The sequence below is a fragment of the Dipteris shenzhenensis genome, chromosome 11 (assembly GCF_047967505.1).
Source record: "Dipteris shenzhenensis isolate YYH24624 ecotype China chromosome 11, Dip_SZ_1.0, whole genome shotgun sequence".
Classification (NCBI taxonomy): domain Eukaryota; kingdom Viridiplantae; phylum Streptophyta; class Polypodiopsida; order Gleicheniales; family Dipteridaceae; genus Dipteris; species Dipteris shenzhenensis.
The window spans coordinates 42,658,100-42,730,188 of record NC_141606.1 but is presented as its reverse complement, the minus strand read 5'-3'; the positions used below and the strand labels follow the sequence as shown (position 1 = coordinate 42,730,188).

The window sequence follows — 72,089 nt, the reverse complement described above, 5'->3', positions numbered from 1 at the left end:
CATTTTGCAAATGAACATGGAAATATGTTTCTTGCAAGCGAGAAATTGCATTAGACTGATACAGTGTACCTAGACACTGATTTCAATCCCAAAGAGGATTTCAGCTATCAAGTCGACTAAGTGGAACAGGATCCTTGGTACATCGATAGTGGTGCATCATCTCATATGACAAATCATCAGGAATGGCTCACAAAAATGAAGCCATTAGAAGGACAGAAAAATTTCATCTACATAGTAGACAATTGTGAACATATAGTAGAATAATTCTACATTAAATCAGTGGATCAAACTTAATGGCTCAAAAGCAAAAAGGATGATGGTGCAACCTAGGGGTTACTCTACGGCACTATGGCAGCAATCTTTGTAGTTACTATCAAATGTAGTGTAGCTTTTTTGTCAAGGAAAGAGACGCAAACCACTCCACATGACCTAGATCTGTATGACCTAGGTTGCACCGACTTGTTTCTTTCATGGATAAAAAGTGACCCTTAGGGTAGCTAGTATTAAGTCAAAAGGCCCCAATTGTGCTATAATAATGGACCAAAAAAGGGAGTGCTATAGCATATCTTGATATAATCCCTTCCATTGTAAGTACTTTTACTATAAGTTTCACATATCCTTAACAAACCACTAGGCTTCAACACAAATTCATTCTTATGTTTCAAGCCTCAAACTCAAACACCCTTGTAAAAGGGATAATGTATTAAAGCTACATTCAATCCATCAAATCTTTTGAATGACAGTTCTATTGAAAATTCATGTATCATCAATAGGATTTCATCCATTATATGTTCATTTGTCTTTAATAGTATGTCTAAAAATTCGTGTATCTTCAATATTATTTCTCTCATGTGTTCCAATATCTTCAAAAGGATACCTTTATTTATGTCCAAACTTGAGCATTGATTTGTATTTATCAAACATAATTTCACTCCACCTATTCTTTAGAATGAAATTTTTTCGCCAAAAGTGGGCCAAACGTTAGGTCTTTCCACATATTCTTAAGAACGAAAATTTTGGCCTTACATTGGCAAGTCTATGGAATGAGGGTAAGGCCAAAGTCTCTGGTATGGTGCATTAGGTCTTGATTAATTCTTCTTTAGGGTTGAATATTTAATGCATTAACTTAACAACTATTATTTATGCTTGAACTTGTAATGTATTAATTTCATGACTTAGGATTTTATGAAGTTATATATAAAATGTCCCAAATTTAATGGAAATTAATATCCTACATAACACAACAAAGTATCATCATATCCCTTCCCAAAATCAATGCTACCTAGCAACTCTCCTCGCATTTTCACTGCCTTGCATTTGAGTTAGCTATGATGAAGAATGTTGCCTGCCTTTGGAACCTCTTAGAGTTATTGTTAACATGATCTAATTTCATGTGCCCAAAACTTGAGACTTGGAGATTCCCATATCACACCAGCGGTAGCTGTCTTGTCCACTCTCAATGCTAGTAAGAGCTGGGGCCCATAGACTAGTAAAAGAAGTCTTTTTGGAGGTTCTATTTTTTCCCTCCGTCTTCTGTAGGCCCCATGATGAAATAGGATATATTCATCACCCTACATTTAATGCAAGAATTGACACAACTTCTTTTGGACCTGACTATGCAGTTTACATCCCCAAATTGGTGCTAAAATTGCAGACTGGGAGATTCCCATATCACACCAATGGTAGCTGTCTTGTCCACTCTCAACACTAGTAAGATCTGGTCCCCATAGACCGGTAAAAGAAGTATTTTTGGAGGTTCAAATTTTTGCCTCCGTCTTCTCTGACCCCATGACGGAATAGGATATATTCACATCCCTACATTTAATGCAAGAACTGACAACTTTTTGGGGACATGACTATGCAGCGTACATCCCAAAATTGGTGCTAAAATTGCATACCGGGCATCTCCATTTGCCGAGGGGTGTCCCTAGCGACCCCTTGGACTTGCTCTATTTATCTAGTTGTGTCTCTCCACAAAAATCGGAGTGGGGCCTATTTTCCCCATCTAGATGGAGAAAATAGGCATGAAAACCATCTAAATTGGCTCTTGCCATTCGATTTGATATAGGACATGATCCCATTGGGATTTGTAAGTCCAAAGATACGGGGTCCTACTTTTAGGCCTGAATTCTTGAAATAGGTAGCTTGTTAATGTGCTACCTATTTCATGCATTTAGGCCTCAAAAGTAGGACCTTATTTGGTCCTACATGGGGTACTACTTTTGAGGCCCAAATGTATGAAATAGGTAGCGCATTGACGCGCTACCTATTTCAGGCATTTAAGCCCTAAAAGTAAGACCCCGTATCTTTGGAATTACAAATCCAAATGGGGTCATGTCATACATCAAATCGAATGGCAAGAGCCAATTTAGATGTTTTCATGCCTATTTTATCTATTTAATAAAACTATATGCATCAAATAGTGTTGTTTATCAATTTTTGGCATACACCCTCAAAATCAAGACCCCCATTGGAAAGAAAGGTAAACACAAGTGCTTGTTCTTATGTTCAGAAGACATTAAAAAAGAGGCCTGGTAGCCCAAAAATGGTAGCGCATCAATGCGCTATCAGTTTTGGGTTGCCAGGTCTCTTTTTTGTTGTCTCATGAGCATACATATGGAGGTTATTATACAATATAACTAAGAAGTAGTATTGAAGTAGTTCTACAATTTGGATGCATTAAGAGCATTCATATAGCAAGGAAGAATATAATAATTGAATACATTTTTTTTCAATACGTATTGCTAGTGAGACTACCAAAAAGACGCTCTACCCCTCATGATGTCTTTGGATTCAGAATATGAGATTGCTTGATGCTTGGATTGCAGCTGGAAATGTTGTGTGGGCAAAGCCACTATATGCCTCAAGTGTTGGAAATTGATGTATGGCTCAAGTGCTAGAATGTGCAAATCATGGCCAAAATCAAGACCCCTTAGAGATTCCATGAGGGCTATCCTTTTACTACTACACACATCACCTTTAGTCGAGGGTAGAACCATTCGTCATCATAGGCAGGAGGTTCATGGGACCCCATCCCATGATCCAAGGCATTATTCAAAGACAAAGTATTTCTGACCATTCCGAAATCGAGTTTGCCAATTCCTAATTTGATTGATTTCATTCACTGGACTTGCAATGCTTGCAAAGCCCTTGCTTAAGCTTGAATGAGCCTCTTGATTTTGGGGGTATAATGGTCAAAAATGGCTTAACATGCCCAAAATCAAGAGGCTCATTCAAGCTTAAGCAAGGGCTTTGCAGGTCTTGTTTTTGGGTGGTAAAAGCACAAAAAATGATAGCGCATTAACGTGTCGCCATTCTTATGCTTCCCCCCTCCAAAAACAAGACCCCCAAGCTATTCATTGGAGACACCAAAATGAGGGGAAGGATGATGTGAGGAGTAGAGGAGCTGGCCAATGAGGGGCGGATTGCCAGCAATAAGCATGATGCAAGGAGATGACAAGGCAAAGAAGCAAGGAGGTGAGGAGGTGAGGAAGCAAGGAGGCGAGGAGGCAAGAGGCAGTCTTGAAGGGCAACAAGAAGGTGGAGGTGGCCGAAAGAGTAAGCAAGAAAGGGAGGGATGGAGATTGCTTGCAGGAAATGCTAATGCTACAAATGCCATTTTTTTATGTGTGTTTTGTAGCATGAAATTTTTATGGCATTTTTCTTTTAAAAAATAAAACATTGTTGTGATTAATTGCGCTACAAACAACTGAAGCTGTAAAGCACCATGGATTAGTACAACAATATACATCACAAATGGATGCATACACTCATATACATCACTGATGGATGCATACACTTATACTCACATCAATTTCCAATATTGTATTAGATGGACCCTTAGCATATATGTGTGCATAGAAAACCATTTCCTACATTGATCCCTGATTTCATAGTTAAATTATTCCCTTTCTCACATTCTAACATGTGAAGATTTAATGTACATGCATTATGGACACATTATATTGCAGTTTATGACTAACTTTTTTTATATTCAATGCATGATACTTGTATATGGTCAAAGAAGGTACATTATCATGTTTGACATTACTCTATGCTCCATTTTATCCTATATTAGAAACTATGATCACTAGATATTACATAAATGTATTGCTCCATTATATCTTATACTAAAAACTATTTTGACCCAAATACATAATGCCAATTGAGGTTAGTACTTATGACAAGTGATGAAAACAATCTAATGGTATGAATGAGATCTTGTAAATTTTGGATATATAATATGGGTACTATGTTGATTGAGCTATTTTTCTAAGGGAATATTTTCAACTTAATTACTAAATACATACTTACAATGGTGACTTGATTCCCATCTATATGTATAATCAAGTTTTACTTTGTGTTTAAAAAAAAGCTTTTGCATAAGGTTAAAATTCAAATAGTATTTATATTTGTTTAAGACTATCCATTGAGCTGGCTCCTATCCTTATATTGAACATGATAGTGTTCATAAAGATTTTATGAATACAAATAAATAGCATTGGCTCTCTTTTTAGTGGTTGGGAATGAACCCTAAAAGTACCCTAAAACGACTATGTATTCCCTTATTTGTAGCATGGAAGTGATCATGGTAGAGTGGCTTTTGCTTTTTCATAGGTTCTTTTGCTACTCATGGTTGGCGGATACACCACGGCATAGATCCGAATAGATATTTGGTTTTTTGCTTCAACTTGCTTGACTAGACTTTCCTTGATGACTGTTCGATTGTGCACGATGAGTAGTCACTGGCTTAATTGATGCATTAAGTGCAATGTTTTCCTTAAAGTTTTTCATGCTATAGGATACGAGTTTGCTTATAGGGGTGGAAATAGAAGCTTTTTAATGCCTAGTGCATATTTTCTATTAGATGCAACAGGATACTAGTTACAAAGTGTCTTTGCTAATTATTTCACTTGAATCATGCTCCTCTTATGCTTGAGATTGTGGTCACGTATTGAGTTTAACATATTAGTCTACATGATACTGGATGAGCACTCAACATAGTGGTTAGATGCATTCATTTCTAGTTTCGATAGAACTATCATTCTGACATTGGTCATAATAGAAGTATGGAGGGGTAAAATCCTTTTTTGGCTCCCTAAGTTTTTGAAAGCATGGTATTGTCTAGATTACATAGGTATTTTCACTAAGCAAAATTAATCCTTATGATGAAAATGTGTTTTTTTTCTTTTGACATAGTTAGTTCTGTTTCCATGTTTTTGGATCAAATGTATGGATGATCTTCTGCAAGCATAAAAGACATGATATGTATATGTAGCACATGATCATGTTTACATATTTTCAGTCATATATTCTACCTTGTGATCTATCATTATCTTGCTATCTGGATGTTCAATTTGAGTAGTGTTTGATTTTTTTATCGCAAATTTTATGTATTGTTGTGCCTCTACCTCTCCACAATGACTCAAATGTGATAGTATGGGGATGAAAGACAAGTTAATTGTGAGTTTCAGGCATTCCTTCATTGTTGGAATATGTTTAATTTGCTTATGATCACATCAATTGTTCCAATGATATTGAGAGGAATAAGATGTTGGATGACGTTCTTGCTCGCTTGAAACCTATTTAGTCTTGCTCACTTATTTGGGGCTGCTCGCTTTTCTCTGCTCGCTTTTTGGTAATCCTCGGCCATAGCAAACAAATGGGTATACAAAGTGAAGTACAATCTAGATGGAAGTATTCAGAGATAAAAAGCCAGATTAGTTGCAAAAGAATTTGCACAGCAATATGGTCAGGATTATGATGAGACTTATGCTCCAGTAGCAAAGATGGATTCCATACGGTCCATGATATCACTAGCGACACTCAGCAAATGGAATGTGTATCAGCTTGATGTCAAGAATGCATTTCTCAATGGTTACCTAGACGAGGAAGTCTACATGCAACAACCAGCAGGTTATGTTGAACCAAGAAAGGAGAATAAGGTTTGGCATCTCAAGAAAAGTCTCTACGGCTTAAAACAAGTACCTAGAAGTTGGTACAGCAGAATTGACAAGTATTTTGTTGATCTGGGATACATGAAGTCCAATGCAGATCATACTCTCTACTACAAAGTTCAAGGGGAAGACATTAATATTGCACTTTTGTATGTAGATGATCTGATTGTGACAGGAAGCAAGGATAGCTTCATCAGAAAACTAAAATGAGACTTATCTGCAGAGTTCGACATGAAAGATCTTGGACTTATGCACTATTGTCTTGGAATTGAATTCTGGAGAGATTCAGATAGCACATTCATGAGTCAGCTCAAGTATGTTGACAGTCTCTTGAAGAACTTTCATATGGCAGATTGCAAGATTGCAGCCACTCCCATGGAACAGAGTTTGAAACTTACTAAAGATTCAGAAAAGCCTATAGTCAATGACAGGTACTACAGGCAGCTCATCAAATCTCTTATATATCTGACAATCACACCGCCAGATATTTGTTATGCAGTAAGCTCACTAGCATAGTTTATGGCAAATCCAAAATAGTCTCACTAGAATGCAGCCAAAAGTGTCTTGAGATACATAAGAGGTACAAGACAGTTTGGGATAGAATACAGAGGAAGTCATCCATGGTTGCATGGATACTGTGACAGTGACTATGCCGGAGATCATGAGACTAGGAGATCGACACAGGGATATGCATGCTTCCTTGGTCAAGGTGCTATATCATGGTTGTCAAACAAACAGCCAACTGCTCGGGGGGGGGTCACTATGTATAAACCCTCTATATCGCGTGCGTTCAAGGCCTATATTTAAAGTCTCTTATCTGTAAAAAATTTCATGAATAAAATGTACCCCTTTTCTATACAAATCTGTAAATTTTTTCCAAAACTATTTTAAATAGTCCCTTATGTATATTTATTTTTGTAAATTTTAGAAATAAAAAAAATCCTTCTGTTGAACTCACGTGATAGAATACATATGATGAGTGACCCCCCCGAGGCCAACTGTTTCTTTGTCTCTTCGAGTGAAGCAGAATATAGAGCACTCACTATAGGTGCATGTGAGGCTATATGGCTTAGAAGACTATTGTTAGAAACAAATTACTTTGATGAGTCAAAGCCAACAACAATATACTGTGATAATCAATCGGCTCAAGCATTGGCCAAAAATCTAGTATATCACTCCAGGACAAAGCACATTGATGTCAGAGAGCACTTCATCAGAGAGAGTGTTACTTGGTGACATCACACTGCAGCATTGTGATAGCAAAGAGAATGTTGCAAACATCTTTACCAAACCACTCAGTAAAGAGCTTTTCAAGAAACACCGATTAGCTCTTGGTTTGATGCAGAGGAAGGACATTCCCATTAAAGGGGTGTGATGGAATGTAATGCTCAATCCTTCTTCGATTCCCCAGAATCATCATCTTGAGGGAAGGCCTACTTCATGATGTTGATCTTGAGGGAAGGTGTTGAGAGTTCACGCTCAACATCATGTGATCATGTGTGCATAGCACGTGATCATATGTGCATAGCACTAACCTTATAGAGTGCTATAAAGGAAAGGGTTAGATCCCCTAACCCTAACCCTAAAAGGGTTTGTATATATTCTATTTTTTCAACTAAATCTAGTGTACAGTTAGTCATTTGTGGTGTGCTCTCTAGCTGTGCCCTCTGTCCTCATCTCCACTCTTCTCCTCTCCCCTCTTCATATTTTGTCACATCCTGCCCTGAGAGTAGCTCAACTATAAGAAACAAGAGATGAATCTAGTGTCCAAGCAGCTCTCCTATGTGGTGTTCGCAATACCCTCAAAACGGTGAAGCGACCAAAGTCATCACATGAATTATTTTTCAAAATGTCTAGTTTGATGATGTTAGTGAATGATGGGATAAAAGGAGCTCCCAATCTAAACATTTCACCAACTTCAAGAGTTTTAAATATTCACAGGAGGAATTTTTATGCAGCCAAATCTAGACTCCTTTTAAAGGAGGATGAAAATCTCCTCGTGTTCACTTGCCGCGGCAAGCATGTAGTAGCATCATCACTCAGGAAGTGAAGGACTTGGTGTTCTCCTTTTCGTCAATGCAAACTCGTGTGTCACCCAATAAGAAGGATGTATGCTGCAAATGCATAGGGAGAAAGTCTTATATAAAACACCCTATTCATCTTCTTGATGTTCCCTAGGTGAGTGTTGTATCAAGATCCTTATCATCCATATCCACCCGACTGATAGTGCTTGGCAGTGCCATATATTTCTTGTTAAACTTACATATTGCTTGTTCGTTCTCTTCATATGACATACTACTTGTTAGTGCCACATTTGCTTGTTAGTGGTACTTATTGTGATAGAGTAATGCTAAATATGCTAGTTATGGCATATTCATACTTATTACTACTACTTAGCAGGAGACCTTACTTGTTAGTGCTACTAATTGCTTGTTGTGGTTAGTGTAGTTACTATGACATAGTGCTTGATAGTGCTGATTAGTGCTTCAAGTACTACTTGTTTATTGCAACACTTATTGCAACACTGTAGTTCCTATTATTGCTTAATAGTGGTTATTAGTGCTTGTTAGTACTTGCTAATGCCACATATAAGTTGGTGCTTAGTAGTGCTTGTTTGTGCTACATATTTCATGTTACTTCCACTTACTGTCACATAGTGCTTGTTAGTGCCTGTTAGTGCTTGTTAGTGCCTACTAGTTTAGTAACCTGCTAATTAGTACCTGTTAATACTTGTTGGTGCTAATTAGTGATTGTTAGTTCCTGCTAGTTCAGTAACCTACTAATTAGTACATGTTAATACTTGTTCGTGCTAATTAGTACTTGTTAATACCTGTTAGTGCCTTGTTAGTTCAGTAAACTACTCCTTAGTACCTATTAGTGCTTGTTAGTGCATATTTGTTCAGTAACTTGCTAATTAGTACTACTTAATGACATCCTATTTCGTGCTTGTTAGTTTAATGTTATCTAGTGTTGCTTGTTTTTGCCTGTTAGTGCCTGATAATGCCTGTTAGTTCCTATTAGTGCCTATTAGTGCTTGTTAGTGTTGCCTACTAGTGTTGCTTGTTATTGCCCCACTTAGTGCTTATTAGTGCCTACTAGTGCTTGTTAGTTCCTGTTAGTTCAAAAACCTTCCAATTAGTATTTTTTAGTGCCTGTTAATACTTGTTGTTGCTTGTTATTGCCCCACTTAGTGCTTGTTAGTGCCTGTTAGTCTAGTAACCTGCTAATTAGTATTACTTAATGACATGCTATTTTGTGCTTGTTAGTTTAATGCTATCTAGTGTTGGTTGTTTTTGCCTGTTAGTGCGTGTTACTGCCTGATAATGCCTGTTAGGGTTTCTTGCTAGTGTTGCTTGTTATTGCCCCACTTAGTGCTTGTTAGTTCCTATTAGTTCAAAAACCTGCTAATTAGTACCTTTTAGTGCCTGTTAATACTAATTGATGCTTGATCCTAATCTATTCACTTCTGTAGATAAAATTTTTTATCACATTGGATGTTTTCATGTGCAGGTTGAGTTATTTATAGAGTTTAAGAAAATTTATCTAGACATCACAATGCAACAACACTCATTTGAATGATTAAAACCATTTTTTGTCCATAAATTAAAGGACAGATATACATGTTATTGCATTCAACATGTCCAAATGGCCTTCTTGAAAGACTCCCTCAATATCATGCATCGTTCCAACATCGGTCTGCATGGAGCACATTGTTATTGCAATTGTGAAATATGTGCAAGGGACAACACTAGAGCTATTTGTAAAGCTTCTAATCATACATACACTGGCATTATGTGCTTTTGGGAAAGTGTGTTGTGTCAGAAGCCTTCAAGAAGCATGTACCATCACTTGGAATGCCTCATGGGAGAATGTACTAGTTGTGGGCCAAAAACATTTCTGGCCTACCCAGAAGAGAAGGTTGACTCTACCCACCATGTTTTCGTTAAGTTTTTTGAGGATCTAGATGTAACTTTTGGAAAACAGGGGGAGAAAAAAAGAAGAAAGGTGCTCACATTCAAGAAAATGACCTGCAGTGCCTTATTACGGATGTCTCGGGATTGCATGAAGAAGTTCATTAAGCGCAACTTCATATACAAGTGGCAAGCTGAATAATTTAAAGAGTGTTTGCAAAGGTTTCCTAAAGATGTTGTGGTGTATGTGGTGGATTTTGTAGAAAATTACACCTTTAAGGAACAAAATGAGATACAATCTATGCACTGGCACTCAGACCAAGTCACTATTCTTGTTCAAATAACACATGTTTGGACAAGAGGTGAGGTTCAAAAAACCATCCATTTCTACATATCTGATGACAAGGTGCATGATATTCTATTTGTTCAGCATTGTTTTATGCTACATCACAATTGGTTGGCAGGACAAGATTTAGCACTAAAGCAGCATCGGGTTTGGTCAGATGGTCCAGCTTCCTAGTTTAAAGCGAGACGGGATGCTTTCTTTGTTACAAGGTATCCTTCCTTAACTAACCTAAAGATGACATGGAATTTCTTTAGCTCTAGACATGGAAAGGGTGAGCATGATGGATAAGGAGCTGTTGTGAAAAGAGCCTTGACACATGAGCAATTGAAGGAAAATTGAGAGAAGCTTACTTGTGTTGCTGATGTGGTGAGTTTTTTGCATTTAGATCTCTCAAATAGAGCTTAGGCCTCCTATCCACCATCAAAATAAAGGAATATAAGAAAGTTATTCTAGGAGGTGAAGTTAGGAGAAGTGGATAAATCAGTAGCATGGGACTATGCTCCTATTCCCCTAGTGCGATCGTTGCATTCGGTCTCTGGATTCTCAGAGCACAAATGCACGGAGCTCAGAATGCGAAAGTTGTCATGCTATTGTTGTTCTTGCATTTTAGGTTCTTGGAATAGATGTTGCAATAAAGCATATGTGATAGGTTGGGAATATCAACTTATTGTCCCTGGAGAGGAATGGAAGCTGAAGAAAACCCTTGTGATGATCCTGCATATGAAGGACATCATGATACACTGAGTGATGCTCTCTATGTTGGAGACAATTTTGCAGTCAATGTAGAGGCTGAAAATGACAAGGGTGTAGATTTCTATGTCCTACAGTGCACTACCAAGAAGGAGCTTGTGAATCAAATTTTGAAGGATGGATGGGGAAACATAATTTCATATGGTGGTTTTGTAGTGAAGGGGTTGTACTATGGAAAGAAAGCAGATAACTATTACTACCTTCTTGATAATGAACCTGAGGTTTTTTTGTATTTCACCTTGTTAGAGCTATAAAGTTTCCCATGGTGGAACTTATGGATGGTGACAAGCTGTTCTTCATGTCGGATGAGGTGCATGAAGCCATATACAATAGCATGCGATTTGAGATGTAAACATCATAGTTCTAATGTCTTCTCATACTTTCATGAATGATTGGGAACATCACTTTATTGTCCCTACAATAGTGTGTGTTGCTATACTTTGAATGGCTACCACCCCTTCATTCCATGTATATAGTGATTGGCTTGTATGAATGGTTAGAGCTGGTAGTTGGTGCTACTAGTGCTACTAGTTGGTGCCACATAACTATGCTACTAGTGCTACTACATAGTGCTACTAAAAAGTGGTGTATATTGTGCTTCTAGTCCTGCCCAATGATACTACTAATTAGTAATGCTGCTTCTACTAATTAGTGATGCTACAAATTGATGTTACAAATTGGTGCTACTAAAAAGTGGTGTATATACTGCTGCTAGTCCTGCCCAGTGATGCTACTAATTAGTAATGTTGCTACTACTAATTAGTGATGCTACTAATTAGTGCTACTAGTGCTGTTACAAATTGGTAATGCTACTAAGTAGTGCTGCTATTGCCACTAATTAGTGCTGCAGTTGCTAGTTGTTAGTGCTGCTACTACCACTAATTAGTGCTACAACTGCTAGTTGTTAGTGATGCTGCAAGTGGTTGGTGATGTTGCAGTAAGTGCTGCTAGTGGAGGTACTCAGTGCTTGGCTTAGATTAGTGGTTAGAGATGGTAGTTGGTGCTACTAATTTTAGTAATGTTGTTGCTACTAATTAGTGCTACTAGTGCTGTTATAAATTGGTAATGCTACTAAGTAGTGCTACTACTACCACTAATTAGTGTTGCAGCTACTAGTTGTTAGTGCTGTTGCAATGCCAAGCAAGTGTTGCTAGTAGTGGTACTCAATGCTTGGCTTACATTAGTGGTTAGAGCTGGTAGTTGGTGCTACATCTAGTGCTACTAGTTGGTGGTGCTACTACATAGTGCTACAAAAAAGTGGTGTATATAGTGCTGCTAATTCTTCCCAATGATGCTACTATAGTGCTGCAACTACTAGTTATTAGTGCTGCTGCAAGTGGCTGGTGTTGTTGCAGTGCCAGTAAGTGCTGCTAGTAGTGGTACTCAGTGCTCAATATGATTATTGTCTTCCATCACATTGCAAAAAGGATTTTAATGCTATGTACCTCCCAAGGACATTTTATTAATTTTAAGCACATTACATTATAAAAACACAAAGCAGGAGTTGAAATAAGAACACTATGAATGAGTATTTATTTCAAAAGGAATCCAATTAGTCTTCCATCTCCCAAAAGGCAATGTACAGGCAAAAATGAATTATTTTTATAAAAGTTATTAATGATGTACAAAAAAGATTGGTATCCCACTACATGCATCTGCCTCCATCTTCAATACTCTCTCCGATAGTTGTGTCTTATCATATACTCCATAATGTCGATGGACTCCTCATCATGGAAGAGGTCATGCTCAAAATGTGCCGTGTAGGACTACCGATCCTCCATTTGCAGCCACACAAACAACCATGGCACAACGTCGTCCATCAAATAGGAGCACATTTCTTCATCACTTTGCATCTCAAACTTTGGAAGCACTCTCCAAGTTCCAATTGGGTTTCTGCAAATCTTGTACAAGGAGTCATCCAAGAAGGCAGCACCATCTTTACAAATAATCACAGTCTATCTTGTGTGTCGACCATGGCTTTCCATCAAGTGTGCATAGGATGGGGGTGCATCGCCATGATATGACTCAACAACCTTCACTAGTAGGCTGTTCAAATCTAAGATTACAACTCTTCTTTCTTGATGGGAGAGGCACTGGTACCACTATCGGTGGCCTCACTGGAGGTGGAGGCAAGGACAGGAGCTGTGGGTGATCCATCAAAGGGATGTCTACAGGCCTCGAAGGCTTTGTTGGCTTCAGTCTTTCCAATATGTCCAGACACCTCTTGTGAATCTAATCCCATTTTTTTCTTCCCTCCTCTATTGCCTCTTCTACCTCATAGCTATATGTTTTTGGCGTGCTTTCTTTTCATGGTAGCTACTGAGGTGGATGGTCAACTGCAAGCCTACTTATACAGTTTTCAGAAACACTATATTTGGACAAAAATTAAGTACAGGTTTAAGACTAGAAATTAAATACAAATGATAAATAAAATTTAAGAACACATGTTGAAATACCTATTTTAACTATGCTAGAATCATTCAAATCTATGCATTTTAGATTGAAGGATGCTTGAACAACTCAAATCATCCACATTGACATTAATGGTGAACTAGTTCAAATCTTACTACATACAAGACAAGTTCAATGACAAATAAATCCATGGCAATGTGCTAACACCCTTAATTTAAAGCACATGTAAAGCAGAGACGGAATTTCAATTGTGTAACCACAAAATCATACAACTCCTAGTGATGGAATCGCAAAATGGTTCAAATTGATAAACTTTGCATGGATCGATACAAGTCTCAAACACTGGTCCTCTTACCAGGACACCGTGAACTTGGTTTGCTTTCTTGAGCTCCTTACCATGAACCAGGCTCTGATACCATGTGAAGATAGTGGGAGAGAAGGAAGGAGTCTCACTTGCAGCTTTCTCACATACACAATGGGGGAATACACACAAAGGTGGAGGCTGAAAATAGTTTTCCTCTTCTTAGTTATGAAAGCCAAAAGAACTCTTGTACAAAGAAATAGAAGAACCCTATATGTGAGTCTCAAATCAAACTCAACTAACTAAGGTGGCATACTAACTGAGCCACGAACTAGAGTACATAAGGATAGCTATCATCCAGCTATTATTCATGGGCGGTGTACCTACCGCATCTGCAGCTAACAAGTCGGTGACATAAATGCACAACAGTCACCCTGGCATATCACGAGTGGAGCTCGATATCTTAACAATCAATTGTGGGAACGAAGGATCTCAACTATTGCCAGCATTTCTATTCCAAGTGAGTGCAACACAATCACCTTATATGAGAAGGTAGATAACATTGGGATCATGATGCATCAAGGGGGGGTGGTAGTAGGCATGGTGAAGATGAATGTGTGGGGGTTAAAGGTCACTGTGCCTTTACCTTGGTTATGTACAATACTCAAACACATATATAAATGAATGAAAAAGAAGATTAGGGTGTTCTGCACCCACCAAAACTTGTGTGGCTCTCTATTTCTCTCTCTCCCTTTCCATTCTTACTTCTGTTGAGAGCACTCTCAACTAGTATCAGAGCTCGAGTGATCTAGCTGAGCATGCATGAATGCCTGGAAGCTCAGCAACTCTATGGGAGGAAGAAGAAGCTCTGTGGCAAGCTTTGTGGGTGACTTTACTTGCATCCGAGTGTGCAAAGACCTTGGAGGAACCTTTGGAAAAGTCACTTTGGTTTTGCGAAGTGGTTTTGAGAGCCTGTTAGTTGTTTTCAAAGAAAAAGTCGTTTTTTAAGCTTTTCCCTGTTTTGTTCGATGATACAGACTCTGTATTGACTTGTAGAGGCAACTATTGCTTGCTTTTGGTGTCCATTTCACTTTAGGAGCTTGGAAACACCTTTATTCTTGAGTCTGGGATCATTTCATTGGATTTCTGACTCACTGTGTCAGTTTCTACGTTTTTCTGCCTGGGTGTTGGAACTCAAGTTTGGAGCAACCATTTGCAGATCTATCAGTTCCGATGGACTCAAGAGTTCCTAAAACTTCTATGTTGCTCATCATTTGCACTCCGGTGGAGTTTACAAATAGTTCTATTTCCAAAAACGTTTTTCAGTCCGTGTGTTGGACCCAGTGATTGAGACCATGGTTTCCAAAACGGTCTGTCCCATTGCATTTCGGACGCCTAAAAACTCCTACCTGTCAATTCTTCGGTGGATTATTTTCAGAGTTATAGATCTCTGTATATTGGATTTCGTCTCTCTGTTATGTATTTTTCATTCTAAGGTTTTGAAACCTTAGATTTATGCCACATGGCAATGGATAAGTGTTGACTCCCATTTCTCACTCATCGGTTGGGATTTTGGAGTTCCAGCAGAAGAGAGATATTTGCAGATTTTCTTGTTGAGCTGATTATGCAATGGCGCCCATGTTTTGAGGCATCTCAGGTTCTATTTTTAGTAGCAGTCATTGCTGTGGGACCATGATTTCTTGAGCATACCTTATGCAGATCACTCTGGTTGCAGTTTGAGCCGTGTGCTCTCATTCATGGTGTGCATTGGGTTGTAGTGGATGATTTATAGGCCATTTGGATGCATTGCGATTCTTATTGGATGCGCTGATAGGCCCAGATTGCCTTATGGGATGCTATTTTTTATGGACGCTTTGCACATGGATGCTATTTTATGCTGAGGGACAACTTTGACACATTGCATGTGATGCACTGATAGTGTTATGCTCTCTTGGATGAGATATTGGTAATGCATATGCCCATGGACGATGTTTATACTTGAGCCATTTGGCACTTATTGGCATTTTAGATTGCCATTGCAGTTGGCATTTTTTTTTGGGCCAGATTTGCTCATATGGATGCATAGTACATGCACATGAGTCAACTATATCTTTTGATGCTTTGAGCTTTGAGTTTTGGTGATATTTCACTCTATTGTGGCATACACATTTGGGTGCACCTAGTATTTGGTGTGATTCTCTCTTGTAGGCACTAGCATTTGGGATTTTGCTCTATTTGCATCATGGCATCCTCTTCCATGTCTGAAAAGGAGTTTTTCAACATTAAAAAGTCTGATGGGACAAACTTTTCTTTGTGGAAAGAACAGATAAGGGATGTTCTTATTCAAAAGAAGCATATTAAACCCTTGGCAAGGATTGAAGCTAAGCCTGCAAATATGTCTGAGGATGATTGGAATGAGTTGGATGCATTAGCAAAGTCTACTATTAGACTTCATCTTGCAGAGTTTGTTTATTTCAAAGTAGTAAATGAGCAGACTACGGAAGATTTCTGGAAGAAATTGTGTGCCACTTATGAGAAGGAAACTGCCTCTAATAAAGTTTACCTCATGAAGAGGTTGTTTGAGCTGCAGATGAAGGAAGGGGTCTCCATTGCTTCTCACTTGAATTAATTCAATATTATTTTCAGCCAGCTTCAGGCTCAGAAGATGAATTTTGATGCGGAGACTAAATCAATATTTCTCTTATGTTCATTGCCATCCTCATGGGATACCTTCCATACAGCTGTCAGTAACTCTGCACCTGGTGGAGTACTGAAGTTTGATGATGTTGTGGGTAGCCTGTTGAGTGAGGAGATTAGACGGAAGTCTATCGACGGTAACAAGCAGGATGCAGCCTTAAATGTGCAAAGGGGCAGATCACAGTTCAGGGGGAAGTCCCAAGAAAGAGGGAAGTCTTGTAGCAAATCCAAGGCACAGAACATTGAGTGTTACCACTGTGGCAAGAAGGGCCATATGAAAAAGGATTGCTACAAGCTGAAAAGAGAGAAAAAGGATAAGAAAAAGAATGCAAATTGGGGTGCAAATCAGAAGGAAGAGAGTCCAAGGGAGGACAAAGGAAAAGTGAAGATCAAGGAGATCAATGCAGTCACACATGATAGTGACAATGACATTCTCTTCATGTCTAGTTTATCTGCAGAGCTTCTTACCACTTCAGATGATGCATATTCCTAGGATTGGATTTTGGATTCTAGTGCTTCATTCCATGTTACTCCCCATAGGGAATGGTTCTCCACTTATGACAGTGGAAAGACAAGTTGTGTGCATCTTGGAAATGACTATGCATGTGACATAGTGGGAGTAGGTGACATAAAGTTTTCTTTTGCAAATGGGTCTGCATTTATTTTGAAAAATGTGAGACACGTGCCTAAGCTGACCAAGAGTCTCATTTCAACGGGTCAGCTAGATGATGCTAGTTTTCAAACCAACTTTGGTTTTGGAAGTTGGAAAATTCAGAAGAGCTCTATGCTTTTGGCCAGGGGTGCCAAGTGTGGGACTTTGTATCCCTTACATGTATCAGGGGTGTTTGATCATGTTGTTCCAATACCCGAGCAGCCAAGTACTTCTTTGTGGCATTGCAGATTGGGGCACATGAGCCAGAATGGAATGAAACTCTTATGCCGTTTGGGTTATGTACCGCATTTGAATTTCTCTGATTTTGAATTTTGTGAGCACTGTCTCTATGGGAAGAAGACTAAATCAGCCCATAAAATAAGGGGAAAGAAAGAGTTTGAAAAGCTTGATTTGGTGCATTCAGACGTATGTGATCCCATGCCTACATGCTCATTAGGCGGGGCTGAATACTATGTGACATTCATTGATGATGCAACTAGGAAAGTGTGGGCCATAGCTTGGAAGAGTGATGTGTTCCAGGCATTTCAGAAATGGCTGGGCTTAGTTGAGAATCAGTCAGGTAGAACGCTTAAATGCCTACAGACTGACAATGGTGGAGAGTATCTCTCTCATGACTTTCAGCATTTCTATGATACACGTGGGATTAAGAGGGAGCTCACATCCCCTCCTACTCCAGAGCAAAATCCAATTGCAGAAAAGATGAACCATACTATTCAAAAAAGGTTGCAATGCATGCTTTCCAATGCAAGTCTTTCTCAGGGTGGTTTTTGGGCTGAGGCAATGAAGATTGTAGTGCATGTGATCAATAGATCACCTAGTAAGAGTTTGGGTGGTGGAGGCATGGAGTGGCAAGAAGCCCTCTTACTCTCATTTGCGTATATTTGGGTGTGAGGCATATGCACATGTGCCAAAAGAGCTTCGCAAGAAGCTAATCCTAAGTCTAGGAAATGCATCTTTTTGGGTTCTGGTGAAAGTGGAGAGATGGGCTATCATCTTTGGGATCCAGAAGCAAAGAAGATCATACACAGCCATGATGTAGTCTTCAATGAGAAGAAGATGCATAAGGCACCTATGAGGGATGTGGAAATGAGGAGAATCACTTTCCAAGATGTGAATCCACTTGCATATGTTGATAGACAGCAAGCTGTCCGTGCACCAAATGTGCAAGAAATGGTACCATCAAGTACTCCCACAGGTATATAATCAAGGGTAGATGACGGATCATCTATTGGTGGAAATGATGAGCCAAATGTGGCTGATATGTAGGTGGGACAGCAAGCTGAAATGCCCTTGAGAAGATCATCTAGAGTGTCTAGACCGCCTGATAGGTTTGTTCTAGGGGTAGACTATGTGATGCTTACTGATTGTGGGGAGCCTTCTTGCTACAGAGAGGCTATGATGCGCGAGGATCAACGCAACTAGGAGTATGCTATGCAATCAGAGATGAGTTCACTTATGAAGAATAACACTTGGGACTTAGTTTCTTTGCCACATGGAAAGAAAGCATTGCCATGTAAATGGGTCTACAAGATGGTCACAGGTGATGATGTGCCTAGGTACAAGGCCCGTTTGGTCGCTAAAGGGTTCAAGCAAGAGAAGGGTGTGGACTTTGATGAGATATTCTCTTAGATGTATGCTTGGACTAGTGGCAACAAAAGATATGGAGCTTATACAAATGGATGTCAAGACAGCTTTCTTGCATGGGGATCTGCATGAGGAAATTTACATGGTGCAGCCGGAAGGCTTTGAAGAAAAGGGCAAAGAGAATTTAGTTTGCAAGCTGAAGAAGAGTCTCTATGGTCTTAAGCAAGTGCCTAGAGAATGGTATCAGAAGTTTGATGCTTTCATTCGGTCCCAAGGTTTTAGAAGGAGTGAAATTGATCACTGCCTCTACACTAAAAGGGCTAAGGATAATAGCCTGATAATCCTGGCACTATATGTGGATGATATGCTATTGGCTAGCAAGAATACTTATGAGCTAGATGCATTAAAGGCCAAGTTGCATGAGGCCTTTGATATGAAGGATTTGGGACTTGCAGGTCATATTCTTGGTATGCGCATCACGCGTGATCGAAGTAGGAAACTCCTTTGGCTTTCATAGAAGGATTATGTTACAAAAGTATTGCAGTGTTTCAATATGGAGGGGGGGAAGGCAGTGAGTACTCCATTGCCTCCATATGTGAAATTGAGTCATACAGATAGTCCCAAATCAAAGGAGGAGAGGGCCATGATGGCCGAGGTTCCTTATGCATTAGCGGTTGGGAGTCTTATGTATGCTATGATAGCTACTAGACTAGACATTGCATTTGCAGTGGGAGTTGTTAGCCGGTATATGGCTAATCCAGGAAAGAGGCATTGGGAGGCAGTTAAGTGCATCATGAGGTACATGAAGGGTACCAAGGAGATGTGCATCTACTTTGGTAGAGGAGACATGCATGTACTTGGATACACATATTCAGACTATGCAGGGCATGTGGATAGTAGGAGATCAACTTCTAGTTATGTGTTCACTTTGCAGGTGGTGCAGTGTCATGGATGTCTCGTGCACAGAAGTGCATTGCTTTGTCTACCATAGAGGCTAAGTATGTTGCAGCCACAGAGGGTTGCAAGGAGGCTATATGGCTTGACCAGCTAGTGGGAGACTTGGGGATTCATACAGGTGTACCAACATTGCATCGTGATTCCATGAGTGTGCTATTCAGCTAGCATGGAATCCGGTCTTTCATGAAAAGACCAAACACATTGTGGTTAGGTACCATTTCATCAGGGAGGTACTTGAGGACAAGCGCATAGAGCTTGTCAAGTTTCATACAGATGATAACCTTGCAAATATGCTGACGAAGAGTCTACCTAGTCAGTGATATGGGTATTGTCGTGTATTGATGGGCATTGGATAGTATGCTCCCTAGTTGTTCTCCCTTAAAGGCACATTGTCCTTTAAGTGGGAGGTTGTGGGGGTTAAAGGTCACTGTGCCTTTACCTCGGTTATCTACAATACTTAAACACATATATAAATGAATGAAAAAGAAGATTAGGGTGTTCTGCACCCACCAAAACTTGTGTGGCTCTTTGTTTCTTTCTCTCCCTCTTCCATTCTTGCTTCTGTTGAGAGCACTCTCAGAATGGGTGAGCAGTAGATGAGCAGGGGAGTAGATGAGTGATGAGAGTTGGAGGAGGGAGCATGGAGCAAAGTAGAGTAGGGGCAAAAAAGAGCTAGAGGAGGGATGTGGAGCAAAGTAGAAGAGTATGTGGAACAAAGTAGCAAACCAAGGGTGAATGAGAAGAGCGTAGTAAAATGCCAAATGCCATGGATCTTATATATTATAAAGTTTGAGCCACCATCATGGCTGGAGCCCAAGGTTCCATCCATATTAATTGCAAGTCACTGCGGTGGAATCTTAGGTGCCACCCCAGATGAGGCTGGTAATCATGAAGCAGATGCTCGGTGGTGGGACAGGCCACTACGATGGCTGGTAATTAATTGCCAGCCCGATGGAATCTTAGCCATGACATACATGGCTGATGAGAGCCAGTGAGCCACCACCACCGGGTAGTAATTACCACAAAAGTAAATCATGAAGCCTAATCACCTCTAATCACACATTACCATGCAGTCTATTATAAAGTTCAAGCCACCTTGGTGGCTGGAGCCCGGGGTTCCATCCATATTAATTGTAGGCCACCATGGTGGAATCTTAGGCGCTACCCTAGACGGGCTAGTAATCATGAAATAGACACCCAGTGGTGGGTGAGCAAGCCATTGCAGTGGCTGGTAATTAACTACCAGCCCCATGGAATCTTAGACATGGCAGACGTGGCTGATGAGAGCCACCACCATCAGGTAGTAATTCCCACAAAAGTAAATCATGAAGCCTAATCACCTCTAATCACTCATTACCATGCACTTTAATACTCTACTGAGCATGCAAGCTAGGTGACTGGTAATTTTGTACTACACTCATAGTGATCATGCATGCTTAAGCCTGATGGTTGGTGAGCAAGCCACTATGATGGTGGTTGGTAATTAACTAGCTAGCCCAGTGGAATCTTAGCCCAAGATAGATGTGGCTGATGAGAGCCACCACCATCGGGTAGTAATTCCCACAAAAGCAAATCATGAAGCCTAATCACCTCTAATCACTCATTACCATGCACTCTAGTACTCTACTGAGCATGCAAGACTGGTTACTAGTAATTTACTGTACTCGTAATGATCATGCATGCTCCGGTGGTGGTAATTGGCAAGTGAGTAATTGCAGGCCACTGTGATGGCCCGTGGAATCTTAGCCGCAATAGACATGGCTGATGAGAGGTGCCACCATCGAGTAGTAATTACCACAAAAGTAAATCATGAATTCTAATCACCTCTAATCACTCATTACCATGCACTCTAGTACTCTAATGAGCATGCAAGCCCAATGACTAGTAATTTACTACACTTGTAGTGATCATGCATGCAAGCCCGGTGGTGGTAACTGGTAGGTGAGTAACTGCGGGCCACTATGGTGGCTGGTAATTAACTGCCAACCCGGTGGCCATAGACGTGGCTAATGAGAGCCACCACCACTGGGCAATATTTACCATAGAAGTAAATCATGAAGCCTAATCACCTCTGATCACTCATTACCATGCTTAGTACTCTCTTGAGCATGCAAGCCCAGTGATTGGTAATTTACTGCACTCGTAGTAATCATTTGAAAAAGTAAAAATCTTGCATGCATTTCTTGGACTTGTGGACTTTCTTGGCCTACCATCATCCATGATCTATGGTGCTCGTAATACCTAATTTTGTGTCAACCTACTTCCATGTTAGTACTTAAATGTTTTAAGTAGCCCAGTGATTGAAATCTAACATTTAAAGATAACCAGCCTAAAGGGGACTATTTTGATATAGTTCTGTGCAACAAATTTTAGGATAGCACAGTGGTAGTGCATGATAAGTGGTTGCCAGTGCAATGGTTGGTTGCCCATTAGGATATTAATAGTCACCAATGTGGTGGTTTGCTTCTATTATTACAAGATGAATGGATTTGTGGATGTGTGGATTCGTTATGGGATTTAATAAAACCAGTGCGATGGTTGTTTGGGATATGCTAAAAACAAGCATGGGATTTACAAAAACAATTTAATAAACCTAGCGCGGTGGTTGTTTGGGATATACTAAAAACAAGCAACTATGGGATTTGATCAAACCAGTGCGGTGGTTGTTGGGGATATACTTTAAAAATGCATGGGATTTACAAAAACAATTTAATAAAACCAGCACAGTGGTTGTTTGGGATTTTACTAAGAATAAGCATGGGATTTATCGTTTGGGATTTACAAAAACAAGTGCGGTGGTTAGTTTTGGATTTACTAAAAGAAGCATAGTCTCAAATACATTTTTTGTTTTCTAGGATAAGTGGAATATCGTTTCCTTGCAATGAGACTACATTTTCTTAGTACTATCTCAGTTGTCCTCGTCCACTGCTCTAAGGTACCCCAAGATGTGCTCATGCGTGTGTAAATCCAATTGAAGAAACTCTTGCCCTTCTTTAGTTGTGGCACAGGTTGCATCTGGAACTTAATAGCTCTTACTAGATTAGAGTACACAAATGTTTGTGGACTCTTATGTAGAAGTTCATAATTGCGGCCTCTCTTGGATGTTTTTTTATACCAAAAAGCTCCGACTACTCGTATATTGTTCCCTAATTATCCTTAAATGCTTCCTCAACCTTGTGCTTGGGTTTTGTGCACTGCAATAGAAATTATGGATCATCTTCCTCATTCTCCCCAGAGGTAGTGACAACTGCAAAGTTATCCCCCTCTTCCAAATTGTCAGTGAGGTCATCAAAACTCTCCCCAAACTATGGCGAGTCATTTGTCTCTCCATTGTTTGCCAATCCATCTCAACATGGAGTGAAAACTTGAACTCACTCCCATGCCTTCATAGTTGCAATGTTCTCACAATTTTCATGATCCCTTATGATGCACACACTATAGAAACAAGAAAATTTTCTTATTTTAATCAGTTGGTTGTTTGAAAAGCCCCATATTATGCTGTGCAGACCATGGACTCCTTTAATTTTCTCACAATCATGCCGTCTTCTCCTTTGCACTTCATCCACTTTCACTTCATGGAACACTAAGTGTACTACAGTATTCTTAAGGCTTTGTTTACTATATGTTGAATGCGCGCTTATGGTGGAGAGGTTGGCTATAATCCATGTTACAATATCATGGGCATCATTGATTTTTTCTTGAGGGCATGTTAATTGGTGTTTAAATAGAGCTTGCTTAATAATAGCATTGCATCCATCATGTTCACCATTGCCATGGCTAGACCTAAAGAAATTCCACATCATGTCTAGACTAGTCTGCGATTTGAAACTTGAGACAATGTAGAATCCACAGACTAATTTAAATTGAGAGGCAGCACCATCTGACCACACCCAATGTTGTTTTATATTATCTGCATGGGGATTTTCCTTTTTCAACCATTCCCAATACAATAGAAAAGCTTGATGCACAAATAAGGTGTCATGTTCCAGATCTTCTAAAATGTAGAAATGGTATGTGCATTGCACTGACCTAGATTCCTGTGAGTCAACAAAGCAGATTGGCATCATGCATAGAAGAATCAAGCAAATGATTGTACGTGATATGCACAAGAATTGTTATCTGGTTGTTGTACCAGTGGGCACTTTGTATCTCATCTTAATGAATAATTTTCAGCAAAATCTATGACAAAGACAATAGTGTCATGGGGAAAATTGGCACGGCATGTCTTGAACTTGTGAAATTGTGAAGCACATATTTTGGGATGGATTGAACCACGTGACCTATAAGTTTCCTTAGCTAAGTGCTCTTATATGATAGTAGCCATCTCTTTTTACTAGATCTTTCAACATTGACATTTTCAAATATCCTCCATTTTAGAGCAACATGGTCATCTTCCCTCATTTCATTTGGATAGTCATGAAATGTCTTCTTCTTTAGCTTCAGACTGCAATGGTCGCATGTGCCATGAATGCGTTCAATGCGATGCCATTCACGGTCTCCCTTAGGACAAACCATTGGCTCCCATAGAGACCTTAGGCTACTAAACCTACTCTCCCTTGCAACACGTGATGAGGATCCATGTGGCCTACAGACTACGCATTCATCAGGGAGGCATGGGCACCGATCCCCATGGAGCAATGCTCCAACATGACTAGATCTTAAGTCATTCATAGCTTGCCAATCCAGGTCAAATTGTATGTGTGTCTTGCAACAACAAACATTCCTGTCTTTGATTTTCCTGACGTACCAAGGCTTATAATGCTTAAAGCTCCTCTGCCCAATTGAAATGTCCGGATTTTGATCCATAAACTTGAGATACAACTCCGTCTACTGACCCAACATGCGGTAACAACAGAACAGTGAGCCCTCTTTTAAATGGTACAATAGTATAGTGAGCCCCCTTTTTGCACTACTAAAACAAGACAAAACATAGTGTAATTAAAGTATATAATAAAGCAGAACAATTTTCAACCATCGAGCTGGTTTAGGGCAGTCACAATTTGAACTACCAAGCTGGTTTAGGACAATCACAATTTCAATCATCGGGCTAGTTTAGGACACGTTTAGGATAATCAACCACCGGGCTAGTTTAGGACACATTTAAGACAGTCATAATTTCAACCACCAAGATGGTTTAGGACACTGTCACAATTTCAACCACCAAGCTAGTTTAGCCTAACAGTCTCAACTTCACATATTAGACAATAACAAGTATATTGCTTTTCATTTCTGAATTTCACATTTAGAAAATAACAATATATTGCTTTTCATTTCTAAATTACATAATTTCAATCACAATTTATGTCAGTAACTACTTGTTGTTTGTCTTGAACTAGCACTGGGCTAGTTTAGGAAAATCACATTAAGTCCAAGCCATCCTAGTCTAGAAATAAAGGTATATGACCCGAATGGCAGGAAATTAAATTTAATGAATTTAAGTACTAAGAAACACAATAATTTCAACTACTGGGTTGGTTAATAACTAATGTCTATTCAACCATGCTGGTTCAGGATAATCACATAACTGGTGATTGAGCTGAAGCAGCCACAGTTGCATGATGTTCCAACCACCGGGTTGGTTTAGTAAAATAACAATATAATTCTATTCTATTGCGAAGTATATTGCTGTTAATTTTTTCTCAACCACACCACCGGGCTGGACAACAACTAATGTCTATTCAACCACACTGGTTCAGGATAATCACATAACTGGTGATTGAGTTGAACCAGCCTATGGTTGCATGATGTTCGAACCAGCGAGCTAGTTTAGGACAACACATTTAGTCCAAGCTTGGTTTAAGAAATGAAACAAGTAAGCTATCCCAAAGTTCAATCACAAATAACCATCGGGCTGGTTTAGGCACCGCTAACCTACATTGTATCTAGCATGTGTTACATGATGTCCTCCTCAAACACCTTGTATCCCATCCACTTTTTACATATGTCCTTTCTATTTGAAGAAACTATTTTTGTGCCAAAATGTCGTCATTGTAGCAATGACTTCCGCACTTAGGTTGTCTCTCCTTTTCTTGCATTCTGTTGAATCCCACAAACTTCTTGGATCGAGATGATCATGCATTGCTTCTGCTCTACGTTCAACTGCTGCCGCTGGAGCCACATTGGTCCTTCTGATTAACAACATCTTTGACATTGTGCATCCAATCCATTTCTCCTTTGTTTCAGGGGGACACCAACATAGCTAATGTCGCCCTCTTTGTAGCTAGTTTATATATTAAGCTGTGCACCCCTTTCACTTTCTGTAAGCCGTTTCTCAAGTTAGAGAGCATTGCCCCTTGGGCATGCATCTCCCAAGGAGTTGGTAGGTTTGTTACTCTATGAACTTTAGGGTGCAAGTTAAAGCTTGTGAAGACTCAAGACTGGTAATCACTTGAATGGCCTGTTGCTGCCTCAATGAATGCTCCCACTAATCGTGATAGCACCGCTCATGTTATTTGCTCTGATGGCAATGATCGAATGTGTTCATCTACAATTGCTTCCTACTGCTGCTCTGTAAGGATTCTTCTTTCTTCTCGTTGTTTCTCCCTACGCATATGTTGCAAAAGTGTCTTCTGTTGCCATTTTGATACCGTGCCAATGCTTTCCTCAATCCGCAATCTGTTCCTTGTGTCTTGACCTAGCTTTCTAGCTTTCTTGTCTCGCAGCCTCTGTCTAGTTCTCTTGTAAGCCATGGCAAAGCTACATGTTGCCATTGATGCCATGGCCACGATCAGTCCAGAATAGACCCAGAGAAGCTAGCTGGTGAGGCAAGCAAAGAATAAAGACAAGTTACCCGAAAGAAGACAATGGCAAACCAAAGTCTATGCAAGGTCACGTCGCAGTGCATGCAGGTTGTAGGGTGTTTGGAGGGTGGGGGCAGGTTGTAGGTACTTAATCTTCCAAGATTTGATGGGCGAGAGGTGTGATATTTTGAAATTTGTGAGAGTAGCAAAATTTTCAGTCGCCAATTTTCCCCCCTCCAACGATACACGTCAATAGAATTGGATATCCCAAACAAGTGCAATGTGGCCTAAAATGCTTCAAAACACAAATAGGCCAAAGGGCATGCTATTGGGTTTGATGCTGTGTATTATGAAATGCAATGACCATTGGCATGCTTATGAGCCATATAGCAATCATGTGCATAGAAAAAGAAACAATTCAAAATTGTAAATAGTGTTGGATTTATTAAAAGATCTTTGCACATGCACAAATTGCACTTTTTCAATTTCTTCCATTTTAGGGTGAATCTAGATGCCAATACCAACAACTATCAATGTCTTTAGACCACCATACAGTAGTCCCACTAGTTTGGATTCCAAATTTTCAATCTGTTTTGGATTCCAAATTTTCCAAAGTTATGCATCAACATTGCTAAGGTTTCCAAAAGTTATGGAGCGTGCCCTCAAATGGGTATGCATCACTTTAGCACAACATTGGAGGCTCATTAATCCATGCCTAATGTTCTCATTTAGGTGTTTCCTTAGGTTGAGGAGAAGATCATGTAGTGTACTTTTGAATGATTACTTGGTTGCATATATGTATAGAACAAAATTTTGACGTTTTTGAATAAATTGCTATATCCTATAGTCTTCAAGATGCATGCTTCACATGCAACATAGCCCCTATATTGCTTTAATGGTCTTGTTCCATATCCTTATTCCATAGTTTTTTGCTCTCATGTTTAATTTTGAAATGTGTACTACAACTTGAAGACAAATTTTGCCAAATTTCATTTAGCAATGCATAAGTTATGGGTCATGCAAGATACCTATATATAAAAAATTCCCTGAACCTCACCAAAAAAGGATACACCCAAGCAAACAATGACCCAACGTCAATGTAGACTAGATGGAATCTAGAATATTTTGCAAAAATCTGAGGGATTCTATCACATTTCATGTGGCATGAAAAGAATATTTTGTCAACAAGTAGTATATTCTATCACACCCAAGAATATTCCAACAAAATATTATCTCACAAGGGTGACCGTTTGATTGATACATGTCACATATCCAAAGGGCCACATTATCGGCCTATCTTATCTACCATGTCACCTTATCGCAACACGTGGTAGTCCCTCAAAGACTTGTCTGTAACATCAGCAATTGTGACACATCATCTTATCTACCACGTGACAGTCGTCTGACACATCAACCTACACAGTTAGTTGCCACATCATTAGTGACTCAACAGGCCACATCATCAACCATGTCATCAATCCACAATAGCATGCCACATCATCAAGCCACATCATCAGTGACACATCATCAACCACATCATTAAGGCCATGTCACCCTGCCACCTCATCATCTACCACATGGCAGTCCCTTGCCAAGCATAGTAACCCCTCTGCAAGCTCATTGTTCACACTGCATGTGCACCCTCTTGACACCTCATCAGGGCTTCACTGGCACACCCCTTGGCAGGCACACCTCTAAATGTGACTCACACCACCACATTATCATTTGTATCCTTTTTTGCCCCTCCACCTAGATCAAGCCGTATCTCTTGATCCAGGAAGAATTTGAGGGCACTCCGAAAAAGAAAAACGCATGATTTTTCATGCTCTATGCACTCATTACATCATCTCCACATTTTGGTGCAAGTATCACACACTTTTGAGCCTCAACCAAAAATTCACTTCTTGCATGCACATCAGCCTCTACACTGATGCATCTGACCCAGCACCTAAAATGAACAAAGAAAAGGAATTATTCGTTGCTTTTTCATCACTCAACAGATGGTCTAGATCTAGATCAGAGTACATTAGATCATCCTTAGTGGAGAGAACTTCAAAGCAACCAATCGAAGCCATGCCCAAAAATTCCCAAATAGTACCTACTCGCAGTCCCTTTACTCACATATGCAGTTTCACATCATCACATTTCCTGAAACCCGATGTTGTACAATTCAATGAGCAAACTTTAGAGTCTTCATAGGCATTGGCCAATTGATCAGAGGATAGATTGCATGTGATTTGATTTTACACACACATGCCACCATTGTAAAGCTTATTTGGCTATCTTTATGGCACTGTGCACAATGTCTCAAGCCTTGTAAAGCCTCTTGGCTATTCTGGGCATCATTTTCCACAAGCCTTGTAATAGATTGGATATATATTGTAGTTTTCTCTTCACCAACAATTCAAATTGCACTTGATATAATCAGTGTATTGCAATTGATTCAGACAATGATTTTCACAGGCACTTTGAGTATTATCTTGCACCATGTCTACGACTAGAAACCTCAATTTGAAGGCATCTACTAAGCTAGACAATTCCAATTCTGGCACATGGAAATACCAAATGGAGACCATTCTTGTACTTCAAGACAAATGGGAGTATGTCAATGGGTCTACACCAAGACCATTGGATGATCTAGCCAGCAATAGCTCCACTCCCACCATTGTCATAGCACCAGCAAGGGATCTATGTACCTGCACCACCAGTGCCCGCACCTACAATAGATCCTACCATTTCTTGAGCATAGGCAGAATGGGACAAGAAAGACAAATATGCATATCATTTGATCAAGCAGAATATGCAATATGTCATGCTAGGATAGCTCAACACAGTGAAGACATCAAAAGAAGCATGGGATATGTTCACAGCTCTTTACGAGTCTAAGAACACTTCCAGGATTCTCACACTAAGAAACCAGATTAACTAGAGTTTTTGCAATAGCAACAAAGCTGGTCATGCTTATGTATTCAGAATCAAGGATTACAACAATCAACTCATAGCAATTGGAGAGGCTATGAATCCTACGGATATGGTTCAGGTCATCTTGAATGGACTAGGAGAGGACTACAAGAATCTAGTCCAAAGTAATGCCATTCAATGGCAAATTCCAACACTTGAAGAGCTACAGTCAGTGTTACTTGGTGAAGAACTTAGGATGCAAGTCATTCATGCATGTAAAGGTCATTCCAATGATCAAGCACTCATAGCTTCATATAGAAGTAGAGGTAGAGGCAGAGGAAGAGGTAGATCATTTCAACGAATTGGCTATCATCAACAACAAGTCATCAGCAAAATCAGCATCAGCGTCATCCTCAGCAGCATCAGCATTAGCAAAGAGGAAATAATGCCAACAGAGGAAGATTCTAAGGACGAGGAGGGAATGCATCCACCACATGTCAAACATTCAGTGCAACTACTATCATAAGTTTGGACACTATGAAAGAGATTGTTGCAAGAAGCAGTACGACCAAGGCAGTCAATCCAACAACAATCATTGATCGTCATTGTCATGTTCTATTCTTGGTTCCATTCCCAGTAGTCTCTCACCTTGCCTTCATGGGGGGGTGTTGGAATATGAAGCCAAAATGAGTCAAAAATGAGTGTACTAGGTGTCTAGGGGGTGTTTTATAGTCTAGTGAGTCCTAGACATGCCACGTGTCATATTGGGAGTTATCCCATATACACTATGGCTTTCTAGAGTCTAGTGTCACACTATATAGTGTTGTACTTGTCTTGAGTCTTTTGATATCAGTCAACATTAAGCTATCTACATGTGAGTATTTTGGTTATCATTGCCTAGCACTTGTTCTTTCATTTTCCTTTCCATTTTGCTTTTCATTATGCTTTCCACATTTCCATTCCATTCCTAGCTAGCTACTAGATCTCTTCAATATGTGCATAAGCTCTTGGATAGGTTCAACATGCATGATTGTAAGCCTATAGCCACTCCCATGGAGCTGGGGCTGAAGCTTACTATGTATGATGCAAGTGAATTAGTGGATGTCACACTTTACAGCCAAGTTGTTGGATGCCTCATCTATTTGTGTAATACACGGACTGATATTTAGTATGTAGTATCTCAGGTGAGTAGATATATGCACAGCCCAAAGACAATGCATTGGTAGGATGTAAAATGCATCTTCCATTATTTGCAAGACACAAAGTCATGTGGCTTGATGTTTCCCAGGTGGGGTGACTTACAGATGCATGCTTACAATGATACAAATTTGGCTGGAGACTATGATACTAGGCAGTCCACTAGTGGTAATTGTTTCTTTTTGGGCAAAGCTTGCATTTCTTGGCTGAGCAAGAAGCAATCTATAGTGGCTACTTCCTCATGTGAAGCTGAGTATAGGGCAGCTTAGTTGAATGTGTTTGGCTGCGATGTTTGTTCACTGATCTTCATCTCTTATTGGAGGGGTCCTTCTCCAATTCTCACTGATAGTTAGAGTGCTATAGCAGTGCAAAGAATCCTGTGTTTCATGCTCGCACAAAGAACATTGAGGTTCATTATCATTATGTCAGAGAGAAGTTGCATGTAGGGGAGATCATTATGATCTATGTGTCAACACATGACAATGTTGCAGACATCTTCACCAAAGCACTTCCACGTGAGAAGTTTTAGGCATTTCATAGTGCCCTAAACTTATCTCCTTTTGGTGATTGATCATTACCTTGTACACCACATTAGCACTGCAGGGGGGTGCTAGAATTATTATCATATTCTAGGTAGTGGCCAATGTAATGTAATAAGTGGGGCTGGGGCACTTTTCCCTCATTAAGGTTTTTCCCCCTAACCATAGTCTAATCCCTAACTATGGTTAGTGGATAAGATAGGGTTTTGTCACTTAGACAAAACCCCTCACTTCTCTTTTGTAGTCACTTCATTTCAATCCACTATTCAGTACACTTACGTTTAGCTCACTCTCTCTCACTCTTGCTCTCCTTTTGTTCACAGACATTTATTGCAATTCAAAAGTGAGGGAAGGCCTACTTCATGATGTTGATCTTGAGGGGAGGTATTGAGGAACCATCTTAACATTATATGTTCGATATGTGCATAGTACTAACCCAATAGAGTGCTATAAAGGAAAGGGTTAGAAACCCTAACCCTAAAGGGGTTTGTATATATTCCACATTTTCAACTAAATCTAGTGTATAGTTAGTCATTTGTGGTGTGCTCTCTAGCTATGCCCTCTCTCCTCATTTCCACTCTTCTCCTCTCCTCTCTCCATATTTGTTCAATAGGTCATCCTTTGCCTTTGGGAACAAAGTCCAAAAGATAGATTGAAGGGACAAGGAAGGAAAGCCAAAAAGTAAGATGCCTGCCGGGATCAAAGACTGGTCGATCAAAAGATGACTCTATGAAGAACAGTGTGTATGGATGCATGTCAAACATGTCAAAGCTGAACATGTCATGTGTCATCATGGACTATGCAATTGCTTTGTAGAAGAGGCATCTGGATGTGAAGCTTATTGGTGTAGCTATGTAGAAGGAGTCCGATAGGTTATGACATACACGAGTGTCACCAACCCAAAAGAACTGACATGTCAAAGATATGCTATAGTAGAGTAATCTATGTTATATGATGCAAGGTCATAGAATACTGCATGGTCAGTGTGGACAGAGTGACCCAAGGGTTGCATTAACGCTGGGGCTGAAGGTGCAAGTATGATACTCTACTCTGCTGATGAAGAGGCCCAAAAAACTAACAAGGCATGGTGTCCTATCAAACCTATATGCTCAACTATCACCAGCTGAAGGTCATCTACTATGTGCATGGCTAAACGTCCATTGGCATGGGATATAGCATCTTTCAAAGTCTCAAGGTGGAGCTAACAAAATAAAGGTCTAGAAGCCTAAAATAAAACTGAGAAACCATAAGATATCCCTGAGGCATATGAGGTGCCAAATGCTGATGTAGGGACTGATCTAAAGTCCCGAATCCAACCACTAATCTGCATTAAGTAAGGACTATATACTATAGCCATAAGTGCATGCTAAAACACTGAGGTTCCCCAGGTTGCGCTATGGCTAAACCTGATGATGTCCACTATACTGGGGTAGGACAGCAGTGATGCATGAATATCCTCATGCTGATGAGGAATGATCTGCTGATTGAAAGAGGTGGTGATCATTGGATCCAAGGGTAGTACAATGTGGCATGACTGAGCAGATGTTGAAACATCATGTGGACTAATATGTTGATCTGTACTATTGAAGGAAACTATGTCCAAGGTATGCTTTGTGTCAGAGGTAAAAGATGCATGTTGGAATGGAATCACCTAAAGAGCTGAATGCACCATGGCATGCATCTTTGGATGTTGTGGTGATGTGAGTGCCTCATACTGACTTACCTACTTAAAAAATGCATGATCATTGGTGAACTCCTACTAACTATCTACATCTGATGTGATAGTAGATGGAGTCGTCTAGATCCATGCATGAATGTGATGGTTGTACATCATTGGAATTAGACTATGCTGATATGAGTGCCTCATACTGAGGGCTTACCACCATCAAATGTGCCTCATGCTAAGGGAATATTGTCAAATATGCCTCATGCTGAGGGCTTACTATCAAATGTGCCTCGTGATGAGGGCTTACTGATGAGAAATGTGCATGATCAAAAAGTGTGGGTTGATCTATGCTAACATGTGGTACATGTGCATCTAATCTCTTAAGACCAATGATGCTCGAGTCTACATCATAAACTGGTACATACACTGTGGCAATTAATGGTTGAAGTAGGTTCTCTTTCCACTCATGCATCTCATCCAGAGTCATGACTCGTGTATCATCAATTGTGTGATCTAACTAACTCCATGTTGGAGGCGGCAGTCTCATGCTCTATACTAAAGGCTTACTTTTGTATTGACAAGAGTGTCATCATGAGAACACACTACCACTGGGGTCTTATGCTTGAGTTGCCACTGAAGGCTTATGCTAAACTTGTAAATCTATGAACCAAGTCATGTGATGGAAGAACAACTCTGTGCCAAGGATCAAGTCTGTATTATAGAGATGACAACTATGTGTTGGGAGTAGCCAAGAGGCTATATAAGGTGATGCGCATACATGTAGGAACCAATGCCAAAAAATAGTCAACAATGTGGAACTTTACATGGGTGGCATGTGTGTGCAACAATCATGAATTTGAGAGGAGGATGACTACCAAGTGTCACAAAGTGTGATGAACTGCTGAATGCCAAGATACTGAGCTAGTGTGGATGTATGAATGTGTATATCGATGATAGATCTAAAGGGACTCATGCCAATAGTAACTAATTGGGTAATATGGCAATGGCTTACTTGGCTATGCTAGTCTACAACTAGACTACACGTCGAAGCACAAGATGCAGTAAAAGAATTTTACCTTGATTCATTTTATATGCTAGGTATGCTGCAATGGATCAAGAGGTGGTTCCGATGATGATGATCAAATTCTTTTGAACTTTGGAAAAGTCATAAAGTAGATATGAGGTGCTAACCATGTAGAGCATGATCTGCTGATTATTTTTTCTCCTCCAAATTCCACTTGGACCAAAAGTTATGGTCAATATCTTCTTTCCATTGTTACATCTTTTTTCCCATTTTGCTAAGATGCTGCCCAAGCACCCATGGCAAGGGGAAGCCCATGACAAGCTTCGACAACGTCCTTCACCACCTCCTCAAAATCTAGATCTATAGAGGGCCTTTTTAAAGCATGAAGATGAAAAAGTTGCCAGGAATCTTGATCATCCATGATTGGTAGCTCATGTGTCTCACTCCGAAAGATATCCGAGAAGTCATTTTTGTGAGGGAAAAGTCATTTGTTCCTAGATGGTGACAAGATTAAAATCTTTGGGCAGAGACTTGTTCTAAAGCTTTCTTAACCTCATAATTTTCAATTAATCCTGATCCCTTGAAACTCGCTCTCTTGCTGTTGTAATGCCCATTATGTTTACTCAATTCCAACTTTCCTTCTTTTGAAAGGAAGGAAGGGAGGAAGGGGATAAGGAACTTAGAAAGAAAGTAGAGGGGGTGAGATAGCCCGCATAAGAGTGGTCTTATTGATCCCCTCGGGTGTTTCACCTCCAAAACTTTTAGTGTACTACATACATTCAAAAGGAGGGGTATTTTAATCCCACTTTTGGGAAAATTTTAAAAGGATCACAATTACAAAAGGGGTTTTTTAATTCAACTATGGAAAAAGATCCCTTAGTTTATTCTCATGCAAACTAAAACACTGAATTACATCCTGGATCTTGGCGACCAACCCAATCACTGTAGGTAGTCTGTCCATGGGGAGCTTGTCAGTTACCTCATTCATGATATTTTCTACAAGATCATCGAGCAACTGCCCTTGACATCTACACATTTAGATGATTGGATGTATTGAAGCGTGTGCTAGTATGCCAATTAACTAGTAAATCATCCTCTTCATAATTTTTAGAGCTTGTACAAAGAGAAGGAAAACGTGGAGAACTAAGGGAAGAGGGAAGAGAGCTTGGAGAAAGCACCTTCAAATCCAAAAAATGAGCTAATTCCATGATGCTTAAGAGCATGGTGAAGATAAGATCTTTTTCATTTGTACCCTACGGTGGCTGATGAACACCTTATAAGAGGCCATGGGCATAACAAAAGAAGAAGCATGCATGGATTCTTGGACTGGCTTTCTGCAAAGGGAGGGAGATTGCTACTATCTTGGAGCTGTCTTGGGTCTTTTGGATGTGCAATAACAAATTGTTTCTTGGTACTCAATAGTCTACGTTCAATGCAATTGAAGTTCCCGAGGAAGGAGAGGGAGTGTCTTTATTAGCACTTTGTTCTTTCCCAAATAACAATCCTTCCCTGATTGACTTTAGAAGGAAAAATACAAAAGAAGAAATTTCATACAGCCATGTTAGCTCATCATCTATGACATGATCTTCTCTTTTGGAAGCCTACTTTGTGCCTAGGTAGCTTGACTTCCATATGAAAAAATACAAAAAGGGAATTTCAGGTTAGCTCACATCTATGACATGATTGTGCACCACTCACATCCGTTTTTTTTCCCTCCATAATAGGGAAAAAAGAAGTAATTACAAAAGTGAGTATGCACTAATAGCACACTACTACTACCCTATAATGCATCTTACAATGCCTTGCAAGTAATAGCCAAGTCACCACGATGGTGCCCATAGAATTCTAGAACTGACACCAGGAGCTCAACTTATCATCTTTCTCTAGTAGTACTTCCTTAAATAGAGGCAAGAATTGAAGGAATCGATAAGAATCCCTATTCAGGGCAGAAAAGTTTGAGCATAGAATCAAGGTAGGCAAGGGAGCTGATATAATCTATCCAAGGCAGCAAGCAATAAACCAAACATCCAAATCCTTGAGGCTTCCCAAAAGACTGGAAGAGGAAATGCAATCAAATGGTGTATCTATACACCCCCCATATGTTGAATTCAACACACTCTCTCCATACAATCAAATGGTGTATCTATACACCCGCTATATATTTAATTCAACAAACTCTTTCCATATATTGCATATTGAGTGGAGGTGCACAACATTTTAAGCTTTATTAGACCATATTTGTGTAGGGGTGCTTCATTTTTTTGCAAATTTTCCCATGATGTATCGACGAGTAAAGGTCACCACTTACAATCTTGGGAATTTTTAAGGTTTATTATGTGGATCTTACACATCTAGTGTTCCCAAAATACCCAATTTATGAGTCAATGAAGTGATATTGAGTGGAGGTGACCAGTTTAGAAAAAAAGTCCAAACAAAGCAAGAAAGTCCAAAATTTTTATATTCTATTTGAGCTCTAGACATGGACAAATCCTACAGTATGCATGAAAGGTCTACCTAATATGATGTCATAGCCATTTGGTTGGTTGGGGAAGTCTATTAAAACAAACCACACTTTGTATGTCATCTATTTAGAGGTGGTGTAAAGATACACCATTTTTCAGGAACAAGGCATACAATATATTATCCTATGCTTCTGAATCTCCTTCATAAAATCAAAACTATGCATTTGTACAAAGGCTACTGCTTCATTCTTCTCGTATAACACCACATCTAAACCCTCTATTAGGGTGAATATCTATAAATTCAAGAAAATAAGATTAGCAACTACCAAAATAAGATTCTCTAAGCATAGATGGTCACAGTTAATGAACAATGGTATTTACTATAACAATTCACTTTGACTTTTTAATATAAAACCCTCCTTTTTGGGAAAAAAACTACCAAAAAACCTAACAAATCTCTAATTTATAATATTTAACCCTAGAAATGCTCACTTTTTATATCAAATCAAGAACAAAACCATTCCTTAACCCTCCTAAACTCTAGAGTCTAAACCCTAGATCGTAAATCCTAAATCCTAGATCTTAAAACCTTTAAAACCCTAGACCCTAGACCCTTAACCCTTGCTCCTAGACATTAAACCCTAGCCAAACCCTAAAATGCAAGCAATAATACGTAAGATATTTTGATTTAAGCAATAGATTGGAGTGCACCCTACCTGTTGCAACAGGTTGGATGGGGGTGCACCCAATCTGTTGCTCAAATCAGTAAAAAATATTAATTTGAGAAACAGGATGGAGTGCACACAACCTACTGCAGTGCCCAACTGGGTGCACTCAACTTATTACTCAAATCAATAAAAAATACTGATTTGAGCAACTGGTTGTGTGCACTCCATCCTATTTCTCAAATCATTATTTTTTATTGATTTAAGAAACAAGTTGGATACACCCCTATCCAACCTATTGCAACAAGTTGGGTGCACTCCAACCTCTTGCTTAAATCAAAATATCTTCACCCAACCTATTGCTTCAATCAGTATTTTAACTGATTTGAGCAACAGGTTCCAACCTCTTGCCTTACTCAACCCCAAACTACTGCTCAAATTACTTTAAAAAATGATTTGAGCAATAGGTTAGGTGCACGCCAATTGGGGATTTGATTATTATTATTTTTAATAAAAAGAATATTTATATTGATATTTATCTTTTTTAATAAAATAAATAGTCTATGAATATGAATAAAAAGAAATTTTACTTTTTTTAAATATATATAATATTATTTACTATAATAAAATATTACTATACTTTATTATATCAAGTAGCATGACTCATCTACGACATAAGATGTGTTAGAGACCTATGTCGGGTCTCAAGGTGGCCTTTAATTTCTTTCAAATGGGATCTCGCTTAATACTTAGCATTTCTTTCAGTTGGGAAAAACATATTTTCTAACATGATCTCTCTCTCTCTCTCTCTCTCTCTCTCTATATATATATATCAACATTGCTATGCTTTTACTAAATTTACTAAATTTCAAATTTCAATGAAGCCTAAGTAGTGCCTTTACTCAATGAGAAAAATCTTTTCTTAAAGCAATGCATCCATCTCTCTCTTTTCTTTAAAACTTGAGAGAGAGAGAGAGTGTGTGTGTACAAAGTTAACAAAACGAACCTATAAGCTCCACTACATCATGTTCAAGATAAAAAGTCAAATGGTAGACATGACGAATGGTCCTATGTAGTTTATTTTACAAATAATGTACACATTCTCCATCACTCAAGTTGACATAGACATCCCAATCATCATTGACATGCTCATAGATCCCAATATCATATTAAGTTCCAAGCTTTAATCTCACAAGTAAATGAACATTGACCTAAGCATTGGAGAAAATTATGCTAAATGCTTAATGTCTTTTTGGTTGATGAATTATGCAAACCTAGGAAGGAGCTCTTCTCTCTTCTCATTGACAATGTCTAGGTTGGAGTAGGATACACTAATGTCTTGAAGCAACTTAACCATTTAGCTCTACCTTCACTATCTAACCAAAACAGTTTGCAAGGTCTTGTATGATCATTGGAAATGTATGTTCTAATTGAACTATCATGGTGCAATCAAGAACAAAACCATTTCTTAACCCTCCTAAAAAGCCCTAGATCTTAAACCTTGGACCCCATATCATAAATCCTAAAACCTAGATCTTAAACCCTTTAAAATGCTAGACCCTAAACCCTGGATCACAAACCCTAAAACTTAAAGCCTAGACCCTAGACCCTAAGCCCTAGATCGTAAATCCTAAACCCTAGACTCTAAACCTTAAACCCTAGACCCTAGACCCTTAACCCTTTCCCCTAGACCCTAAAACCTAGATCTTACACCCTAGACCCTAAATCCTAAACCTTAGACCCTAAATCTTAAACCCTAGACAAACCCTAAAATGTAAGCAATAATATTTAATATATCTTGATTTAAGCAATAGGTTGTGGGCAAACCCTAAAATGCAAGCAATAATATGTAAATATATCTTGATTTAAGCAACAGATTGTGTTGCACACAACTTTGTTTTGAGTCACAAATTCTCATCAAGTGTTATGGCTCGATAGTGTCATATCCACTGTTTATTAATTTGACTTTATACTTAAGGGTGTATTTCTACACTAAGACAGTGTATATGTACACCACCTTTCTAATAGAATTGGTCAATCTATTAATGTTAAGAAATGATCGAAAGTAGAATGTTCATGGAAAGTTTTTGACCTGTAGCATAATTTGAGTAATCTTATTTTTTTTGAGTCGCAAATTCTCATCCAAGTGTGGCTCTTATGGCTCTATAATGTTATATCCATTGTTTATTACTTTGACTTTATACTTAAGGGTGTATTTCTACACCAAGACGGCGGTATCTATGAACACCACCTTTCCAAGAGAATTGGTCAATCTATTAATGTTGTTAAGAAATGATAGGAAGTAGAATTTTCATGGAAAGTTTTTAACCCTTTAGCATAATTTGAGTAATCTTAAAAAACGATAGAAATATATAGTTAATCAAGCTTAAAAATTGCATTAGCAAACTATTCATTACTAGCACAATATTCATAATAGTAAGTATTTTGGTAATCTCATCAAGTAGTTGGTATTTTCACTAAGATTTGGTTTTTAAAGTTAGCTTTAAAAACTGCATTAGGAGTGTATTCAGGAATTTTAGACTTTATTTAGTCCAGTTTTGAAATTGGATTTTACATAAGTCCAAACATTTTGAATGGTGTGTTCTACGTAAGGACAAGCAAGTCATGAGGGTGGATTTCCAAAGTTGGAAGGTTCATTCTATGTCACAAAATCTATTTGCATAGCTGAATATGACACCACCAATAGGTCATCATCAGTAAATGTATTCAAAGATTATAAGGAAGAGGACAACAAGAAGAGTCCTAAAGACGCTTGGTGTGCTCCTCTACCTGAGTTAGAATACTCACTGAATTGGGTACATAAATTGGCCATAATAGATCTGCCAAGTGCTAAAGGAACTCGACTTATGCACCTTGACAATGATCAACCTACTGCCATTATAACTTTTTACACCATAACAACGGTACTACCTAATGAAATTGAAGCTGTAATTGATAATGGCATCATTGATACTAAGGAGATAGGTATAACTCCATCTCAACTTTGGTAAAGCTAACATCAGTAGGTGCAACATGCCAAATAAGACCATGGCAAATGGTTGAAGCAAGCAACAACCTCATCTCCTAGAAAACATTAAAACATCTCGGCCAAGTACTTTCAACTCTATGATTCTGAAATTAAATCCATACAAGGTACCTCAATTAAGGTTGTTGGTTCTTTAATACTGAATGTTTTCATGGATGATCACGTTGTGCCTTGCAAGTTTTTTGTAATTGCTGCGGGTACCTTAATGGAAGCCGCAACTCTTGGTAAATTTTGGATCGAAGACACCTACTAAGGGTTGTTTGGTGATTAATCAACCCACCAATGTGGTACTAAATAGACCTACATTCAAGCATCGGCATCAATGTCTACTTCCACCTCCCAACCTCTACAAGATCCTCACCAACAAAGATGACAAAGAAGAATAGCAATTAAGAAAGTGTGGGTCCAAAAGGATCTACTAGAGGCCCAAGGGTACTTTGAAGGTGAATCATTTATTTGGGTTCCACCAAAAGTCACCTCGTCATGTAAACAACAAATCTCAACATTGAAGAACGAAATGACGCCATCCAACATTAACTACCGTTGGGTTCCCACAAGACTACTAGAGGCCTAGGAATATTACCTTGGAAATACTTATATTTGGGTACCCACGGTACTAGGTGTAAAAAGATCACCTCCATCATCTTCAAGCGGCAACAACAATATGGTCAATAAAGAGTAGAAGAAAGAATGGAGGTCAAAGGCTCTAAAATTGTCACCATCAACAAATGAGAGACAAACATCAAATTCAGGTCTACCAATTATAAAAAATCAAGGCATAGATTGGAGAGCAGAACCACAAGAACCTATCTTGAAAAAGGTAGAACCACAAAAACCTGCTTGTAAGGACAAGGGAAAAGCACCGATAAAGGAGAATCACACACAACGAACATCCTCTACCTCATTTAGGTAGTTATACAAGAACTTGTCTCAAAAAGAGAGACAGTCACACAAGAACCTACTCGACCACTAGTCTATCTGGATTCTGAACACCATTGAATTCAGTCTCTTGTTTTCTCATAGTGCCTTTTGTTAATGCCAAGTTCTCTTCCCTTCTTCTTCTCCTCCTCTCCCTTCTTCACTTCCCTCTCCCCTCCCTCTTCTTCTCCTTATGGATTCACGATCACAATAAGTCGGGAGTTGCTAGAGTGACACTAGTGGACGGCATTTGCATGCATTGCTCTTAACCTAGAGTACATGGAGGAGTACTCCATCAATGTTCCTCCAAGATCCACTAAACATGTGAGTGATCACCGAACTACAGCCTCTCTTAAACGTTTAGAATCATTGGATGAAAGGGGATTAGAATCGTAGCCAAGCTTCCTTCTTTCTTCAGGCAATGGCCAGTTGAGTGCGAGCGATTGGAGCGCGATTGGAGAGAGAGAGAGAGAGAGAGAGAGAGAGAGAGAGAGAGAGAGAGAGAGAGAGAGAGAGAGAGAGAGAGGAGTTGGCTGGGGGGATCAAGAACAAGAGGGCACAGTCCACGCCCGATAGCACTACCCCTTTGTCTACCCACGTACTCCAAAGCCTCACCAAGTGGATGAGTAAAACTGCTTGTATTAGGTAGGATTCACACACATCTGCCCAAAGAGGGGTGAACAAGCTGCCTGCCAATCAAAAGTGCAGCCGGGACATTTTCAGCTTCACACACGACCACCCGCCCATCCTCGAAATTCGAGATGGCTGCTAAGTCACGCCCAAAGAGGAAAGAACTTTTGGGCAACCTCCCAAGGTCGCCCAAAAAGATGGGCACTCTAAAAAGGCCAATATATTGGAGTAGAGCTAGGGCAGCTTTGACATGAGGCATACATATTTCCAAACAAGCTAGCCTTTTTTTAGTGACACAATTGCGCATTAACTACTAGATATTCATATCTTACGTCTACCCTTTGTGAAACCACCCAAAGGTGGGCAATCAATTCTGCTACCCAAGTAGCTGGACATGCTGTTCTGTGAAACCTGCATCCTACGGACGTGTGTGAATCTGCCCTTATGCCTCCTCTTCAGATTCCAAAGGACAACGACTAGATCCGGGCAAGCAGCTATTATGTAGAGGAAGTAAATGGTGAGTGGATGTTTGAAACTTGATCACCTGTTCCATTATCCCATGTTCATATATTCTCGGGTTCTGTCATCTTTGTTGATCAATATCTCTTTGTAGAATTGTCGTTTGTGTTGAGTTTGCAATATTGATTGCTTGTCAGATTTGGTACATTAGTAGTAAGTTCGGCTTGTTGAGTGTGAATATTGTATATAAAATAAAGATGATCATGTGAAAGCATGATCATCTTTTTTTAATGAAGTAGATCGAAAGTTGGTAGTGTATATAACCATATGATTATGTAAAAGCATGATCATCTGGGTACAGATTTCATAATACATATAACCACATGTTCGTGTAACTACACATTCATGTGGGGGGAGAGTTGGCACAGTTTCTCTCCAAAAATTATAAGACCAAAAAATGTGCCGTTCCTTGGGATATTCTTGTAAATTGCATAATGTATTTTATACATTGCATAAGGTGGAATCTATCGTTGCATATGATTGTGCATCCTGTATTTTGTAAGTCACATAATGCATTTAGCATATTGCATAATGTATCTTTGTTTAAAGAATAAGCCAAGCTTTCCCTGTGTACCATGACTCTGTCGTAGCCAAACATGCAAGCATCCTTTAAGGGATCTTCGACCTGCAGATTGTAGAAAGCTTGTGAAACTTGAAGGAAAGCCACTTTCGCATGAGAATTGATAATGTGAGGCATGAACTTAGGTCCACGCAATGTATGCTTGAACGATAGTAGCTCGCAATGGGAGAAAAGCCAAAAGAAATCAGTGTAGGGGCTCGCGGATGCTTGCAATAGCTGATCGCCATTTGTGGGACCTCCTGGATGTTCTCAGCAGCCTATTGATTGGTGCTGAAATGCTTCACAAGTAATAGCCCATTGATCTAACGATGCTAAATTTGCGATGCAGGTGCACACCACCTGGATTTGCGAAGTTCGACGCACGACGATCCGCCATGGCTAATCCAGCAAAGAAAGGAGGAGCTCAAGCACATTTTGAGGTGGCTAAGAGAGTATCATGCTGATTGGCAAGCCACTCATCGTTCTTCCCCATCGTAAATTCCTTATCTAGTGCCATAGCTGACTCTCCCTGGATGATCAAACACCATAGCTGCCTAGCTTGCTGGCGATTGTAGCGGCCCGTGCGCAACGAGGGAGACTTCTGCTTGCCTGGATACTTGGGAAGGGCCAAAAACCGCAATTGCACACATCTGACCTCGAAGATCTCTCGACAAGCGCACCTGTGTCGGACGCCAAGCTACAGAGCCAGGCTTTGAAGACATTCTGTCCCACGAGATTGCCCCATTTCTCCATGAAGAGATTCTGCCATAGATGATCGCTACTGCATTTTCATCTTAATTCTCTATAAACACCCGCCATGTGATGCAGGTACTTGGCCTCAAATCTATCGAGCATCATTTCGTTGGGTCAGGCCAAGACGGAATCATAGAGAACGATCGAGCCCGGCTAATCTTCAATACGGAAAATTACTCTTCCCTCCCGTTTTGTAACACAAAGATTTGAAGCTTTGATCGAGGTAAAGTAGGCAACTCTTCTTGCTCTATATTATAAAACCCTGTAAGCAAGAAAAAATGATGGAGAGCCATATCTCTGATCATCGCGGGCTCCATGAAAGTATTGTTGAATAATTTTTACCGTCCATTCTTGATTTGATTAAAAAGAGAGAGAAGAGATTTAGGAGTGAACGACTGTGCATATGTCCCACAGTGACAATTTTGATGCAAGCAGACCGAAAAGACTACGAAAAACACAAGGGAAATAAAGAAGGGCGGAGGGGGAGAAAAAGCGAACCTCACAGGCTGTCAAAGCAGTGGAGCATGAAGGTGAGTAGAGGCAGCAACAGAGAGTTGGAGACGATAAGGAAATAAAGAAGGGCGGAGGGGGAGAAAAAGCGAACCTCACAGGCTCTCGAAGCGGTGGAGCATGAAGGTGAGTAGAGGTAGCAGCAGAGAGTTGGAGACGACAAGGCATGAAGAAGATGAAGACTAGCGATGCGATGAAGACTAGCTTGCAATGGGTCGAAGCAAAGGAGAGGAGTTCATTCAATAGAGCTATGGAAGCAAGAAAGAAAAGAATTTGGACCACTGTTTGAATTAGCAAAAGAAAAAAGCAAACACTAAACCGCAAAGCAAACCATCCTCATAGCTTGAATTCATGGATTTTGTTTGATCCTGCTGCCTAAAAATAGGAAGTGCCTAGTAGCTAGAGCTGTGCCCCTAAGGGGCAGTGCTAACAAACAAGAGTATTCATTTGTGATGCCGGAAAAGTGTGCAATTGAAGTTGTTGGTTGGTTGGTTGGTTGGTGTCCCGAAGCTTTGGGCGATGGCGAAAGCACACCACCCGCTTTATCGCCTTCGATGCCCTCTGCATGCACCGCCCTCCTGCTCCCTCCATGGCTTCTTGCCTTTCCTCGCCTTGACCCCCACACCATGGCTCTCCATGATCTCCCCAAAAAAGCCACCGCTGTTGTCTGTGCTTTCAATCTTATCGCCTTCCTTTGCCTCCTTTATGCCCTCTTGAGCCCCGTTTACTTCTACTCTAGCGTGTCTTCTTCCCTGGCCGCGATTAGACTCACATGGCGCCGTTCTGAAGTTTAGCGACTTGTGTTCCTAATATAATCCGTTCATTCTGTGCCATTATCGTGAAATTCGTCTACAATATCAGTCTTCTGCGCATGCCTTTTGTGGGTTTGGCCTCACGTTTCATTTCTACTTGGAATCAGGTGCCCGAGTTACAGCCGCAGAAACTGCACGTATTCGGGAAGCGTTTGAGGCTCGTCGGGCTCTGGAGCCTGTGGAACTCATCAGACGGGTTGGGTTCCTCTCATCTTTCTATACGAATATGATATAATATCAAGGTCTCCAAGTTGTGTGACAATTTTTGTACTGCCTTTGAAATAGGTCAAAGAAATTCAAGAGGAATCTAACAAAGCAGCATTGAGCGATCCTAAATTGCCTGCTGCAAGAAAGAAATATGCTGCAGAGCTTGCAGACAGGTTAAAACAGTTGAAAGGGGCTAATGCCAAAAAGAATCAGCAAGGTGAAATCTTTGGCATAATCTTTAAAAGCTGTAGAGGCCTGGTCTTGTGATTTTTTCTTCTTTGGCTTGCTTCCTTGTCCAATATTTGTTGGAGTGAGTTGCGCATGGAGCATGCAACCTCTCATTAAGTGTCAGCATTGTAGGCTACGTCTGGGCTTGTCTAGATTTCTTATACTGACAAAGATGATGCAAGTCCCTGGTAAGAAACACTTTACAGACCTGAAGAATAAACAGCCAAAACACCATGTATGGATATGTAGATCAAGTACAAAACCAGCCCTCAATTGAACCACCACCTGCTGCAAACATCAGCCAGGTATGGCACCACTATGGGCTCCAAAAGCTGCACCTTGTGCTGTGGGACTGCAGACTGCTGTGTGCCCCTTCAAGGCTTCAGTAGCTGCTCATGGCAGAGCCCGGCTGTCTCTCCTATTGTTGGAGAATACTCAAAATCTATGCATACAATGAAAGATATACTTAGATAATGAAATAAAGAGTTGGAAAGAGAGCTGACAGAAAGAAAAGCTATAAGTTAATATATTCATGGAAACAGCATCTGTGTTCTTAGATCTACAGTCTTGTTTCATCGAAGACAACTACTCATAGACTCACAGCAATGAGCCATGTAGATATAGCAAGGGCTGGTAAAACGCGAGAGCCAGCCAGTGATCAAGCCAGGGATTGCACCACAAATGCTGGATCTCAAACACCAAAGAGAGCCGGCCAAACCACACCATCACCTTAACTAATACCACCATTACATTTGGATCTGCCACGTGCTCTTCCACTAACCTATGGCTGCTAATTATTGAACCCTTCCCAACACCTATGCACCTCCACGTTGCTCTTCAGCTTGCTGATCTGCACACTGGAGTGCTCTATATGAATCAGGACTCACAGCTGCTCTTCACCCATGTGGTGATCTGCACACTGGGAATGCCGAAGCTGTACTCACGATAGGATTGAAATCCCCCCAAACTGGCCTACTAGGTGATCATCTGCTGACCCGCTATGGCTGACCATAAAGTCAATTGACTACAGCAGGGTGCTGCTGACTTGTAAGATTGGCCGACCTGTCGAGGCCAACAGTACAACTGACTACAGCAGGGTTCTGCTGGGCTGAGATCAGCCGATCTGCCCCACTCATGGGCTCATCGCTTGGCTTAACACCAACCCCATGAGATCTCCAGTTGGGCCCATGAGCAGCCCTAACTGAGGAGTGTAAATAACTCTAAGAAGGCTGAATCTTTGTTGCTATGGGCAGCCTGGTTGCTGCCCAAATGGCAACCCGTAATCCATAAGTATGCACCAATGTGCACCCTTCACATGTGCCTACATTGCACATCTCTTAGTTGCATCCCATCTATTGGTCTGATTCCTGTTGTCCTCGTATGGGGGCTCATAGGGTAGGGTGTTGATGTCTATTTTCAAGTACCCCCTCTTCGAGGAACTTGATACACTCACAGTGCCACTTGTTAGTGGCACTACCAATCCAAGTCACCTGCATGCCAGAATCGTTCAACATCCAGTCACATCTACAACCTTGGTCCTCGAAACTTGTACAATGAGATCCATGTGGCTGCTCCACAAAATGTGCTTTCTTCCAAAAGGTCTGGAACTATGACCAAGTTTCACTGAAGTTTGAGTCCTCAGCTTACCAAGATCATGTGTAATCGCTCCTGTTCTCTGGGCTTTCCAATTTTGTGACACAGTCTTTAATCAGCTCACATATACTTGTCCAGCATCATGCCCTTAATCCAACTTTGTCAAAGTCGTGCTTTAGTGGAAGCTTGTTTTCAGATTTATTCAAATTGACACTTGAGATTTATAACTAAAAAACTAAAAAGATTAAAACAACATTGACATGGCTTGGAACTTAAAATAGAGAGAGAGAGAGAGCACAGAAACAACAAGGGAATCAGAGGGGGAGAATATAGTGGGCCTCCAAAGAGGGAAAAATAGAACTGAACAATGTCTGGCCTAGAGGGCTGGATACAACTGTAAAGGACAATTACTGTATGGAGGGAGAACCCTCCCTACAAAAGAGAACTAGAGACTGCTGTACCAGACTGAATCAGCTGAGGACTAACTGAAGGAGGGCTGGAAGGGGCTGCAGGGCTGCTGCAGACTCTTTTGCCCTGATCCCGATCCCTGGAGCTACTGCTGCTGAGGGCTAGAGCACTAAAAGACTTGGATGAAGAATGAAGCCAAGGGGCTGCCTTATATAGGCTTTTAGGGCAGATTGACCGACCCTGGTCAGCTGGTCAACGCCAGCGTTTACCAGGAAAATTCAATGTGTTGACATTTGACGAAAGAGTCAACTCTGCCTTTTTTTGACTTGCATTGTTTTTTGAGACTTCCTGGCAGTATTTGATGGCGCTGTAGCCTGTAGGCAACATGCCACGGGCTGTGGATGCCCATGACATCGCCTTCTGCTGAAATTAGAATTGGGGTATGAAGAGAGCCTTCCAATATGCTGGAGTGAGTGGCTGACTGTGATATTCTTGGCACATGAATCCTGATCTGATGGAACTGAATACCTAGTTCATGAATCCTGATGTGGCAGAACTAAATCCCAAGGTCTTCTGCTGACTTTTGGTAAGTATACTTGCTGTGGTCTAATGATCCAGGAAGATGCTCAATTTGATTCTCCTTTATGCGTATTGGTGATAGGGACGGAGGAAGATTCGTCGTGAGGGAGACATCCTAGTCTTGTTGTAATACTATGTCTTGCTGGGTCCAGTCTCAAGCCCTCTGCAATACTGAAATCAAAGATCGAGGTGGATCACCTCTAAGCCAAGTAATGAACTTTGATCCATGGCCTTCCAAGCCTTGGTTCTCGTAGTCTGGTCAGATTTTGAACTGGTGCCACCATCGAGCCCCCAAGATGATGTCCGCTGCCTAAATAGGTGCAACCCTAAGTGCCCAACTGTCCACCCACCCTGAGATCTTCAGAGTGGGTGAGGATACATGCATGTTGCTCTCTACCTGCTGCCCGGAAATTTGGCTTTATGGAGGTGTCTCCATAAAGTATTTGCAATGGGACCCCAATTGTGCTTTTGCTATAGCACGACTGTTATGGTAGGGAGCAAAGAGGACTTAACCTTCAGGAGCATGATGCTGTGTGTTACAGACTCTCAACTAACTACTGATAATCACGAGAGCTAGCATCATAACTTTCCACCCAGCCAACCTTGCTGGAGCGTGAGAGTACACACAGAGAAAATCAAAATCTGAAAACATATGTGAAGGTCCCTTCTCATTCTCTCACTAACTCGAACAAGCCCCATCTCCCTAGATGGATCTAGATGCCACATGTCATCATTATAGGGCCTTTCCTAATGCATCTTTTTTTTAAAAAACCCTCACTTGGGATACTTTGAAATCCTTTGCTCCTAGGCACATTTCTTGCATTAGGCCCTTAGCCTTAAATCCACCTAGTCTGGTGCTATCAGCCCTCACCTAGGACCTTGACATTAATTCCCTCTCGATCATTTACATGAAGCGCAAACAGATATATTACAAACGTAGATCCTTAAGGGAAATGTCGACTGATTCTTCCGAGGTCATGCCACCTCAGCTAGAGCGTAACATTCCTTCCCTCTTCAGACATCAGCGTCCTCGATGATAAAGTCTAGGAACACTCTCCGCAACTGGTATACGGATTCCCAGGTAGCTTCTGATAGAGGCTGACCATGCCATGCAACCAACACCGTGGGTATCTTCCGATTTCGCACTTGCATTGTTCCTCGGTCTAGGATTCTTGTTGGTTTGCGTCTTGCATTATCCTCTATCTCCTGAAATAAAACCACACCTTCGATTAGTGAGTCACCTGTATGCAAAAATTTCTTTAAACGAGAAACATGAAACACTGGGTGCACCTTGCAACCCTGTGGTAATTCTAATTTATAGGCTACCTTGCCTATTCTCTTTAGAATTAACCACGGCCCACAATATCGAGGTGATAACTTAGCACACTCTCCTGTAGTCAAAGACTTAGAGTGCGAAGGAACTCTGAGATAAACTTTTTCTCCTTCCTTAAATTCTCTTATAGATTGGTTTTCATCCGCATACACCTTGGCTCTATCCATAGCCTGGCGGATATTAGCTCTCGCAAGTGCTAGCATCTCCCGCTTCTGAACCACAAAGGTATTCCAACTGTAGTTGGATTCGCTGGTCTATAACCATAATTCAATTCAAATGGACTAAACTCCGTAGAGGAATGTTTTCTGTCATTGTAGACAAACTCTAACAATGGCAACCACTTGTCCCATGTATGTTGCCTCAATGACACATATGCCCTCAGCATATCCTCTAAAATCTGGTTGACTCTCTCTGTCTGACCATCCGTTTCAGGATGATCCCCACTACTCATTTCCAACTCAGTCCTTAGTGTCTTAAATACCGTTGTCCAAAAATGACTGGTAAATTTGACATCTCTGTCTGACACTATGGATCTAGGCAATCCATGCAGATGAAATATATGTCTAATAAACAAATCCGCCACTTGCGGGGCACTAACAGACTCTCTAGTCGGAATGAAGTGAGCCATCTTGGTTAGACGATCAACCACCACAAGGATAGAATCATACCCTCCTTGTGTCATAGGCAGACCCACAATAAAGTCCATCTCCCACTTGCCTTACTTACCTGACACGAGAAACACCGTGTCACATATTCAGGAATATGCTTTTTCATCTTTGGCCAAAAGAAATCTCGCTTCACGAGATCATATGTCTTCTCGACTCCTAGATGTCTCGCACATGGGCTATCATGGCAATGTCGAATGACTCTCTGCCTGAGATCATTCTGACTAGGTACTACAACCTTGCTATTTCTTTTCAGCATACCATCCCTTATGGTATATCTTGCGTATGTTTGCCTTTTCTGGATGCCAGGTCATCCTTTTCTTTCCCAGGTCTAAACACATGAGCTTTAGGGCATAAGCTCTGGACAAACTCGTCCACCTTTTGAGTTTCTTTAATCTCGGTCATTAGAGCACTCTCTAATACCGTAAAAGTCATATTGTGCATAATGCGAGACAACGCATCAGCAACCTTATTATCCTTCCCTCTTCGGTACTGAATCGTTAAATTAAACTCCTGCATGAGCTCTGCCCACCTAGCTTGGCGGCCCCTCAAGTCAGGCTGTTTACAAAAATGTTTCAGAGTATCATGATCCACATCCACATAAAACTCTGAACCATACAAATAATGCCTCCATGTTTTCAAAGCATGGATAACAGCATATAACTCCAATTCATGAGTTGGCCAATTTCGCTGAGAGGGAGAAAGCTTCTTGCTTTCAAAGGCTACTGGCCTTGCCTCTTGAAGAAGAACCGCTCCTACCGCAATGCCACTTGCATCGGTTTCTAGAAAAAAAGGTTTCTGGGGATCAACTATTTTTAACACCGGTCCTGAAACCACAGCTTGTTTCACGGCATTAAAACTTTCTTGTTGATTCTGTCCCCATATAAAAGGTACTTTATTTGAGGTCAGATCAGTCAATGGCGATACTATTTCGAAATATCCTTTGATATGTCTTCGATAAAATTGGAGAAATCCCAAGAATGATCGCAAAGTGGTCAGACTCTGAGGGATTGGCCAAGTTAGTACCGCAGCCACTTTCTTTGGATTCATTTCTACCCCCTCTGGAGTAATTATGAATCCTAAATATTCGAGTCTAACCATACACAGTATAGTTTTCTTTTTATTTACATAAAAACTGGCTTTTCTCAAAGTACTGAACACTATTCTTAAGTGTTCGCGATGCTCAGTAATACTTTTACTGAATATCAGAATATCGTCAATAAAATTTACTACAAACTTTCCGATAAACGAAATCGTTCATAAGCATGACGAATGTAGCAGGAGCATTGGTAAGTCCAAAGGGCATTACTAAAACTCATAATGACCAAACTTGCTTCTGAAAGCGGTTTTATGCACATCGTCGGCTCTAATCCAGATTTGATGGTAGCCACACTTAAGATCTATCTTGCTGAAAATCACGGCTGCATGCAATGCATCTAGCAAATCATCAATCCGAGCCATTGGATACCTGTGCTTAATAGTGATATTATTCAATGCTCTGTAATCTATACAGAGGCGAAACGTATCATCCTTTTTCTTCTTTAATATCACTGGCGAAGCAAAGGGTGAGAAACTTGGCTGAATCTACTCCAACTTGAGGTATTCTTCCAATTGCCTTCGCACCTTCGCTTCTTCGGTAAAACTCATTCGATAGGGAGGTCTATTTACAGGTTCTGCCCTCGGGATTAGTTCGATCTTATGCTGAACATTCCGCTCTGGAGGTAACCCATAAGGTAGCTCATCCCTAAAACAGTCAGAGAACTCCTCTGCTGTAAGATCAGCCAGCTTGGCCATTTCACCGCTTTGCGAAACATCGGTGCTAGCCGAAGAATCATCAACCGGCTCTACCGATGCTATACAAAGGAATATAAACTCTTCTTGAGCTTTTCGGATTTCCATCACGGAAACCAACCATCCCTGAGGTACATCTTTCTCACCTCGTAAGACATAAAGCACATCATTCAGCTTGAATTGATATACGTGCTTTTTCCAATCAATGGTTCGATTCTTTCTAGAATGCCATGCCTTACCCAGGGCTATATCTGCATGAGCAAGCTTAGTCATTTCAAAATCAAGCTTCTCAACATAGTCCTGAATACAAAGCTCCAACTGGGTAACCCTTTGGTCCCATACTTCAGTTGAACTTCCATCTGCCATCCTGACTGTATACGCATAGTCAGATGGGCTAGTCTTTAACTTCAGCCTCTTCACGAGCTTGGAGTTAATTACATTGTGAGTTGACGCAGAGTCAAACAACACAATGACATCATAATTGGCCACTTGTCCTTTCATCTTAATTAACTCCGTATCATTAAAGGCTGTATATCTCGTTGTTGCGGGCTCAGATAGGATGTTATTCGGTGCTCTCGTTACTAGCTTAGCAATAGACACACATAACAAACAAGGTACTTTCCTCTGAGAAGATCCCGCTAGCTGAATCTGCATCTATTCCGCTCTGGGACTTCCCTCCATTTCCACGTCGCATTTTGAGACTACCATTTCAGCCATCCGACGATCCTTATTTCGTGGATAATCTTTCCACTGATGATGCTGAAGGCAACCAAAACACAAGCCTTCTCTCCTCGCTTTTTCTCTTTGCTCTGGGTTTAAGGGAGACTTTGACCAAGCCCGAGCTGCCATTGGTGTTACTTTCCTCTTCACTCCAATGGTGGTACTTGATTTAGGAGTTTCAGCTGGTTTCGCCTACTTGGCTTGACCACTCGGCTGAGAACCGCTCCCTTTACTAATCCACTTCTTCTTAAACCCATATTTCTTCTGGTACCCATACTGGGTTCCGACCTGCACAAACCCACTTGGCCTGCTACCCTTGGCATCTTCATAGTTCAGGGCTATGGCTATTGCATCATCCAACGTGTTCGCATACTTAGCCCGAACTTCCATTTTAATCCAATCATTCAATCCAAATATGAAATCTTTCACTTGGATTGATTGAGGTAGGGGTTCATCAACCTTCATTACATTCTCTCGAAACTTACCAGTGTATTCTGCTTCTGACCCAATTCTCTGATGAAGGTTTCTATACTGATCCCAAGCTCGGGATGCTTGTCAGGAGGTAAGAAGTATTTTCTGAATTCTCTTTTAAACCCCTCCCAGGTAGTGGATGCTATACCATCTTATTGTTGCTTAATCCACCACCTATCCGCTGTCTCACTAAACATGTGGGTGGCCTCGCGGATTTTCTTGATATCATTTTTGATTTCACAAATGGCGAACGCCTCATCCCATTTGTGCAACCAGGTCTCAATGATATGGGAATGTTGGAAAGGTCACCTCCCCATCTGTAAGCCCCCAAATGAGGAGAGCATGGGGGGGGTGAACCTAGGTTTTTGAGTGTCTGTCACATGGGCATCTGATTGGATGCCATGTGGGCAAGAATCATAGAGATGGTGGGTACCTGGAGCTAGGATGGATCTGCAGTAGCAAAAGGCGAAGCAGTAGCCAGCACAAGGAACCCGTACGGCGCAAGACACGTGGCCAGGAAGAGGGCCTGGCAGAGGCACAGACATTGGAGGGAGTGCAGGCCCATATCTGCAGCAGGAAAAGTGGCTTTCAGTGGGCAGGAAACAGGCCTTTTATAGGCTGGATATATGCCTTGAAAGGAGGGCCAAAGGGCCCTGGAAGTTTGGGCCAGAAAGCCCTGGGTTGTGTGCTTTATAGGGCTGGACCAGCCACAGACTGGTCGGCCAGTCTGTACCAGGCTGGTCGGTTTTTATCAGCCCCCCCTGGGGCCTATATAAAGAGGCCATTCAGGCCTCATTTCATCATCACTTGCAGCAGCAGATCTAGAGCAGAAAGGAGCAGCAGGCAGCCACCCTCTGGACCTACATTCAGGAGGATAGAGAGGTGCTAGCAGGGCTGCAGACTTAGCCAGGAGGCTGCCCAACTAGGCTGGTTTCCAGACAGCAAGGTGGAGAGGATCATTCTAGACGGAAAGTTTACTTACGCTCGAGGTGGAGCACGCGGACTCTAGTCTAGAGATAGCCAGCAGATAGGAGAAGGACTTTGTGGTAAGATCAGAGGACCACACCATTGGTGGGACTCTGGATTTGTCTCTCTTGTATTGTGTCCATAGTTGTGGACCGAAATATATTATATGGTGGTTTCTCTATCTAGTTTGGTTCATTGTCTATTGATGAGTCTGCACACCTATTGAATGCACATAAGTAAAGAAGTTTGTGATTCCACACCCACACTGCACACTGTGTGAGCTCCTGGGCATTATTTCTGCTGCGTGTACCCTCTGTTGGGTATTTTCTAACATGGAACTACGGTCATTCATCCGACCAGAATACTTTTCCGGCCTATAATTGGCAATATTAGGTACTTTAGCCCTCCTAGGCTCGACCGTATGGACACTAGAATCCGGTTCCATCGGAGCCTTTCTTTTCTTATCTCGAGAAGATCTGGCAGACATATTGTGTATCACTCTTCTAAGTTCAGAATGCCCTGCATTTACTGATAATCACGGGAGCTAGCACCATAACTTTCCACCCAGCTAACCTTGCTGGAGCGTGAGAGTACACACAGAGAAATCAAAATTTAAAAACATACGTGAAGGTCCCTTCTCATTCTCTCACTAACTCCAACAAGCCCCATCTCCCTAGATGGATCTAGATGCCACATGCCATCATTATAGGGCCTTTCCTAATGCATCTTTTTTTTAAAAAACCCTCACTTGGGATACTTTGAAATCCTTTGCCCCTAGGCACATTTCTTGCATTAGGCCCTTAGTCTTAAATCCACCTAGTCTGGTGCTATCAGCCCTCACCTAGGACCTTGACATTAATTCCCTCCCGATCATTTACATGAAGCGCAAACACATATATTACAAACATAGATCCTTAAGGGAAATGTTGACTGATTCTTCCGAGGTCATGCCACCTCAGCTAGAGTGTGACACTGTGAGAGCTTGTGGCTGCCACAGTATGAGCATACTTGTGATGCTTAAGTACTTAGTGGCAGCTCATGGCTGATGATGAGCATGAAGCTACAAGCAAGCAGGATGTGAGTAGATGGGCAAGTGTGACTGTAAGTAGGAGTTGCATACAAGCAGTGCCCAGGTGTGAAGCAAGAAAGGCGCCAAAAAGCAACATTTCGTAACCTGAGCATTACATGGTCTAGTTCGGCATGATTATGTTGACCTTCCCATACAAAATGTCCTGTAGAATGTGAAGAGAATGTTCTCTTCACATATGAAACTTTCTCCAACCATCTCCTTATCCTTAGTTCCCTAGGTGTTCTATAAACATATTGAGGAGAACACCATCCCTAGGTTTCATATGAAGCAAACGGTGTTCCTTGGTAACTATGTAGATCTTAGGGAAAAGCTCAATGGTCTGAGTTAACGCAAGACTTTGATTTTTCGTTGAGATATTGGAAATTATGAAAATTTAATGTGGTAGTAGATTCTCTTAGCTGAATGCTAAGAATTAATGAATTAAGTTTTGTTCAATTTCAAAATGACTTGCTAGGTCCTTAAGCTGGCATCGTCACCCAAGGTAAATACAAACACACAAAAATTAATGTGGTAGTAGATTCTCTTAGCTGAATGCTAATGATTAATGAATTAAGTTTTGCTCAATTTCAAAATGGCTTGCTAGGTCCGTAAGTGGGCATCGTCACCCAAGATAAATACAAACACAAAAAAACTAGTGCAAAGTATCTAAGCTCATGGAGAGGATTTGACCTGTGGTGGTATCACTATGGTAGTCCTTTGTTGTTTAAGGAGCTAAGTCCACGGGGCGAGTGAGAATGGAGAAGAGGGTCTCGGCAGAGAAGGCTTTGGTGATGGTGGGTGCTATGGCAGCATGTAATCCATGATAGAGCACTGGCATCGGTTAATTTGCATGGTCCTCACTTTGTTTCCTGGCGCTATCTCTTCGTCAGACAAGTGCCGTTGAAACCAGCCTCAACAACGTAAAGGGTGGTAGGATCCACTTAAATATAGCATACACAGTAAATAGACAAGTAAATATGCACCACAGAACAAATTACAGGGGAGCTAGAGAGCTCCTACTTAGAAACAAAGACACCGATTGGCCCCAAACATTGGCGCCCCTTGCGGTACTTATTTAACATTCATTTGAAGCCAAGAGGCTGATTACAAAGGTCTCTGGGAATCTGCTCATAGGCAAACCAACGTCCTTAGACTTCCCGTCCAGCCCACCCTGTAATTCCCTGCTCAACTTCAAACGGTGTGAATAGCATCCAATCCCTAGGAAATCCTGTATCCTCAGCCAACCAAAGCATGCAACAGAGACCCCAATAGCATCCACTGTCTGAACCACTCCTGCAATCGCACATCCAAGTGCTCAACCAGCCAACACGGCTGAACAACTGCAAGACAAAGTCCTCAACGGCTGAACTCTGGTGCAATCAAACAACCAAACACTTCCCAGCGGGTTGTCACAGTCTATAGCCTCCTTGGCCACTGCCCAATAGCATAAATCAATCCTTCTTCACAAGGAAAGAAACCCAAACGCAATAACTAGCCGGGAACCAACCTGGGAAAGCAAAAGCAGGCAAAGACAAGCCCTCTTCTACTTGGAGTTCACAGAACAAAGGTCACCCTGGCTAGAAAAGCCAAGATCCTGCGGAGATAAGCTGATTCTGCCCTGGCACAGCCCCAACAACAGCCTAGAAGCGAACACCCACACTTGGAAAGTTGCCAAAGTTAGCTAGCACAGCCTGGAAGCCACCAGAATCAAATTGCAATCTTCCTGGACAGCCTGAAAAATCGCAATTTTCCTACACAGCCTGGACAGCCCAGAAATAGAATCGCAATTTTCCTTGCACAGCTTGGACACTCCTGAAAAAGAAATTGCAATCCCTATAGCAGCCCGGAAATACCTGGAAATAGTTCCAGAATAGGACGCAGTCACCTGGCATAGCCCGGAGGTCTTGGAAACTAGATCGCAATCTGCAACAGACACCCGTGGTAGAAATCGCAATCTGTAGCAGGCCCTGGATCTGGTGCGTTTTCCTCTGGCAGGCTCTTGAAGCTCTGCGATTTTTGTTCTAGCAGCTCCTGGCAGGCTCTGGCAGGTCACAACTGATGATCTGGCTCCTTCTGAAACTGATTTGGCCAACTGAACCCAAAATAAGAGCTCTAGGCCCCTTTTGTAGTCTTGTGCTAAAAATAGCAGTTTTTAATTGCACCACTCTTTTGGCCTTCTTGTTGCACACTTTGTCATGACAAGAGAAATCACTAATATGTGATTAGTAGACATTAAAACATTATTATTATGTTATATGCCAATGGTGTAACATGTATTTGTATTTATGATGGACACTGACCGATTTGTTATGGCGGTGGATCATCTGAGTAGATAGGACTAGTCGAGCTGGAGCCACTGCTTCAGACGGCATCGAATTTGGACATGTGATACTTATTCTATTAATAAAAATGTGCACACACGTGTCTAGGTCCTAGGGGCAATAGGAAGGGAAGGGTGCATTAAGGTGCATTGAATGGTAAATGCATGGGTCATAGGCTAAGGGTAGGTGTAAATGGGAAGGTGGAACTTGAGTGATCTCAAGGGATATTAATGAAAGGGTATCACCCTTTCATTGTGAATCTCACGTTGCATTCTCTCTACCACATGGCATTCATCCGTCATCTCCATTCATCCGTCATCTCTCTCCCACCTTGCATGTAGGTCGAAAAAGAAACAAGTACTCTCACGAGGGCGCTCTTCCCCATTGGAGGGCCAATCAGCATTCAAATTCTACATGCATTGCACACATTTGCATTCTCAAAAAGTGTGGATTTTCACATTTGGTATTAGAGCGGTGACGATCAACGAGCGGGACGAGAAGAGGGCGACAATTGCGGACAACGCAAGTCGCAAGAGAAGTTGCGGAAGAGCATCACGACCGACCGATCTCGGAAGGGATTTTTCTGAAAATTTTTGGTCTTGAACGGTGAACAGGGTGTCCTCACGAGGTGAATTGCGCCCCTCCCCCCATGTGAATGTACCCTTAAAAGCCTCAAACCATGAGGAAAAGGGATCCCCCGTTCTCCCCAACGGAAAGTCGGATCGGAATAAGATTTTAAGGGGGTGATCCACCCATCAAGGACCCCCTATAACGGTATCTAGAGCTCCAGTCCGCTCAAAACAAGTAGCCCAAACGGAGCGTACCAGTTTACAGCAGAAATACAAGAAGAAAAAAACTTGAAAGAGAAGGGAAAGGAGGTCATTTTAAGTATCTTCTCAACACAAACGAAGCGGGAGTCGGATAAGTACCACCAACTCTACAACACTTGACTTTTGCTGTAAAATAAACCTCTTTTTTTGGAAATTACAGCAAGACATTTTCTCTCTTGTATTACTAAAAGGAAAGAATGGAAGGGGAAGGGACATATAACAATGAACTTATTCCTTTTCCTCCATTACCCCAAGGAGAGAGAGAAAGAATACCTTCACCCCCCCTTGAAGAGGATGGATTAGGTGAGAGTTATACACATCTTGAGTATGATAACCCACAAATAGATTTACAGCAATCTCTCCTTCAACAACCTCTTGATAGGGAGTTCTCCTTTCGTAATGAAAGAAGAAATGAGACCAGCCAAGAACAAGGTGATGAGTTCACGCCTTCAACTCAAAGCCCAGTACACATGGATTATAATCCAAGTGCAAGAGGAAGAGAGGAGACTTCTGTTGATAAGCTGATTTTTCAGCTTAGCAATATGATTGAGCAGTCCATTATGACAAGATTAGGGACTAAGAGAACTTTAAACTTCGGGGATGAAGAGTTGAGTAACCCGTCCAAATTCCAACCGCGAGAGAATTGAGTTCCCCAAATATGATGGGGCAAGGGAGGCTGACAAAATCCTCAATTGGATTCGTCATTTTGAGCTATACTTTGCCCATCAAGACAAGACCGCGAGCAAGAGAAGCTTACATTGCATCTGCAGAAGGATGCTCTAATGTGGTGGTCCTTGTCACAAACAAGGAAAGAGCCTATTCATGAATGGGCTAAGTTCGTGGAGCAACTGAAAGCCACTTTCATGCCACCGAGGCATGAAGAGAACCTAACCTTTTGTTGGGAGAGGTTTAGGCAGTTCGATAATGAGAGTAATGCAGATGTTACAGCCAGATTTTGAAAACTCTCTCTAGAGTTACCTGAAAAGAGTGAGGAAGATAGGAGAAAGAAGTATTTAGCAACCTTAAGCCCAAAAGTAAGGTACGAGGTTGAAATGTTTAACCCGACCACGCTTAAGGACCTCACTAAGCTGGCTGAAATAGCCGAGAGGAAATTGAATCCGCATAAACCCTTCAACAAAGGAAATGAGAAAGCTATTGTACAATATTGTGATACTTCTTTCTATCTTACATGGTGCGTTGCCCTAGCAGCTAGATTTAGATTTAGATGCTCGTTGGGGAGAGACTAAAATGAAAATGTTTAGACTTCACAAGTAGTTGTAGCTTGAATGAAGAGATTTTGGACTACCTTTTGATTAGCCTTCTCCTTTAGTGCTAGCCTTCATCATGGATGAGTCTACCCTTCACCTCCAGAGTGCCGACAGAAACTCAGTACGAAGACTTTGTATAAATGGATGCTCAAGTATGTGTGGGTGTGTGGATTTGTATGTGTGAGAGCATATGTTTATACTATGGTCTACACCCACTGTTGGGTGCTGATGACGTCAGTGGGGATGTCATAGTAGCTAGTCCCTGCTATGCATGATGGAGTTTATGGTTTTCAACCTTGTGAGTGACTATCATGAGATTGAAACTGCACTATGTTGTGTTTTTAGAGGATGAGTTTGGGAATGTTCGTGGATTCATCTAGGTATATGCTTCTGCCGTATTAGTGGACATGCAGATTTCACCTTGTGAAGTTTTCGTCCAAGTTGCGGCCTGCTGGTATTGTGATAATTCTTTCTATCTTACATGGTGTGTTGCCCTAGCAGATTTAGATTTAGATGCTCGTTGGGGAGAGACTAAAATGAAAATGTTTAGACTTCACAAGCAGTTGTAGCTTGAATGAAGAGATTTTAGACTACCTTTTGATTAGCCTTCTCCTTTAGTGCTAGCCTTCATCATGGATGAGTCTGCCCTTCACCTCCGGAGTGTCAACAGAAACTCAGTACGAAGACTTTGTATAAATGGATGCTCAAGTATGTGTGGGTGTGTGGATTTGTATGTGTGAGAGCATATTTTTATACTATGGTCTACACCCACTGTTGGGTGCTGATGACGTCAGTGGGGATGTCATAGTAGCTAGTCCCTGCTATGCATGATGGAGTTTATGGTTTTCAACCTTTTGAGTGACTATCATGAGATTGAAACTGCACTATGTTGTGTTTTTAGAGGATGAGTTTGGGAATGTTCCTGGATTCATCTAGGTATATAATTAAGGAGGGAAAATGTTTCGGATGTAAGAAACATAAGCAGGGCATCCATGGCATAAATGTCCTACTCTATTAGCCAAAATTGTCAAAACCAATTCTGTAAAGGGAAAGGCAAAGCATCCAAGCAGGAGGGTGAGGCTTCTACCTCCTCATCCCAAGACTCTACGATGAACATAGAACCAAGAGTAAATGCTATCCATTCAGCCAACACTGGTGTATGGATGTGTGAACTGAATAGAGAGTAGGCATATTCATTGTAGAGTATGGACGGAGAATAAATATTTTTCTCCTCCGTGTAGAGCGTCTGATAAGATAAATAGGGCTGAAATAGAAGAGTTGGAAAAAGAGATTGAAGGTCTATAGTTTCTATAGACTAAGTAACTCTCCATCGCAAAATCATCCATAGCCAAGGTCTACCTAGTTCAATGAAAACATTTGGGTGAGAGAATCGTTTTAATAGTAACCAATTTGTTAAGAATGTGTTTAAGCTTATTGAGCAGGTTACTGTAAAGAGATTTCAGCAGCTAAGTATTCATAAGAGGATTCTGAGCATGGAGAGATACTGAAGAGGCACTGCAGTGGTACTTTTGCATTTTGAATATTCAGCATCAAGAAGAACTAGAACTTGAAGATGAGATTTAAGTTCGGATTTAGAAGAGATCGTGTACTACCAGGAGAGGATTATTTGCAGATTATGAAGAGGAGATGCAAATGCAGAAGTAAAAGAGAAGCGTACGCAAGAGAAAGAGACGAGAGGATCCAGAAGAGGACTTCTGCCTATTCAAGCAGGAGGGAGTGTCATGACAATAGAAATCACTAATCTGTGATTAGTAGACATTAAAACATTATTATTATGTTATACGCCAATGGTGTAACATGTATTTGTATTTATGATGGACACTGACCGATTCGTTATGGCGGTGGATCATCTGAGTAGATAGGACTAGTCGAGCTGGAGCCACTGCTTCAGACGGCATCGAATTTGGACATGTGATACTTATTCTATTAATAAAAATGTGCACACACGTGTCTAGGTCCTAGGGGCATTAGGAAGGGAAGGGTGCATTAAGGTGCATTGAATGGTAAATGCATGGGTCATAGGCTAAGGGTTGTAAATGGGAAGATGGAACTTGAGTGATCTCAAGGGACATTAATGAAAGGGTATCACCCTTTCATTGTGATTCTCTCTACCACATGGCATTCATCGGTCATCTCTCTCCCACCTTGCATGTAGGTCGAAAAAGAAACAAGTACTCTCACGAGGGCGCTCTTCCCCATTGGAGGGCCAATCGGCATTCAAATTCTGCATGCATTGCACACATTTGCATTCTCGAAAAGTGTGGATTTTCACACACTTTGGCCCTAGGAATTGATTGCCTAGTAACTGGGCACACATTCAGTATTTCCAAGGGCCCACTAGGAATTTTAATTCCCCAAGTCTTGCCCCATGGCCGGTACCCTCACGGCCCAAAGGCTCAAGGCAGTCACGCACAAATTACGGGAGTCACAAATCAAAAGTCCCATAATTTCACGTCCTTGTGATAGCCGTTGTCACCCTATCGGCTGTGCCCCTAGTTTGGCAAACATGGAGGTAACATCCCCAAGCCTAATATGTGCATCAACACGTTGACGGGTCTGCCATGTCTCACTACGGGCATCGGCTATCCCATCTCCTTGGGGACTGCTGGTCCATGCTATCCAATTGGAAAAACTCAATGATCACGCTCCGCATCTATGTGCCCTGAAGAGCAATTGCTCTCTAAATCGTACAGCCTCATGAATGAAGGTCGCTAGATGTCTTTGATCCAGGTGAACCAAGAGCTTGGAAAGATCTTTGAAAAGATAGTGGTGCTGACCTTGGATCTCATAGTACATAGGGCATCTGAAAGCAAAATCTCCTTTAGATCCTAGAGAGAGGCAAGGAAACAAAGGGAGGGAAGTGTGAGGTAAGAAATGTAAGGGATGAAGCTAGGTCCTAGAGAGGGTAGGAATACAGGAGAAAAAGGGGGGACGAGGAGCAGGAGATGCGGGAGTGAACTATGACAGGAGGAGGAAAAACCCCCTTCGGGAGTTGGGGGGGCTAGCAAAATGCAATGGCAACACAACTGGCAAATAAAGGAGGACAACAGGAACAGGTCTTTTGTGGGTTGTGAAAAGTAGAAAGGGCAGTAGAGGTTGAAGAAGAGAGGAGACCAGGAATTCGTGGGCTAGAGAGTGTGCAAGGCCAGCCCCTAGGTTGGCGATGATAGAGAAGGCACAAGGGGGTCAGGAAGGAAAGTGGGGGAAGGAAGCATACCAAACAGTGATTTAGGTGGCAAAGGGATAGACAGGTCAGAGAAATGGAGTAATGGAGCAGTAAATGAAGGCATATAGATGTGGAGGAGGGATAAATCCCTGGAGGACCGCTTGCTAGATGGAAGACACAAGGCAGAGGAGGAGAAGCAGAAGGGAAGAGGTGGGAAAGGAGCAGCACTAAGCAGATTGAGCAGCTTATTCCTCATCCAATACTAACATTCAGTTTGATTTTATGGGAGGTGACTTCAACTTGGATTTTGTACAAGACAAACTGTGACGTGCTCCCTTCCCATCAAAGCAAGGTTGGTTAAGGGCTTCTCCCCACATGGACACCAGGGCCAAGGTGGCATGGCAGATAATGATCCTAGGGGTCGACAGTTCGTAGGAGGGCCTCGTTTCGCAAAACATTGTGCGTGGTTTGATGACAAACTTCTGCAGCATAGCCTTGTCCAGAATGCCCTTACAGGACAAGTCTTGCCCTTGATGAGGAGCTTGTCAAGAATCTGGAGATGATTACAATCATGCCTTTCCTAGGCTAGTCCATAGTGCAAAGAGGAATTGGAGCTCTAGTCTCCCTTTGTACACCATCCACAGCTCCATGGTTGAGACAGAGAGATGCTTGGGTCCACAAAGTACATCAACTGGGCCGAGAGGTCTGCAGGGCCAACACGTTCTGTTGGTCAATGGGACCAGTTTATTCTTGTGGCCTCAGATCAAAGAGGCCAATGTCTTCCCAATTTGAGAGGAGCTAGTAGATGGATATCTGAGATTGATACAGCCATGCCATCCAAATAATGAGAGGAGCCTGGAGCCCTCCCATGTCATTCCGACAAGATGGAAGGCCAGCTTCCTTGGACAAGTGCTTCCTTGAGGGTGATGCTTGGGAGACACAATCGACACTACTCTTTTGCATTGCAGTTAGAGTTGGAGCCGTTGCTCCACCAGACATTGCTGAGCCTTTTGACAAGCTTCCACGACAGGCTGTTCGCATGATTGGCACACAGGCTTGACACTAGGTGATAGATACCGACCCCAAAGCATTCAACACCCTTCCGAAAGGGGACTTTGAATATTTGAGCTGCCTGCTGCAGTCTTGTGATGGATGGCCAGCAGACACAATACAGCCATTCTCAAGGATCTCGACATTATATACATCTTGGACCCTATGCGGGACCAATGTCAAGATGGATCTTGCAAGATACCGAGCAGTGGTAATGCTTTTATAATACCGGATCTCCAAGCATTTTCTATTCTACACAGATAGTAATACAGACATGGGCAAGAAGATCAAGGCGGGCAACAGACAATGGTAGTCAGTTGTTCAAGAAGTGACACACCTCCTTTAACAGGTGTCTCAACGAAAAAGGAGGGGTTATCCCTTGATTATATAATTGGCTTCCTGCAGCTTCTCGTGGGTTCTATAGGAAGGCTGAGTTGTATCTCCATTCTAAATTAATTGCCTTTTGTTTCAGAAAGGTTTTTATGATGCTTCTGTTGCATGATTGCTGATACTGATGCAGTGTAGTCTTTATAATTGTGCGCTTGCAGCTTTAATGGAAATGACCCTTGATGTACTTGAGATGGACACAATTTTTTTGTGTGTGGAAGAGAGCGAGAGAGAGAGAGAGAGAGAGAGAGAGAGAGAGAGAGAGAGAGAGAGGTCCTGAATGACACTTAATGTATGATGTTTGGACTCACAGCTGTTGAAGAATGGCGGAAAAAGAAGCTTGAATCCATGAGAAAGAAGCTAGAGATACATGACAACAATGATAAAAATGAAACTGAAATTATGAAGGACAAGTCATTTGGTGTATAACAAAACTACAGCTGACTTTCTTCTCTCAAATTTGAGGCCTGCTGAGCCAATAGGGGGTGATCTTATGATATTGGAAAGAGATCTTTAGTTTTAATTCTTCTTGGAGTACCCATCATTGCAGTGTCATATAGAGATTAAGCCTTTCAAGGCTCACATATGGCTGTTGGAACATGGGTAAAGCTATAGCAGAGCTGCAAAGGGATGCAACCTTGGATGGGTTCCAGTCCTACGTGCAGCCTCATCGCAATGTATGTGTCAATGAAGCTAATAATATTCTAATTGCGAATTCTAACACTCATGAACCTTCTTTAGCAAAGGAGATTGCATATTGAACTTTAGTAGAGCCAGTTTGTGCGTCTTCTGTGATAGACAAAGTGTGGGCTACTTTGTCTATCCATGATATAATCTTAGATTTTTCAGTCCAGCACCTGAAAAGAACAAATGAATATAACTGCATGAGCAATATGACACACGTGGTGAAAACGTAGGAGTAGACAAAAGCTGTGTTTGCAAACACTAAGAAACATATAAGACTTCGGGATGAAGTAGATGAAGTAACACACTCACTTTTGTGTTGTAAGATCTAGTCCCACCTGAGGGTTGGCCATGCCTTGAAAGACTCTGTGTGTAGTTGTAATCCAAAGCTTGTCTCTTGTGATTGGCACAGTTCTTGTTCACGCTTGAGTGGCTGAAGTTGTCTAGACTTTAAAACTAGCATACCTTCAATGGCAACCAGTGGGAGGTCGCATGGAGATCAAAGGGCATTGTTGGAATTCACGGGCATGTCACTTTGGAATATTAATTATTTGGTTTGCATGCGTTTGGGGCAAAAAACTCTCAAGTAAGAGGCACGACATCCTTCCATTTGTGCCGACAGAAACTTAGTACGAAGACATTGTATAAATGGATGCTCAAGTATGTGTGGGTGTGTGGATTTGTATGTGTGAGAGCATATTTTTATACTATGGTCTACACCCATTGCTGGGCGCTGATGACATCAGTGGGGATGTCATACTAGCTAGTCCTTGCTATGCATGATGGAGTTTATCGTTTTCAACCTTGTGAGTGATTGTCATGAGATTGAAACTGCACTATGTTGTGTTTTTAGAGGATGAGTTTGAGAATGTTCTTGGATTCATCTAGGTAAATGCTTCTGCCGTATTAGCGGACATGCAAATTTCACCTTGTGAAGTTTTCGTCCAAGTTGCGGCCTGTTGGTATTGTGATAATTCTTTCTATCTTAAATGGTGCGTTGCCCTATCAACTAGATTTAGATTTAGATGCTCGTTGGGGAGACACTAAAATGAAAATGTTTAGACTTCACAAGCAGTTGTAGCTTGAATGAAGAGATTTTGGACTACCTTTTGATTAGCCTTCTTCTTTAGTGCTAGCCTTCATCATGGCAAAGTCTGCCCTTCACCTCCGAAGTGTCAACAGAAACTCAGTACGAAGACTTTGTATAAATGGATGCCCAAGTATGTGTGGATGTGTGGATTTGTACGTGTGAGAGCATATTTTTATACTATGGTCTACACCCACTGTTGGGCGCTGATGACGTCAGTGGGGATGTCATAGTAGCTAGTCCCTACTATGCATGATGCAGTTTATGGTTTTCAACCTTGTGAGTGACTATCATCAGATTGAAACTGCACTATGTTGTGTTTTTAGAGGATGAGTTTGGGAATGTTCGTGGATTCATCTAGGTATATGTCTCTGCCGTATTAGCGGACATGCAAATTTCACCTTGTGAAGTTTTCGTCGAAGTTGCGGCTTGCTGGTATTGTGATAATTCTATCTATCTTAAATGGTGTAATCCCCTATCAACTAGATTTAGATTTAGATGCTCGTTGGGGAGAGACTAAAATGAAAATGTTTAGACTTCACAAGCAGTTGTAGCTTGAATGAAGAGATTTTGGACTACCTTTTGATTAGCCTTCTCCTTTAGTGCTAGCGTTCATCGTGGTTGAGTCTGCCCTTCACCTCTGGATTGCCGATAGGAACTCAATACGAAGACTTTGTATAAATGGATGCCGAAGTATGTGTGGGTGTGTGGATTTGTATGTGTGAGAGCATATTTTATACTATGGTCTATGACGTCAGTGGGGATGTCATAGTAGCTAGCCCTTGCTATGCATGATGGAGTTTATGGTTTTCAACCTTGTGAGTGACTATCATGAGATTGAAACTGCACTATCTTGTGTTTTTAGAGAATGAGTTTGGGAATGTTCCTAGATTCATCTAGGTATATGCTTCTATCATATTAGCGGACATGCAAATTTCACCTTGTGAAGTTTTCATCCAAGTTGCGGCCTGCTGGTAGGCCTGCTGGTATTGTGATAATTCTTTCTATCTCAAATGGTGCGTTGCCCTATCAGCTAGATTTAGATTTAGATGCTCGTTGGGGAGAGACTAAAATGAAAATGTTTAGACTTCACAAGCAGTTGTAGCTTGAATGAAGAGATTTTGGACTACCTTTTGATTAGCCTTCTCCTTTAGTACTAGCCTTCGTCATGGCTGAGTCTGCCCTTCACCTTCGGAGTGCCTATAGAAACTTAGTACGAAGACTTTGTATAAATGGATGCTCAAGTATGTGTGGGTGTGTGGAGTTGTATGTGTGAGCATATTTTTATACTATGGTCTACACCCACTATTGGGCACTGATGACATCAGTGGGGATGTCATAGTAGCTAGTCCCTGCTATGCATGATGGAGTTTATGGTTTCCAACCTTGTGACTATCATGAGATTGAAACTGTGAGTGACTATCTTGAGATTGAAATTGCACTATGTTGTGTTTTAGAGGATGAGTTTGGGAATGTTCGTGGATTCATTTAGATATATGCTTATGCCGTATTAGCGGACATGCAAATTTCACCTTGTGAGTTTTCGTCTAAGTTCCGGCCTGCTGGTATTGTGATAATTCTTTCTATCTTAAATGGTGCGTTGCCCTATTAGCTAGATTTAGATTTAGATGCTTGTTGGGGAGAGACTAAAATGAAAATGTTTAGACTTCACAAGTAGTTATAGCTTAAATGAAGAGATTTTGGACTACCTTTTGATTAGCCTTCTCCTTTATTGCTAGCCTTCATCATGGTTGAGTCTACCCTTCACCTTCGGAGTGCCGATAGAAACTCAGTACGAAGACTTTGTATAAATGGATGCTCAAGTATGTGTGGGTGTGTCGATTTGTATGTGTGAGAGCATATTTTTATACTATGGTCTACACCCACTGTTGGACGTTGATGACGTTAGTGGGGATGTCATAGTAGCTAGTCCCTACTATGCATGATGGAGTTTATGGTTTTCAACCTTGTGAGTGACTATTATGAGATTGAAACTGCACTATATTGTGTTTTTAGAGGATGAGTTTGGGAATGTTCGTGGATTCATCTAGGCATATGCTTCTGCCGTATTAGCGGACATGCAAATTTCACCTTGTGAAGTTTTCGCCAAGTTGCGGCTTGTTGGTATTGTGATAATTCTTATCTTAAATGGTGTGTTGCCCTATCAAGATTTAGATTTAGATGCTCGTTGGGGAGAGACTAAAATGAAAATGTTTAGACTTCACAAGCAGTTGTAGTTTGAATGAAGAGATTTTGGACTACCTTTTGATTAGCATTCTCCTTTAGTGCTAGCCTTCATCATGAGTCTGGCCTTCACCTCTGGAGTGCCGACAGAAACTCAGTACGAAGACTTTGTATAAATGGATGCTCAAGTATGTGTGGGTGTGTGGATTTGTATATGTGAGAGCATATTTTTATACTATGGTCTACACCCACTGTTGGGCGCTAATGATGTCAGTGGGGATGTCATAGTAGCTAGTCCCTGCTATGCGTGATGGAGTTTATGGGTTTCAACCTTGTGAGTGACTATCATGAGATTGAAACTGCACTATGTTGTGTTTTTAGAGTATGAGTTTGGGAATGTTCGTGGATTCATCTAGGTATATGCTTCTACCGTACTAGCGGACATGCAAATTTCACCTTGTGAAGTTTTCGTCCAAGTTGCGGCCTACGGGTATTGTGATAATTCTTTCTATCTTAAATGGTGCGTTGCCCTATCAAGATTTAGATTTAGATGCTCGTTAGGGAGAAACTAAAATGAAAATGTTTAGTCTCCTTTTGATTAGCCTTCTCCTTCAGTGCTAGCCTTCATCATGGCTGAGTCTACCCTTCACCTCTGGAGTGCCAACAGAAACTCAGTACGAAGATAGTTTGCCCTTCATCTCCGGAGTGCCAACAGAAACTCAGTACGAAGACTTTGTATAAATGGATGCTCAAGTATGTGTGGGTGTGTGGATTTGTATGTGTGAGAGCATATTTTTATACTATGGTCTACACCCACTGTTGGGCATTGATGACGTCAGTGGGGATGTCATAGTAGCTAGTCCTTGCTATGCATGATGGAGTTTATGGTTTTCAACCTTGTGAGTGACTATCATGAGATTGAAACTGCACTATGTTGTGTTTTTAGAGGATGAGTTTGGGAATGTTCTTGGATTCATCTAGGTATATCCTTCCATTTGTGTGCTAATAAATGGTACTGCCACTAGACCTTGAAGTATGATGGCTACACAGTTAGGAGAGTTATGAAATGGTTAAACATTGTTAGCCTTAAAATTGTAGCATGCCATGGTAATGGCATGATGTCTCACTACCTTTTGCTACCTTTTTTATGCTCGTCTTAGAATTAGCTCATGACTATTGGCATAATACACTAGGCCTTATAGGTCTTTAAAATAATAATAATAATAAGAGTTTTTATAGTGTCAAATACAAAGCTATCGAAACTCCATCGGATTTTCTATAGGCTCTACATTCAAAGCATCATCGGGACTTGTGTTTAGAAGCTATTGTTTGATGCTTAATCGAAGAGATTGAGGGGCAATTGAGACAATCAAACCTCCACTTCTCCTCTCCTATGACTACCTTGAGCATGATACAATAGAGATACTTCAGCTCATTGAGAGATACATGTGGAGAGACTTCCACTCACTGATAAATACAAGTGGAGAGAAAATGTCAGGGTGTGGTGTGACTTGCGGTACTCAATTTTTGGCATCTTCATTGCTTGCATGCTACGTATTGTGAAGCAAGGTGTTATCTTGGCCAAGTTGGATCAATTCTCTTTGAAGATAGCAGATGCGGTAATTAGGGAGGAGACTAATCACGATATCAAAAAAATCCGCATTGACTGTGGGAGACCCAACAATGAACTTTGAAATCCACCAAAAATTAAAGTAGAATCATATAAAAGCAAGTATTGGTCCTCCGAACCGAAGTTTACGTGCTAGGTATCCTTAGTCTTGTTAGATACTATAGATATGAGTGCAATGTAAATCCATGAAATGTAGTAATGGGGCGCCGTCGAAGGCTTTTCGCTAAGGCTATACAATATTTTCTACTCAAGGAAAGCATGACCTCTCCTAGCACATAGGTGGCTGACTGCAAACAAAGATTTCTTAGGTCCATGTCTAACTTGATAGTTTTGCATAGTTAAAACAGAGCAAACACAGATCCCCACGGGTGAGTTTCAGTAAGTCCCATGAACCAATTGTATAGCTGATGGATCATAGTTTGGCATAGAAGTGCTAGTTGGTCTCGAACAGTGTTACGTTGTTAGCACTTCCCTTGAAAGAGATAGGCTCATTAGGAAAGAAGGAAACTCATTTTGGGGCCCTCTAAGAAATTTACTATTTATCTATTTTTGTTATACCCAAAATATAAAAAATTCCATAACATACGGATACTTATTGCAAAAAAGCCAGTTGAGTACCCAGGCTTCACATTGAATGCGAATATAAGATCCTCTATTTTCTATATAGAATTTGATGATTCTGACATCGTCGGCGTTCGGAGCAAGCCAAAACTCCCTAATCGAACCGAAAACCGACGCTTGGAGGTGCCCGGAACATAAGATTTGCAATCGCATTTGCAAGTGCCAACTGGCCAAATCGCATTTTATTGCAAATCTTTTGTTCCGGGCAATTTTGCCTTTTTCGAGCCTGCAAGTGTCGATTTTTGGTGTCTCCAGGGTCAGTTTGGGAGTTTTGCCCTAGAATTATCAAATTTTGCGCCAAAAAACATCTTTTAAGATCACGTATGTCAGACCTAATAAAAGAGAGAGATTTTGAATATGACTTCTTTTATCTTTTTATGTGATTTTCCAACGTAACAACTATGCACAGAAAAACATCTTTTAAGATCACGTATGTCAGACCTAATAAAAGAGAGAGATTTTGAATATGACTTCTTTTATCTTTTTATGTGATTTTTGGATTTTTTTCCAATGTTACGTTGAGCCCCTACTGATTGGTTCAAGAGCCTTTTTTTCTAAACCCTATAAGGCCCCAAAATGAGCTCCCTTTTTTTTGTAATGATAGCAACAATTCAGTTGGCCCTTTGAATTTGGCTTCCTGGCCATGTGGCAGCCATGGCATTGGTTGCAACTTGAGTCCTCTAGAAATTGCATGGCAGCCATGCACTTTCTGCCCTCGCTTCTCTTGTTTGAAGGATATCATTGTGAGAGCAGGAGAGAGAGAGAGAGGTGTTTAGAATTGGTGGCCATGGCGCAGTACATGAGCCACACTACTCAGCATGGCAATGCCGCCATCCAATTGTTCGTCATCATCCCCGTCTCCTCCAAGCCCCTCAGGTTCCTCGATCCTTCCATCTAGGGTTAAATCCTCGTTCCTTCATTCTTACATCACCTTCATCCTCGTTGATTTCCTTCATTCTCATTCATTTTGCTGCAGATTCGACCGTGCCGACGGATTCAATCATCGCTCGACCAAGCTCTGGCCCCAAATCGAAAATGTCTCCCCCCAGCTTACCAGGAGAAGCAGACGCCGCAAAGGACTCCCACCCGAGTCCGCTCTGCTGCAAGCTGCTCACGGTTTATCGGTTTGCTTGCTAGATGATCACAACACGAGCGTCGATCGGGCTTTACAAGCAGTGCCCTCCTCCCCCCTCGCCAGACGCAGAACCAACATCTTTCTGAGTATGCGCAAACCTTGGATTGGGAGGCCCAGGCGGAGGCAAAGAAAGGCACGAAGCAGCGCTTCAAATTGATGTTGAAATTGTATCGACGAAGTAAGCCCCAAAATTCACAATGTGTCGTGAGAATTCAAAGGCGGGTTTCAGAAAGCCTTTTCCGAAAAGGAATCAATGCACATAAGATCATTTTTGAAATCGCATCTCTTACTGTTTTGCCCTAAGCTTTTCAAACGTGGGTTTTCTGACTAGAGATAGGACAGGTTTTTGAGCGTACTGCTTCTCTTATGGGCTGGTTTTCAATCTCTATCAACTATACAATATTCCATTAATTTACACGTTTTTAAAAATGACAACAATGTTAAAGATGGAAATTTCAAATTTTCTCAACACCTCTAGCTTGTTTTCTTAGTGCTATTATAAATTATGTTGTATTTCATCTAAGGGTAGCCTCCCATATTATTCAGAGACCCACTTTCACATGCCTAGGTGTCAATTTTCATAAATGTTGTCAATCATCACAAATACTAATTGAGATAGTATTGCGTAAATGTTGTCTATCATCAATATATTATTTTGTCCCATTAATATCTACTAGGACTAGTACACATTATTTCTCATTTTTCCATCCTACTTGCTAGAAATTGTGGAGTGTATATACATTCCTTTCTAATGATCTTGTAAGTGCAAAACAAGCGAGTCTCTCTCAACTCTTTACAAATATTCAAGTGTAAGTGATTCAATGTCTCATGCACATTTTATGAATGCCTTACTAATGAATCAAAAATTGAATAGAAGGGCTTATGTTTTAAAGAATAGTTTCAAAAGGGTAAGTGCATCTAAAATAAGTTAGGGTTTTTTGCAAGATACCATAGTGGACATGTATTATCTACAAAGTTATTTCAATAGTCCCATGTGAAAAGGGTCAACTATGACATGAAAATTTCCTCAATATAAGGAGAACTTACAATCCTCGGTGGCTAGCTAAAAGTTTCCATGACCTTTCCCAATTTCATGGCAAGGATTTGCTATGAAGTCTCAAAAACATACGACAAAAAGATCTAAAT

General features: G+C 41.0%; 2 protein-coding genes across 3 annotated transcripts; both read left to right on the top strand.

The window, feature by feature from the left end:
- The first annotated feature begins 44,228 nt into the window (after nt 1–44,228).
- Nucleotides 44,229–64,300, top strand: LOC147897028 (uncharacterized). Of its 2 annotated transcripts, none has more exons than XM_087381970.1 (4): nt 44,229–44,497; nt 44,652–44,725; nt 44,815–44,953; nt 63,916–64,300. In XM_087381970.1, exons 1-4 carry the CDS (start codon nt 44,272–44,274, stop codon nt 64,029–64,031), a joined length of 555 nt encoding a protein of 184 aa, XP_087238096.1. In that variant the 5' UTR covers nt 44,229–44,271; the 3' UTR covers nt 64,032–64,300. The 2 variants fall into 2 exon arrangements, with proteins under 2 accessions (XP_087238096.1, XP_087238095.1); XM_087381969.1 differs by having other exon boundaries at nt 44,229–44,506; nt 44,637–44,725.
- A 6,227-nt stretch (nt 64,301–70,527) lies between these two features.
- Nucleotides 70,528–71,179, top strand: LOC147897027 (uncharacterized). Its single transcript, XM_087381008.1, has 2 exons — nt 70,528–70,684; nt 70,785–71,179. The coding sequence occupies exons 1-2, from the start codon at nt 70,596–70,598 to the stop codon at nt 71,098–71,100; spliced, it is 405 nt and encodes a 134-aa protein (XP_087237134.1). The 5' UTR covers nt 70,528–70,595; the 3' UTR covers nt 71,101–71,179.
- Nucleotides 71,180–72,089: the final 910 nt, after the last annotated feature.

Excerpts from the sequence above, each read along its gene's own strand:
- LOC147897027 (XM_087381008.1), top strand. The coding sequence starts at position 70,596 with ATGGCGCAGTACATGAGCCACACTACTCAGCATGGCAATGCCGCCATC. Across the intron at positions 70,685-70,784 it reads GTCTCCTCCAAGCCCCTCAG|ATTCGACCGTGCCGACGGAT; the intron begins GTTCCTCGATCC and ends ATTTTGCTGCAG.
- LOC147897028 (XM_087381969.1), top strand. The coding sequence starts at position 44,272 with ATGCCCTCTGCATGCACCGCCCTCCTGCTCCCTCCATGGCTTCTTGCC. Across the intron at positions 44,507-44,636 it reads CACATGGCGCCGTTCTGAAG|GTGCCCGAGTTACAGCCGCA; the intron begins TTTAGCGACTTG and ends ACTTGGAATCAG. Across the intron at positions 44,726-44,814 it reads CTGTGGAACTCATCAGACGG|GTCAAAGAAATTCAAGAGGA; the intron begins GTTGGGTTCCTC and ends CCTTTGAAATAG.